Raw genomic sequence first — 60,812 nt, forward strand, 5'->3', positions numbered from 1 at the left:
GGCACAACATAAAACTATTAATAAGGACACAGAATATGCCAGTCATCCTCTCACACTAACCACCATTCTAACCTTCCAAAGAGTGCCAATGGCCCAACATTCGGTTATCCAAATAGCATGGCAGTAGCACCAAACCCAGAAGTAACCTGAAGTCTTCCACCCGAATCTAGACGATTACCGTCTGCATGGAGACTCATTGAGAAAGATCCCGTCTTAGAAGCATCCAACATTTACCCATAAGCCTTTTTTCCTCAAGTTTAAGGGTGGGTCATGCTCATTAAGAACAAAATGGAAGAAAATGTACTGAAAAAGGGAGGGACTACCTGGCACCACGTGCCCTAATGAACACGACCCTGGTTGTGACAGCAGTGGTCCTGAGGACCCTAATGAACACGACCCTGGTTGTGACAGCAGTGGTCCTGAGGACCCTAATGAACACGACCCTGGTTGTGACAGCAGTGGTCCTGAGGACCCTAATGAACACGACCCTGGTTGTGACAGCAGTGCACCTGAGAACCCTTGGTTGCTAGGTGATCTCTTTACATCTACCTCTGTTCCCCTACGCTCTTCTGTCAGAGAAATGCTGATATCGTCCGGTATGACGCCCTCCAATTGACATCTTAATTGGCTATACTGGCCTAGAAGATTGATTACCCATTGATACATTGACGCATTAGGGTCTTTGCACAGGCAGGCCAGAGAGAATGTACCATCCATAGAGGCTTTACAGGCCTCTTTTAGGAACTGACTGTTCTGCCCAGCAGCTAAAATATTTCCATCATTTAATCTTCACAGATTAAACCAAAATTCAAAATAGAACAATATTGTGGATGATATCCACGGGAGCTATTGTGCCCTGGCAAATTGCAACTGTTTTCATCAAGGTTGTTGTTGTTGCACCAGCTTTTACACTAGAGACAGACACATGGCTGCAATGGAAAGATCCAGAAAACAGACGTTGTCCCTGACTCCCTAACATCCTGCGTTGCTGGATCGAATCCCCGAGCTGACAAGGTAAAAATGTGTCGTTCTGCCCCTGAACAAGGCAGTTACCCCACTGTTCCCCGGGCGCCGAAGACGTGGATGTTGATTAAGGCAGCCCCCCTCACCTCTCTGATTCAGAGGGGTTGGGTTAAATGCAGAAGACACATTTCAGTTGTATACATTCAGTTGTACAACTGACTAGGTATCCCCCTCCCTTTCCATTGTGCCAAAGAGGCCCTTATTTCTACATAGCCTACTGTTCTATGATACCAGCACACTTAACACATTTCTCTTGACTATAAAGCACAGACAAACAACATACATATTGCAGCGGTAATCTATTTATAAAGAGAAAACCTCCAGCATAATGTTACCATGCATAGATTCCTTTATGAGGTAATGAGCATAGTCCTTTATGGTGAGTGTGCCGCCAAGCTCAGGATGCTGCAGTGCCCTCTGTCCACAACAGAGACAATGGTCTGTGTGTGTTGACAGCCAGTCAATGGGTCTCACGGTCACCCATGGGTTTCTGGGCTATGCAACACAGTCCCTGTTCGAAACAGAAAATGGCCGCCAGCCTGCCTTTGCACTAGGCGTTGCAGGGAAAGTGCAGCAGTTTGACATCATAACTGCAGTGTCCTCTATCCAATCCAAAGGCTATAGGCTATACACTCTTAGAAAAAACGGTTCCAAACGGGTTCTTCAGCTGTTCCCATAGGAGAACCCTTTTTGGTTCCAGTTAGAACCATTTTTGGTTCCAAGCAGAACCCACGCATAAAATAACCCCCATCAAACAAACCTATATTCGTCCATAGGACATAAACCAAGTTCTCCCTTACGAGTCATCTAGCCTGTCTATTTCTCGTTTACAGCTTATTATTTCCCTACCATCTGTCTGTGAGTGTGATGTTCCATCCTAAACTGCCCTGCTCTGCTCTGCTCCACCCCAATGGGCCCCACACTCAGCCATTAGCTCCCTCACCCTGGGCCCTGCAGTGGAGGAGAGCCCACATTGATTCCAGCTCTCAACCCATGTTCTAAGTGATTTCTCAGACACCCAAATGGCTCCCAGAGCAGAACTCCTGTTGCCATTTCCTGGAGAAATCAATAGCACTAAAAAGCCCAAGTTGGAAAAGCCCTGCATCCAGTCAGATTGACCTGTCTTCAGTTTTTTCAGCTGAATAAAGAGCCTAATTTCTGTGTATCATTGGCCATTCATTCTAATAAAAAAAAAAAAAACGTCCCCCCCCCATTGCTTATCTAAAAGCCGTTGAAATTCTATAAAAAATGAATATAAAATGCAGAAGATTCTATGAAAAAACAGACAGATTTGAAATGAAATATAGTATGGTAAACAAGTAATTCACAAAGTGTTATATGTGAATGACGATGAGGTTTCAAATATTTCAATAAGATTATTTCAAATTTTGAAACAGAAAATAAATGACATTCTGGTTAGAGATTGAGTTTTCATTGATTTGAAACATGTTTAAACATAGACATTTTTAAACAATTAAAAATTAAATGAGTAAACTGATCCACATGTATTACGTAGCCTAGGCCTATCTATGAATTAAGCTATTTTGAGTACAGAGACAAAACAATCATTAGCCTACTAAGTACTCAATGCCAACTAAAGGTGCTGTGTATTGCGTGCCCGTCTCTACCATGGTGTATTCTGGACACCCATCGTTCATTTAACCCCAATGACAGTTGCAAAGCCTTTTCGTCTAATCGCATTTGTCTGATTACGGAGTCTGCAAGTCCTCCAACTTCGGTTATTTTAAGAGAGATTTGACTCGATGTTGCTATGGTCTCACTCTGAGGGCACAATAGGGTTGACGAATTAGTTGACAAGTGTAATTACCAATTGATGAAAAAACAAGACTGTAAAAATGGGAAATAATATCGAATTTAATAATATATATATAAATGTGCAGCATTACATGGCACATAAATCAAACAAACGAAAATGTAAATAATTTAATTTTAAGATCATCATATTGTAGCCTAGGCTATATTGGGGATTTCGTTTCATTTTTCCATATACAAATGATTGTAGCCAAAATACAATTCCAGAAATATTCTACACTACAGTTAGACTAAATGAAATACAGACATACGAAACTAGTTGTAGCAGTTAAGGTCCATATCCTATACAAAACGTATAAACTACTGTATAAACAGGTGTAATGGCTCATAATTCGCCTACACCTGCTCTAATTTCACCCGCAGCCTGTGGTAGGATCCAAATCATTTCCCTAAGACATTTTTAAGAACGATACTGCTCATTACGATGTAATAGCTAGGCTACAAACATCCAGTAAAATATTGTTCGAAATGTTATATTGTAACAAAATAAGAAAATTAAATGTTAGGCTACACATGGTTTATATATTTTACTGAATGTATTTTCTAGTCTAGCCTAATTTTTAGGCTAATAATTGTTCTAGTTTGCTGAAGCATGTCGGAATTGCTTTATCTTGGAATAGGCTAACGGATTACAGAAATGTAATGTTGCCAGATGAAATGTTTCTCCAACACAATAAATACATTTTTAAAGGAAAATACAGTCATTAAAAAAAGTTTTTGAGGACCGAAGGTCTACCAAATCGCATTATTAGCCTATATTAAACTATTCTCAAATAAGAATCAACCTACCTGTTCTCGATGCGCGACGAAATGTGCATTAGCAAATCGAATAAAACATTACCCTAACCTAAGACTAGACTTATTCTAAAAGCATGGGGGGAAAAATAAACACTTAATTGAGGTGCCCTTTACTTTTTTTCGGAGCTCACCACTTTGAGCAGAACATATTCAAATCAATATTTGTCTAGCCAACGCTTTTTAAAACATCGCCCCATTTCGACAAAAAATAAAACTTCGTTCGAAGCTGCCTAAACCTCAGCAAAACTGTAGAATTACAATGAAACAAAGAAATCCAAGCGGCGTCGTTAACTTCCTGAGTATCAAATGTCAATTCCAACCCCGTTCCCCCCATACGATTCGCCTCTCTTTCCCAACCTTTCTTTTACCTGCGAGAGAGGCTCAATCCGCGGCGTTTTGTCGACTCCAGGTGCGCCAGTCTCCTGTTGCCTCGTTTTCCTGCCTTCTATCCTGCCGCATGCTGCAAAGGCTCTACTTCTGCACACAAGCCGTTGCTCCTTGTTTGGGCTGTGAGAGCAAGGATTTGCCAATGGAAAAGATAATTAGTTTGTAAGCATCTTACTATCGTACCAAAGGAATAATCCAAACCCGCCTCTGTCTCTCGTATTTTGCGATGTCACTGGCTCAAGTGCTTTTTTTTTCTTTTAAGGTGGAGCTCGCGGGAGGCAAGGCAACATTAAAAGTGCTTCGATTTTGGCTGGAGGACCATTGCAGCCTGAGCAGATGAGGATTGGTTGCTCTCTGGATTAAATTATTTAATGGAGAATAATTTGGTCCAGCCCCTCTTTAGGCTATTGCTTGATTTAACAAGAGGCTCTCTATGATTCTGTACCTATGGTGCTGTGATGGTTTTGGGACTACATTGGCGAGAGGCCTACGTTGTAACCATTAGGAATAAAACTTGTATATTTTAATGCCTTTTAATTGATATTTCTAGCAAGTATTTTGACCTCACATACACATATTACAAATTAAATAGAAGTTATCCGAAATTCGTTTAGCAAAATCCTGCTGTGGGTCATTCTACCATTGTTTTATGGAGGGCAATGATACAACATGATACCTGTTATATAACATCTAAACATAATAGTAAGTTATTTTTTTGCCACGGACGTGTACGCAAGACAGTCCTGCTTGTGTCTGTCTGGAGAAAGTTAGACAGGTGTTTACCTGCGGTGCCCAACAGACAAAAGAGGCTCTGTCCAGGGTGGAAAGGAAAGGAAAGGGAGAGGGGGAGGGAGGGAGTATAACGGATCGACGGACTTGCCCTGTACTGAATTGTATTAAAAAAAACATTTAGAAAGGGCTATTTGATATTACCTCTGATGATTACAATGAGCTATTTATGGATGTAGGGCAGGCAAAGCCTATCCAATTGCCATTGCGCATTTCACGTAGCCTTTTTATTTGTTTCGCCGACAATCTCTACATATGGTACAATACATCAACTAAATTCATATAAATAGTTAGTGCACTACTCTTTAGCTAGCCACAACATCAGGCATTGCATATTAGACTTTTTATTTTAATTGAATCATATGATTTTTCTAATTGTAGAATAGGTCTATCTATGCTGCATTTTCTGATATTAAGCCATAGGCCTGTGATACAGAGAAAATGGCTGCATCTTCCCAGCCCCCACTCAAGGATTAGGTTTAGTCGGCTGGAATACTGTTGAGCCTGCAGTTCTTGGGTTAAATTGATGTAGGAGGATCAAATGACCGCGTCCAGATGGCCAATAATTATCCAGAAGAACTAAAAAGCAGCATTTCATATGAACAAGCTGTCACAATGCGGTATACGTCTGTCCCTATTACCCATCATGTTAAGGCTGACAATAGGCTTACACACTTTCAGTCTACCAATATGTGTATTGTAATTTACCAAACACTTGAGATAATTGCCAAATAAATCATCATGCGCTTGTTGGATGCATGTAAGACTAAAGGGAATGAAATGTTGCCAATTGTCCGCCGACGACATCACCTTTCTACTATACTATTATTTCAGCACAATCATGATCTTATACAACCTGAAGAGTGAGGACCATGACGTGCAGAGAGTCCAAGCAGTTGACAGTCAACTCTCCGGCGAAGACGTCACTCGATTCGTCCATAACGCATCGTCCATAACGCACAAACCGGTGAACCGACAGCCAGGCCGTGCGGTTTTACGCAGCTGAGCGCCTCACCACTAGGCCAAGGTCGTTCCACTAGGCTAAACTAGGTTTGGCATTCTTGAGCTTTGGATGTCTAATATATGTAGGTGAATTCTACCCATACTCCTCTCTGAGAGCTAACCAGAGTCCATTTACCGGCTGTTGATAATTGGACAGATATCGCAGTGGGAAAAAACGACCTAATATTTTGAAGTAATCCAAACGGCTTCAGTAGCCCTATATGACCGATCTGGTTACCTCCCTTTCAAAAAGAATAGCGACAGTGAAATCTATCCTTGGTAACACATTGGCCAAAACCTCTCCAAGTCGCATACTTGTTTTCCACCTGGAAAAGTGGAAATTCGAGCTGCGAATCATCTGTGCACCAGGCACAGTATAGAAGAAAGAGTAGCCCAATGAATATTTAAAAATCTAATTTCGCTCTGCCCCACTGTGCCATGCCATTCCAGATGACGTTTTGGGTTCAGCCTACTCTCCCACCTGCCAGGAAAGGTATCGGATGTACCACCGCTTGTGTGGCATGGCGTCTCCTTTTCAGGGTTTAGGCTATGCGATAGCGGCCAACTGAATAAATAATGTGGGCCCTCAACATGTACACTTGTTAATAATGGACATCAGTTTTTTGATTATCATTCGGGATCTGAAGTTGATGCCTCGTGCAAATTGGTGTTACAGTCTGTACTTTGTTCATCTCCACTTCACCTTTAGGGACAAGTGATGTGAAATATGCATACTTTTTCGATTACATATTCTCCTTGGAAGACCTTCAGTAATAAGAATAATCAAATAAAAATCATAATCCTGTAGAATAGTAGGTTTATAGGACTTTTGGCAAAGTCAAGGCAACCCACTGGGCACAGAAGTCTATTCCTCTGGCCCAACACTGTAACCACTAGGCTACCTGCCGCCTATAAGCTTAGGATGACACTTTTCCAACAAGTCAGTTAGTCAAATTTCTGCCCTGCTAGAGCTGCCCGGTCAGCTGTAAGTGCTGTTATTGTGAAGTGGAAAGTCTAGGAGCAACATTGGCTAAGCCACAAAGTGGTAGGCCACACAAGTTCACAGAACTGGGACCTCGGTGTGCTGAAGCGTGTAGCGTGTAAAACTAGTCTGTCCTCGGTTGCAACACTCACTACCGACTTCCAAACTGCCACTGGAAGCAACATCAGCACAACTGTTCATCGGGAGCTTCATGAAATGGGTTTCCTTGGCCGAGTAGCCACACACAAGCCCAAGATCACTGTGCGCAATGCCAAGCATCAGCTGGAGTGGTGTAAAGGTTGTCACCATTGGACTCTGGAGCAGTGGAAACGTGTTCTCTGGAGTGATGAATCATGCTTCGCTATCTGGCAGTATGATAGACAAATCTGTGGTTGGCGATGCCAGGAGAACGCTACCTGCCCGAATGCACAGTGACAACTGTAAAGTTTGGTGGAGGAGAAATAATGGTCTGGGGCAGTTTTTCATGGTTCGGGCGGGCTAGGCACCTTAGTTCCAGTGAAGGGAAATCTTAATGTGACAGCATTCAATGACATTCTATATGATTCTGTGCTTCCAAATTTGTGGCAACAGTTTGGGGAAGGTCCAAAGCAAGGTCCATACAGAAATGGTTTGTCGAGATCGGTGTGGAAGAATGTGACTGGCCTGCACAGAGCCCTGACCTCAACCCCATCGAAATTGTTTGGGATGAATTGGAACGTTGACTGCGAGCCAGGTTTTATCGCCCAACATCAGTGCCCAACCTTTCTAATGCTCTTGTGGCTGAATGGAAGCAAGTCCCCGCAGCAATATTCCTACATCTAGTGGAATAGTGAAGAGTGGAGGCTGTTGTAGCAGCAGGGGGGGGGCTCCATATTAATGTCCATGATTATGGAATGAGATGTTTAGTGAACAGGTGTCCACATACTTTTAGTCATGTAGTGTATGTGAAATTGCACATTGATAGAAATATCACTATCCTAGATGATAAAAAGAGTCTGATTTATTATGTTGTTCCTCTCCATTCTGATTCGCTATCATTTCATTTGTTTTATCTGATCACACTATTCATTGAATTTTCCCGAGGCTATCATACAAAATTCATATAGCCTATAGACTAAAGGTATATCATGCGCAGTATGACACATAATCATTTGGAAAATCCAATGATATAGCCTATAGATAGACTATAGACCTAGTATCATGCGCAATATGACACATAATCAGTTGGAAAATCCAATGAATTTGTTAGGGGTAGGATACATATTTTCCTTATATCACGGTGCATATTTTGTTTCATGTTGATATGATACAATGCCAGAATGTGTGCATAAATAAATGGACAGAATGTTTGAATGAATGAAAAATGAATCATACCTTTCTTAAATGAAAACGTATACAACCTCGACCTGAATTATATGTTCTTAACTAATGTAAGAATACGCTCATTGGATAAAATATTCTTGTTCCAAAAAATTCATTTGCTAGATATTTCTGCCTGATTTCGAACGCAAATCTGGTGCTGCTAATCCACCCTTGTGTAGCGGATTACGACGCATTAATCTTTCTGGGATGGAAAGGACACCACACAACACCATTTACCCTAAAAAATATAAACCAGTAGGCAAAGATGTTTATACATTGGTTTTAGGTTAGATAGTCTATAATATATTGATATGTTTAGACGGCTGGATATTTGGTGCAGGCTATGGCTACATGCAATTGTTAATAAATACAATGAAATAGGCTACAACAAATTCATTAGATTATATACAATTTAAATATTCATTTAAAATGATAGCCCATATTTAATATGAAAGGCTACTCTTTAGGGTCCATTTCTCACACGATGCAATTACTGAAATAATATCAGATGATAATAATGGAGTCTCCATATACAACTACGGGGGTATCATTGTCAATATACATTTTGAATATATATATATATATATATATATATATATATATATATATATTGGTATATATTAGCAATATATAGATATATTTGCCTGAATCGAAAATGATGGTGATGATGCAATATTGGTGCAGAATATTGCACTACCATTGGGCATCTGCGGCACTGCTATCCAAAAATAATTTGAATAACATACAGTAGACTTGAAGGAAAACTCGACATCAAAGCATGAGGACTTCATCAACACCAATAGTGTTTTAGATATTATTTCAATTTTCCTTCTAAGCAGTCTTTTGTAAAAAATAATAATGTATAGCTTGAGGTTGTAAGTTGTGTGTGTGTGTGTGTGTGTGTGTGTGTGTGTGTGTGTGTGTGTGTGTGTGTGTGTGTGTGTGTACCTGTATATGTGGACTGGGAGGCCTTTTTAATCAGTAGGTCATCCATTAATAAAGACCTGGGATCAATGTGCAGTAGGCCCCGACTGTGCCCCTGAAACTGAGCTGGAAACCTGAGAGAGTCTGCTGCCTGCCTGCCTGCTACCCAGCCCCAGCCAGAGAAACCCTGCCAGTTTGCATGGTGTTACATTCACCCATGGGGATGTCATTTCATCCAGCTGGGACCGGCACCCAGTCTCCTGACTGCCAGGCTCAGATGAGAGAGGGAAAAGCCGTCTTGTAGTTGTACTTTCATCACTAGTAGGCCTAGGCTTAGAGTTAACTCGTTTCTAGCCTCAAACAGCCTGGGGAGGAGGTTGGACTTAAACATGCATGTATTTGAAGCCAGGTCTGGTGTGAAATGCTGTTTGGGTGAATACCATTTAAATGATATTAAATGGAAATGGACATAGATGGAGTAGCGTGAACTGAACTGTTGTTTTCAATTCAAATAATCAAAAAGGAACAAAAATAGCTTCTTAGTGAAGAGCCATTTCTCAAGCAAGAATTTAGCTAGAACTGTCTGGAAGTGGTCTGAGTTGGGAGGGGAAAATCAAAATGTAGCTGTTATTGGCAGATGTTTGGAACTCTCTTTCTTATTGGTCTATTAACTACTTTAGCCGCCGCATGGTGATGTCACCATGGAAGGCCAAAATTCCATCCCACCAAAACTGGCTGAAATGTCATGTAGTCTTTTCAAACAGCTCTAACAATTAAATGGCATTATCATCATTTATACAATTTCACAGTATTATTCCAACCTCAGTGTGGACAAATATAAAACACTGGAAAATCACCCATTTGACTGCCCTGGGCTGGGCCTTTAACCATCATTGGGGGACATGCTAAACTGACCCACAATCAGCGTCTACGGGCAACTTCATCCTACTCCGTTATAAACAGAGAGGAGAGAGCATCTGGGCGGTGACCATACCTCAATCCCACTGCGGCATTCTGGGACAGCAGGATTCTGACTCCACACCCTTGTACCAGCATCCTGCATTAAGCTCACAGAGAGCCCCTCCCCCAAGCAGTGCAGCAGGAGATGTGTGCATTGTGCACATGGTTTACAGAATTACATTCTCCCAATCTCAAAATGTTTCTGCAGGTTTCATTCAGTTTGGATGTTTTTAGATTGACACAGTGTGTTAGGTAATGACATTCTGTAACAACATTATACCATGGTTACAGAGTTTGTATTTTATTTAACATTTAAATATACAGTTTAGTCTCACTGACATCAAATCTATTTCACAAGAGAAACCTGTTAGAGGTGGCAGCAGTCACTGAGGACTGTCAGTAGCTCAAAAGATACACACTGATGACTGTCAGTAGCTCAAAAGATACACACTGATGACTGTCAGTAACTCAAAAGATACACACTGATGACTGTCAGTAGCTCAAAAGATACACACTGATGACTGTCAGTAGCTCAAAAGATACACACTGATGACTGTGTAGCTCAAAAGATACACACTGATGACTGTGTAGCTCAAAAGATACACACTGATGACTGTGTAGCTCAAAAGATACACACTGATAACTGTCAGTAGCTCAAAAGATACACACTGATGACTGTCAGTAACTCAAAAGATACACACTGATGACTGTCAGTAACTCAAAAGATACACACTGATAACTGTCAGTAACTCAAAAGATACACACTGATAACTGTCAGTAACTCAAAAGATACACACTGAGGACTGTCAGTAACTCAAAAGATACACACTGATGACTGTCAGTAGCTCAAATGATACACACTGATAACTGTCAGTGGCTCTTGGGTAAAACACATGTATTGACAAAGGAAGGCCGATGTCCTGCAGTCCTTGCCAGTTAGTATCTTTACTCTCAGTATTCAGCTAATGGGTCCACAGGTCATGAGGGCATCATTCACCAACTAGCCTACAGTAGTCGAACCAATAGCAGTCCGTTGTGGAGCCTGGGGGAATTGAGATGGTTTATAATAGCGCCAGAGGCACAGCCCACGGGTCACCTGACCAACAGGGCTCTGCCTCGTCCTATCAGAAGGTCCGTATGAAGTTGTGCATTACGTCATGAAGCCAGGCCCAGGTGGCGCAGCCCTTTTGACCAACGCACTGCGGATAAAGCAGCAGCTCTAAATATTTCATTGAGGAGCTCGGGTTTCTGGACTCTTGGAGGTCAGGCCTGTGGAAGGAAGCCTCTTCCTCCGCCCATCCTCCACAGCTACAGGGAGAAGGTAGGAGGGTGGGGAAGTGGTGTGGAGGCTGGTGTTCTTCCTCTCTGTGTAGGCTGTGGCCTGGTACTGCGTGTTTCAAATCCCACCTCTGAACACACAAGTGCTTGTGACATTGAGCGACGACCAGAGGCATGTCATGATCATTTGTCTGTTTAAAAAGTTCCTCCTCAAGAATATTAGGTTCATGGCTCCCCTGTTTGCAACAATTAAATCAACCGGCAACTGATGTCGACAGTATAACAGTAGTGGTCCTGTATAACTCATGTCTGTGTTGGGGCCTATTGGCAGTAACACATGTCCATCACTGACGTTCCTCCCAGTGTCCGTGTCCCTTTAGAGGAGAGCCCTGGACAGACTGGGGCTTGTCCCTTTAGGAGAGAGCCCTGGACAGGCTGGGGCTTGTCCCTTTAGGGGAGAGCCCTGGACAGGCTGGGGCTTGTCCCTTTAGGGGAGAGCCCTGGACAGACTGGGGCTTGTCCCTTTAGGGGAGAGCCCTGGACAGGTTGGGGCTTGTCCCTTTAGGGGAGAGCCCTGGACAGACTGGGGCTTGTCCCTTTAGGGGAGAGCCCTGGACAGACTGGGTCTTGTCCCTTTAGGGGAGAGCCCTGAACAGGCTGCGGCTTGTCCCTTTAGGGGAGAGCCCTGGACAGACTGGGGCTTGTCCCTTTAGGGGAGAGCCCTGGACAGGCTGGGGCTTGTCCCTTTAGGGGAGAGCCCTGGACAGACTGGGGCTTGTCCCTTTAGGGGAGAGCCCTGGACAGGCTGGGGCTTGTCCCTTTAGGGGAGAGCCCTGGACAGGCTGGGTCTTGTCCCTTTAGGGGAGAGCCCTGGACAGACTGGGGCTTGTCCCTTTAGGGGAGAGCCCTGGACAGGCTGGGGCTTGTCCCTTTAGGGGAGAGCCCTGGACAGACTGGGGCTTGTCCCTTTAGAGGAGAGCCCTGGACAGACTGGGGCTCGTCCCTTTAGGGGAGAGCCCTGGACAGACTGGGGCTTGTCCCTTTAGAGGAGAGCCCTGGACAGGCTGGGGCTTGTCCCTTTAGGGGAGAGCCCTGGACAGGCTGGGGCTTGTCCCTTTAGGGGAGAGCCCTGGACAGACTGGGGCTTGTCCCTTTAGGGGAGAGCCCTGGACAGACTGGGGCTTGTCCCTTTAGGGGAGAGCCCTGGACAGGCTGGTGCTTGTGGGCTAGGACAGGCTGGGCCTTGTGGGCTAGGACAGGCTGGGGCTTGTGGGCTAGGACAGGCTGGTGCTTGTGGGCTAGGACAGGCAGGGGCTTGTGGGCTAGGACAGGCTGGAGCTTGTGGGCTAGGACAGGCTGGGGATTGTGGGCTAGGACAGGCTGGTGCTTGTGGGCTAGGACAGGCTGGGACTTGTGGGCTAGGACAGGCTGGGGCTTGTGGGCTAGGACAGGCTGGGGCTTGTGGGCTAGGACAGGCTGGTGCTTGTGGGCTAGGACAGGCAGGGGCTTGTGGGCTAAGACAGGGGGCATGTTCACAGAGGGAGAACAATGGCGGGGGGTGAGATAGAGGTTTAGAGAGGGAGGCAACAAGAGAGAATAGAGAAAAATAGGGGAAAGAGAGTGAGGGAGTGAAACAGTGAGGTAGAGAGAGAGAGGGAGGGAGTGAAACAGTGAGGTATAGAGAGAGAGGGAGGGAGTGAAACAGTGAGGTAGAGAGAGAGAGGGAGGGAGTGAAACAGTGAGGTATAGAGAGAGGGAGGGAGTGAAACAGTGAGGTAGAGAGAGAGAGGGAGGGAGTGAAACAGTGAGGTATAGAGAGAGAGGGAGGGAGTGAAACAGTGAGGTAGAGAGAGAGAGGGAGGGAGTGAAACAGTGAGGTAGAGAGAGTCAGTGAAATGGAGGTAGCGAGAGTTTTGTTTCCCTGTTTTCCCTTTTGTACTTTAACTACTTGCACATCATTAGAACACTGTATATAGACATATGAACCTTTGTAAGTGTAATGTTTACTGTTCATTTGTTATTGTTTATTTCACTTTTGTTTATGTTTCACTTGCTTTGGCAATGTAGACATACATTTCCCATGCCAATAAAGCCCTTAAATTGAATTGAGAGAGAGGGACGGAGTGAAGGAGGAAGTCACAGAGAGAAAGGTAGGGAGATCTACCTTCAGGTCCCTGTGAGTTCTAGGGGCTCCATCCTCCCTAAAACAACTTAACAGTGAGAAGGAAACGACATATGACACATTTTAATTCTGCTCCTCAGGATTCCAGTGTTCTCATGAAAGCAGACAGAGATAGAAATCTGTAATCTATGTGAGTTTATATTTTTGGGTGGAGGAGATTAATAATGCCTTATAACGTAGAGTTTAGGTACAGCAGTGATAAGGAAAGCAAATTAGTGGAGCAGCGCCATCAACTGGGCTAATGTGGTACTGCAGACGCTTTGGGGATCAAGTGGCATCATGGCAGCTACAAACTAGCCATCCCTTCACAGTAACGTGTCAACCTGGTTATCTACAGTCCAAGCTGGTACATATTCAATAATGATGTGTGGCTCAAGCTTTCTGCTCTTTTATTCAACTATCAACTTGTGAAATACAAAGATTTTTGGTTGCAGTCATTAACAGGTTTCAGCCACCTAGGCCTGGCATACTAGCCTGAACCTCAGGATTCGCTGCACCCTGGCCGTTCATGTGGAAGTTGGAGCGGTTGTCCACATTGTTCGGAGAGTTTGACACAAGTATGCTGTTGTGGGAGAGTGAACTGTAGTAAAAGGCTGCCATCTAGCGGTAATAAAAAGTAAGACAACCATTAAAGGTGTAAGGCCGGGCTCTAACTCTGGTTCATTACAGTTATCTAAAAACTCTACTTTGAGTCGAGGCAGATCAACTCAATAACCGTTCATAAAAGGACTAATAATTCTCTAAATTGAACTTTAAGCTGAAACCAAATGTTGTAGATAGGGTTCATGTGCACAGTTCACTACACGATGAGGGGGAAAACTACTACTGTACACATCTACTCTGGGAGTGTTATAAATACTGGGCTAGATGGGGAAAATCCCCAAACTGAAACACACTGACAGTTTATATACAGTTAATGTTTTATTAAAAAAAAGAACTTACAGAGTATTTATACACAACTATTTATGAGGTTATAATCCTGTAGATAGAGAGCAGTGGAGGCTGCCGGGAGGAGATATAGGAGGTTGGGCTCATTGTAATGGCTGGAATGGTATAAATGGAACAAAGTTGTGGTTTCCATATGTTTGATACCGTTCCATTGATTCCCTTCCAGCCATTACAATGAGCCCATCCTCCTTAAGCTCCTCCCAGCAGCCTCCTCTGACAGAGAGCGTCTGTCTTGTGACAAGCATGCCCACTTCACAATGCAGAGTAAACGAGAGGAGAAAATGTAGAAGAGAGGGGATGAGGGAGGGAGGGAGGAAGAGGACTGAAATTCACATAAGACCAAGGACAGATAAAAAATTAAAAAACACCCTCGACTTTCAAGTAGTAGACAGGTACCAAATACAGTTCCTACAATGTTTTTTTGTTAAGACATTTTCCATGCCGTGTGTCCAATGTCCCCTGTAGTGAAAGCAATAGGACTGTGTCTGGGTGTGGTGCATTCCACTCTGGAGAAGCACAAAGACAGAACGTGAGGTGCACATGATGAATCGAGCCCCTCCACACCAGGTGCATGCAAGACAAGTGCATGGGAGAGGTACAGTACAGTCAACACAGGGGTCAGGGGTGACGCCACGAAACAGGACTAGGGGGGGAGCCGATGGTTGATCAGATGGAAGCCAGGCCTCTACTTTCCCCTCTAATGTAATAGTCTGGACAGAAGCCACCAGCTGAGTCCCTCAGTAATGACTTCACTACCCACAAAGTGTGGTTGGGTGTGTGTGTGGGGCTATGTACCACTATGTGGTTTGGCCCCCTCCCACCTCGATATTACTTGGAACAGGTTGACTTGGACAGTGTTGATTGTGTGTTGGGGGGAAATTAGATCTCACATTGGGTCAGTGTTGATAGTGTGTTGGGGGGGAATTAGATCTCACATTGGGTCAGTGTTGATAGTGTGTTGGGGGGGAATTAGATCTCACATTGGGTCAGTGCTGATAGTGTGTTGGAGGAAATTAGATCTCACATTGGGTCAGTGTTGATAGTGTGTTGGGGGGGAATTAGATCTCACATTGGGTCAGTGATGATAGTGTGTTGGGGGGGAATTAGATCTCACATTGGGTCAGTGTTGATAGTGTGTTGGGGGGAATTAGATCTCACATTGGGTCAGTGTTGATAGTGTGTTGGGGGGGAATTAGATCTCACATTGGGTCAGTGCTGATAGTGTGTTGGGGGGGAATTAGATCTCACATTGGGTCAGTGTTGATAGTGTGTTGGGGGGGAATTATATCTCACATTGGGTCAGTGTTGATAGTGTGTTGGGGGGGAATTATATCTTACATTGGGTCAGTGTTGATAGTGTGTTGGGGGGGAATTAGATCTCACATTGGGTCAGTGCTGATAGTGTGTTGGGGGGGAATTAGATCTCACATTGGGTCAGTGTTGATAGTGTGTTGGGGGGGAATTAGATCTCACATTGGGTCAGTGTTGATAGTGTGTTGGGGGGGAATTAAATCTCACATTGGGTCAGTGTTGATAGTGTGTTAGGGGAAATTAGATCTCACATTGGGTCAGTGTTTATAGTGTGTCAGGGGAAATTAGATCTCATTGGTACACCTATGGTCTAATGTATTTAAAAGAGCGAGGGGCTAAAAATCTAATCAAGCAGTAAAACTTTCACAATCTTTTCAAAAATAATGTTGAATCAAAGTTGCAACGGAAGCACACTCATGTTTATTGGAGATTTTTGGATTGTAAGTGTCATTGAGTCCTCGACTTGGGAATTAAAAACAAGCAGAAAAACAAAGGTTATAAATAGTCCTCATCACTGAATTAGTTTGGGGGGAATAAAAAAAAAAGAGTGAAAGAAAACAAAACTGTTTCCCATAGCAACAGACCACAGCTGAGTACATGTCGTCTTTGGATCACCCTGTTTGTGGGAACATTGACACTTCTGCTTGAAAATAAAACAACATAGTTATAACAAGGACAACACTCTTTAAAAATACCGAAAAATCACATTTTCTCCCCTATGCAAGTGTCCAAACACAAAATGGCCTCCATTGCCCTTCTCCACTTATTCTGATGGGATTTATTTCTTTCTTTTTCACTTTAGTACAATACTGCATAAATGTGGAAAAAACAGAATCATTAAATCCAAACTGAATAATTAAAACAGAAAGAAAGTTCAAGTTCTAATTCTCTTCAGCATGACACAATTTGGCTGAAGCCTAAGTACATACACCTTTGTTTTAACAGCGGTGCCTGTAAATGATTTGATTAAAAACGAGAAAGGAAAGCGAAGGTTTCAATATAGAGTGAATAAATATAGGCAGCTCAGGAAACGGCAGAAGCCAAATTGCAAAGTACTCTGCTGCGTATCCTTGTGACATCATTCTGTTTTTGCAGGCTCCATTTGGCCTGTGAGGAAACATGGGAACCCCAAACCCACTTTCCTGTCTTACACCAGGCAATGGATTGGAACCCAATCCATAGTTGACCATCTTTATCCAGGAGCCTTGAACAGTCAAGCTTTTAGGGAACACTGAAATTAAAAACAAGGAAAAACATGGTCTCCCATCCAAGCTCTATCCCAATGTGGCCTTGATCACACTGCACATTGTCTGATACTTTCATCGGGCCCAATGCTTTTGTTTTGCACAGACTATCATACATTCAGTCTAGTTTCTCCACCAGTCAATTCATTGCCATTGTCTGGAATCACTCTCACGTTGATCTGTACATCTCTGAAGGGGACCAGCAGGTATAGATCCATGTTATATCTGATGTAAACCCTACAATGGACATTACCTTCAAACTTAAAATCAGCTATTGTTGTTTTAGTTATCAGACCCATACATGTCTTTAGTTGAAGACACCGCCCAGTAAACTAACTATCGCTACATCAAGTCAAAAACACATATCATAGTTTAGCGCGAGCAATAGGCAAAGTTGGTCATTTCAACAATGTTAGCCAAAAAAAGACCTGCAGATATCCCCCCCTGCATTTTCCCCCCATCTAAGAGTGAAGGGTAACCCATGTAAATCACTAAGCCTTGTACACAACGCAACTCAATACTTCAGACAGTAGCCACACAAGCAGTACTACTTTAGTTGAGCCCTATACTAGCCTAGCGCAATACAGACCAACACAACATCACTTCTGGATCATGCCCAAACTGTACAGAATGATGTCCCCCCCACCCAAAAAAAATCCTGTCTTTGCCACCAAAATAAACAAGGTCCAAATCATCTAGGAGGGAGGAGTTTGTAGGAAATAAAACCTTGTGCTTTTATTTTTTTTATACAAAAATGCTTCTTGTGATTTTTTTCTACGTTCCTTTAACTTTTATTTTCTTTTACAAAAACAGATCAGAGGAGGATCTGTTGGGTGTCTGTGCTGTAGCCGGTGAGGTCGGCCACTTCTACCTCACTTTCCAACACATCAGCGTTCAATCCCTCCTTCTGGGCAGTATTCACCCCTAACAAACTTCAGTGGATACATAATACCTATGGCGTTCCAGGAAGTGACGTACTTCTCTAAAGGGGTACAGGTATTCCGACAGCCACACCAGCTCGGACAGGCTCAGAGCGATGTCAGCGCTTTGACTGACGCGCTGGCTGGGTTCATAAGGCTCTAATGAGAAAGGTGAAGTATCACTGTACAAGCTAGGTGCTGCACACACACACCATAGGCAGCTCCTAACTCCAGCCAAATGAAAAGCACAAATGACAAATGAACACCAGAAAAACAACATTGGTAAAAGAAAATAGATATTGAAGCTGCAATTCCCCTCTTTCATATTACTTTAAAATACCCAATCATCTGTCTAGGAGGACAAGTCGACAGCCAACGCCAGCAGGGTGATGTATCCAATTAAAATCTAATCCAGACAGGTACGAATTCAGCTGAAGACATGGACCATAATTGCCATGACCATGAACATGACCTAACTCTCTAGTTCCTCTTCTTCAACACATTCATGAGATAAAGAGAAGGGAAATCCCCCGGTGCCCACCTCCCACCTCTTATTCAGCCCAGCCCATAGAGCTAGTCTCCATTTTGTCCGGTTGTTGGTGCAGTGAGGGTAAGGCCGAAGGTCACCGGGTCAAAGGGGACATTCCAACTACCGGTGGAATGTGGGGACTGCTAAGTCCAACACACCTTTACAGGGATTGAAGGAGGAGAACGCGACTGGGACATGGCAAAAACACAAAGCAGGTGGTGTGTGATATACGCCGAGGCTTGATATCCACAAAAATCCTTGTTTTAGCAATAATAATAATAATAATAAAATAAAATAAAAAAATCAACTTATATGATGAATATGATGTCTGCTTTCTCATGGTTAGGAAATCATACAGTCTGTGGTTTTAAAGGGGAGTTGTCTCCCATCACTACAACTCCATATCCTGGGCTTCGTCTTCAGAGAAATCCGACATGGAGCTTTCCGATGAGGAATCGCCCTGGCCCTCCTCCTGCTCCTTGAGAGCCTCCTCTGTTGCATATTTCTGGATGTACTCTGTGGAGAGCAAGGCAGCAGGGTCAGTAAGACTCAACCTCGTTGGCTAATAGCTCCGAGCCAGGGAGCAGACAGGCACTTTAAAAACAGGGAACAAAGCAACATCCAGGAGTGATAGACAAGACACACACACTTTACCCTATCAAATCTGAACAAAGGGTAGACTATGGCTGAAGGCTGGGATATCTACTTCACATGATCAAATAGTAATAAAACTAAATGCACAAACAAAACAAAAATGTAGCTGCTGTATGTCAAAGTATATTATTGACCAGTATTAATTTCATTACTGAGCCTCCTGATTCTACATGGACCCATTCATTACACAACGTTTGAAATGAACTGCACTCCTGAATTCCCTTGAGACAGACAACACTGAGAAAGCAAGGCGTAGGGAGAGAAGCGTACCTTTGATTTTCTGTTTGTACTCCTCTGGTCGGTGGAGGTACATGGCGGCCGCGTCTCCGTTCAGCGGGTCGATGGGGTTGGGGTAAGCCAGCAGCTGAGGCAGGAACGACTCAAAGATATTGGTGAGATCTGTGGGAGTGGACGAGAGAGGCAGAGAGAGACAGAACAGAATGTTATCGATAAAACAGGGCACAATGAACATACATATGACTCTTTTACAATTAAAGCATTCTTAAAACAAACATCCTTTCTGACATAACTGGATAGGTGATAGTTATGTAATAGAACACTAGCTTACATACAATCATTTTAGGATTGGGCCTCTATGTAAAAATAAAATAAAAATCCTGCCGGAGGAAGGACTTTCCACTAGACATACGGTTGCAGGCCTTGCTTTGTCTCTGCAAGAAAATTAGCACTCAACGGAAAATGGGCAATGCTGCAGATGTCTACTGGGTGCAATGTTTTATATTCACACTAGATGACCCCTAGGGGGTGCTGTTTTGAAGCCACCACACCTCCATCTTGGAACTCCCCCACCATTGGAAGCTATAGAAATGCACGTATTAATGTCTACATTTGTTTTTACCACGTTTACTCTTACAGACTTTTAATTATATTATGTGAGCTAAACATAATAAAAAACATTTTTTTCCCTTAAAGTATATTTTTTAAGATTATTAATATTATTGTCCCCACGACAACAACAAAATCTTTAAAATACATGTCATCTTGTCCTTGAAACATTTAATTGAAATACTGTAGAATTCCAGTCATTCTTATGGAGGACTGCTCCTACTGGGGAGTGCCAATATGGCCGACCGGTGGCTTCAAAACCTCTCGATGGTTAATACACAGCATCAGCAATCCAAGGTTTATATACATTGACTAGGTGTCACTATTGGTTAAGTACAAATATGAGGAGAAAATACATTACTGGGTAAAACTGTAGACTGACTGTAACCCAGTGTATGTTCCCTACCCACAATCAGGACCTAGGCCTAGAGTAGACAATGCTTCACTGATTGGCTTGTTTTTGTCCCAAGCCCTCCCCTACAGTTCTGGAAATGTAATTTGTTAGAGCTCTCAAAGTCCATTACACTGCTGGAAGCCCACAATAGCCAAATCAAACATATTAGCTAATCAACTTGAGTGATTAATCTCGAACAACAAAGCCGCAGTCCAAAACACACAGAGCGAACCCTGTGTGGAATGAACCAGGAGGTTTCAGAACTTCAATAATTCAGTAATCTTCTGATAAGAAATCCATATGAAGGGGGGAGACAGAGACAACCAGTGCGGTTTTGTTCTCTCAGCTGAAGAGTTGTTCATTATTAGTGTCAGGAGAAGCAGCTAGGCTGTCTGTTTTCTGACTTTGCTGGCTCAGGCTATTACCTTGTTAGCCTTCTAGCACCAGTAAGAGGATTACAGGAGAACTGACCGTGCTGCCTCCTACATGAAGCCACACCCACCAGTAAAAGGATTACAGGAGAACTGACCGCGCTGCCTCCTACATGAAGCCACACCCACCAGTAAGAGGATTACAGGAGAACTGACCGCGCTGCCTCCTACATGAAGCCACACCCACCAGTAAGAGGATTACAGGAGAACTGACCGCGCTGCCTCCTACATGAAGCCACACCCACCAGTAAGAGGATTACAGGAGAACTGACCGCGCTGCCTCCTACATGAAGCCACACCCACCAGTAAGAGGATTACAGGAGAACTGACCGTGCTGCGCTCCTACATGAAGCCATACCCACCAGTAAGAGGATTACAGGAGAACTGACCGCGCTGCCTCCTACATGAAGCCACACCCACCACTTTTTACACTTGTTTCTCCAGTGACGCCAGCGGTCGCGTTTGTGTTTTCTTTTACACTGGACAGGGGAGCCGTGGCCCATGTGTCCGTGTCTCACATACGCATAGACAAAAACACAAATTCACCTACACACACCTCCAAGCCCTGAGCCACCCCACTCACCGTAAAGGGCTGTCCACGTCTGGTTGATGACATCTAAACACACTGTTCCTGACCTGGAGATGAGAGAAGGGGTTAAGAGGAGGCTCTCAGACACTTCCTCTCTACACAACACGAGGAGCACCCCAAAGTGAGGTTGGTGGATGATGGGAATTACATTCCTTAGAAATGACCCACTGAAATGCTTGAGGCAGTGTTTTCATCATGAGTGTTTTGATGATTTGTATTCACGCCAGATTATTATGGTCAGTTAACGTAAAGGATCAGCCTGTTGTTCTGTGCTTTAGATCCTCCAGTGGCCCCTCTCACCATTTGATCTGGGAGACGAGCCAAACAAACCATTGATGTCCTTCAATGGAAATTCAATGAAATAGAATTAGATTACGTTACGAGACCTTAGAGATGGGTATGCAGGTGGGGTCATCAGCAGATGCTTGCGGAAGCTCATTAGCTATTCATTCTTATTTACGGGTTAGGGTCAAAAGGTTAGGGCCAGGGTTAAGGTCAGGGCTGGTGGTTTAACTTCTTTGGGACAGGGGACAGCATTTTCACATCCGGATGAAAAGCGTGTCCAAAGTAAACGGCCTGCTAATCAGACCCAGAAGCTAGGATATGCATATTATTAGTAGATTTGGATAGAAAACACTTAAGTTCCTAAAACTGTTTGAATCATGTCTGTGTGTATAACAGAATTTATTTGGCAGGCAAAACCCAGAGGACAAACCGTTTAGATTCTTTTTTTTTTGGAGGTCACTCTTTTCAATGGTTTTCATTGGGAATACAGATTTCTAAATTGACTTTCCTGCAGTTCCTATCACTTCCACTGGATGTCAACAGTCTTTAGAAATTGGTTGAGTTTTTTTCTTTGAGAAATGAAGAAGTAACACTGTTCAGAATGAGGCTCGAGGGAAGTGTACTCTGTGTTAGAGGTGCGTGACCTGAAAGCACACTCCACTTTGTTTTCCTCCAGTATTGAACACAGATCATCCCATCTTCAATTTTATTGATTATTTACATAAAAAAATACCTAAAGTTGTATTACAAAAGTAGTTTGAAATGTTTGGTTAATGCTCACAGGTAGTGAGCATTAGTTGGAACCAGTGTTTTTCTGGATCAAACGCGCCAAATAAATTAACATTTTGGATATATATTTAAGGAATTAATCAAATAAAAATACAATTTGTGATGTTTATGGGACATATTGGAGTGCCAACAGAAGAAGCTCGTCAAAGGTAAGGCATTAATTAGGGTTGAAATATGCTTTTCTCTTTGTTTACTGGGGTGCTATCCTCAGATAATAGCATCGTTTGCTTTCGCCGTAAAGCATTTTTTAAATCTGACATGTCAGCTGGATTCACAAGTGTAGCTTTAATTTGGTATATTGAATGTGTGATTTCATCAGTTTAATTTTTATAGTAATTTATTTGAATTTGGCGCTCTGCATTGTCACTGGATGTTGGCCAGGTGGGACGCTACCGTCCCACATATCCCAGAGAGGTTCAGATAGATGTGATTAGAAAAGCTCCCTGCTGCCATTGGTTCCAGCAACACAAGACAAGGTTAAGGTGATGAGTCTCATGAGAGGGCACCCGCTACTATTTCAGTGTTCCTTTCAAATCAGAAGTTGTGATCAACTTACGCTTCATCGATGTTGGGATGGAAGATTTTATTCATGAATCCTGCAAACGAAAGAGAAAAACAATACGCAAGTCAACTACAGATGTTACGGGTTACTTCTAGTAACAGGGAGCCGTACTACAACGACTGACCCTGTAAAACTGCACCTATCCCGTGTTTGTGACAATAACAATACATATCTATCTATATATTTTTTGTGTGTGTCAACTGAGAAATGAACCCCCAATGGCTCTATGCCATCCCCCTACCTATTGATGGGGATTTGAAAGGGTATTTGTCCGGTAGATCTACTCGCACCTTCCATACGCCCCCCTCGTACGCTGCTGGATGGGAGGAGACAGAGAGAGAAGGGAGATAAGACATGCTACAAGAAAAGATCACATGCACATCCACTGTCTTTGAGCAGCCGCTGGACATCAATACAGTAAATGGTAGAATTAGAGACTCTGCAGGTGGCAATCTAGACCTATGAGACTCTGCAGGTGGCAATCTAGACCCATGAGACTCTGCAGGTGGCAATCTAGACCCATGAGACTCTGCAGGTGGCAATCTAGACCCATGAGACTCTGCAGGTGGCAATCTAGACCCATGAGACTCTGCAGGTGGCAATCTAGACCCATGAGACTCTGCAGGTGGCAATCTAGACCCATGAGACTCTGCAGGTGGCAATCTAGACCCATGAGACTCTGCAGGTGGCAATCTAGACCCATGAGACTCTGCAGGTGGCAATCTAGACCTATGAGACTCTGCAGGTGGCAATCTAGACCTATGAGACTCTGCAGGTGGCAATCTAGACCTATGAGACTCTGCAGGTGGCAATCTAGACCTATGAGACTCTGCAGGTGGCAATCTAGACCTATGAGACTCTGCAGGTGGCAATCTAGACCTATGAGACTCTGCAGGTGGCAATCTAGACCTATGAGACTCTGCAGGTGGCAATCTAGACCTATGAGACTCTGCAGGTGGCAATCTAGACCTATGAGACTCTGCAGGCGGCAATCTAGACCTATGAGACTCTGCAGGCGGCAATCTAGACCTATGAGACTCTGCAGGTGGCAATCTAGACCTATGAGACTCTGCAGGTGGCAATCTAGACCTATGAGACTCTGCAGGTGGCAATCTAGACCTATGAGACTCTGCAGGTGGCAATCTAGACCTATGAGACTCTGCAGGTGGCAATCTAGACCTATGAGACTCTGCAGGTGGCAATCTAGACCTATGAGACTCTGCAGGTGGCAATCTAGACCTATGAGACTCTGCAGGTGGCAATCTAGACCTATGAGACTCTGCAGGTGGCAATCTAGACCTATGAGACTCTGCAGGTGGCAATCTAGACCTATGAGACTCTGCAGGTGGCAATCTAGACCTATGAGACTCTGCAGGTGGCAATCTAGACCTATGAGACTCTGCAGGTGGCAATCTAGACCTATGAGACTCTGCAGGTGGCAATCTAGACCTATGAGACTCTGCAGGTCGCAATCTAGACCTATGAGACTCTGCAGGTCGCAATCTAGACCCATGGTGCCATGTGGTTGATTGGTGACCAACATTTTCACCAATAAACCACATTAGGAACATAGGCACCGCAGATTGCATTCTTTTTCCCACACATGTGCATAGACATCATGTAGGATTCATGGGTTCACAGTATCTGGTATTTAAAAATAAAATAAAAAACTGTATTTGAGTATTTTCAAATGCATAGCCCAAAACAAGTACTTATGAGTATTTGAATGGTTATTTGTCAAAAAAACAAAAAAAATAGTTGACAGCATTTTCAAATACACGGGAGTGTATTTGAGTATATCAACTACTTTCCAAGTGTATTTCCAAATACATTAAAATATTCAACAACTTGTCTTTTCAAATGTAAGATATGAATACTTTGAATGCATGTGAAAGTAATTGAGATCTGAAATAGTAATTCAACCCAGGTCTGGTAGGCTTATGTACTAATGACATTGAGGGAGATACTTAATATGAGTACAGGGATTACAGCAGAGACTTAACCACAGAAACACTATGGACTTGACACTGCAAGGCTGTAGCCCTTCACAATGGTTAGAGGAACAGTGGTTCTCTATACCACTGACATCAACAGTGGTTCTCTATACCACTGACATCAACAGTGGTTCTCTATACCACTGACATCAACAGTGGTTCTCTATACCACTGACATCAACAGTCAGAGGAGCAGTCTTCTCCACACCACTGACATCAACAGTCAGAGGAGCAGTCTTCTCCACACCACTGACATCAACAGTCAGATGAACAGTCTTCTCCACACCACTGACATCAACAGTCAGAGGAGCAGTCTTCTCCACACCACTGACATCAACAGTCAGATGAACAGTCTTCTCCATACCACTGACATCAACAGTCAGATGAACAGTCTTCTCCACACCACTGACATCAACAGTTAGAGGAGCAGTCTTCTCCACACCACTGACATCAACAGTCAGATGAACAGTCTGCTCCACACTACTGATTTCCATACCACTGGCATTGATTTTCCTTTGATTCTACACAGTAATGTACTTTAGCCACAGGCAGCGAAGAGCTGTTTACTTCCAGATCAATCTCCATTATATAAAGACATCCCATGACTGGGTCCCAATAGAGAGGGCTTGTGTGGGTCCAGAACTACCAGAATACCAGGTGCAGAACCAGAGGGTCGTGCCCAACTGGAACGGGACAGCACATGCATATACACACACACAGAGAAAACAGACACTAGTGTACACACTCCAAAGAGAAATTTCCCAGAATGCGGTTGTATGCATCATAACAACACAAACTTCCTCTCTATTGCTGTGCAATCAGGGGAGGGCTTGGTGGTACAGACATTGTGAAAAACATGGTGAGAAGAATCACCACCTACACCTTCTGTACAGGCCACGTTCCAATCCATTTCACACCCTGCCCTCGAACTTCACTCATGCATTCAGACCAGGAGGCGGACATTCCTGTGGCAGCTGACCTGAGGGCTTCAGTCCAACAGGACCATCATAACTCAATCTCTGTTGTGGTACTTTTATGAGTAAACTTCAGACATGATAGTGATTCATGGCATATGAACAAACACTTGAAACCTGTGATAGTTAGTGGTTTTTTCATTTCAAAGTCAACGTTTGTCAGACGCTTTCAGACCTCAGTGGTTTAGTCCGGGATTCATTTTGTAATGAACTAGGAGATCACTTTAACAATGGAGAATGTCTTTAGTTATTTGATTAGGGGCGAGACTTCAAAATGGCATCTTGAACAGAAGGCGGTTAATAGGTAAATAGGACAGAAACATTTCCATAACATAAAATACACTTACTTCCTTGTTGTCCATAAAACTTCACTACAAATTCATTGAGTCCACTGAGGATTGTGACTTCGTGCTTGCTCTCGATGCTGTGTAGAAGGAGGTTAAGGATAATGGATATTGGACACACTGGATTTGAATTACAAAACAACCTGAAACGCTAGCGGAGGTGGCTGCAGTTAAATAAATAATACAATCTCTCATTTCTCTTTGTTTTGGGTCACATAAATGTTTGACCTCATTAATATGATAATGCACCTTCTGATGGGGAAAACGCTTTCTCTGTGAAATGTCACCACAAGCTTCCTCACAGGAGAGTTGAGAACACTATAAACGGGTTGGTCGTTTAGCAACAAAACCAACTATGGACCAAAACTGACCGGTTGGCTTAGATTGTTGACAACATGTAAACTATTTTGGGCGGCAGGTAGCCTAGTTGTTAGAGCGTTGGGCCAGTAACCGAAAGGTTGCTGGATCGAATCCCTGAGCTGACAAGGTAAAAATATGTCGTTCTGCCCCTGTATTTTATTTAAACCACTGTTAAACCACTGTTCCCAGGTAGGCCGACACAGTAAATAAGTATTTGTTCATAACTGACTTGCCTAGTTAAATAAAGGTTAAATAAAATACAAATAAAGCCTCTATTGTTTATTGAAAACAAATACATTTGCAAAATGAGCATTTGTCTCAAACACTTTGTTACAGTTGGTTTGCTAGCTAGCGAATTTTTGCCAAATTAGCATAGAGGTGACAGTCAAAACACCTCAATACAAGACATGGTATCGAGAACAAGATGGAACTAGCTGAAACGAGCCACCTACGATTCTCCACATGGCAGCATGTCATTGTAGTTAGCTATTTGGCCATCCAAAACCATACCACCCCCCCCCCATTTAAGCATGTGCATCATTGTCAGCTAACTGGTCTATCCGACCTCTCTCTCTCTCTCTCTCTCCAGCTCAATGAGACTAGAATAGCTTGTAAGAGGTAATGATAACCAATCAAAGGGAACAAAATCCACGGAGGCTTTCCTCGACTCTGATCTGTCAGTAGGTCTATGAAATCAACGTTAACAATTAGCTGGATTATTAGGTTTCCTTCATATCCACACACGTGCGCGCCATGCCACCCACACACCTCTGCTGATCCAGACGTGTTGCCCATCCACTCAAACAGATAATAGTCCTCTCTTATTTCTGTTGTTATCTCTAGTTCTCCAGGAAAGGGAGCCCAACCACCAGATCAGACTCCAGTTTTCAAAAACACACACACACCCCTCACTAGTCAACATGATACAGTACAGACAGGAAAAGACAGTAAGATCCAGAGACAACTGGTTTTACCACACTGCTACTGTTGTCAACCTGGCCTTTACCACACTGCTACTGTTCTCATCTGGGGGCTGGGAGCAGTTTACAGCACACATACACTTTTTTTTTTTTACCTAAATTTAACTAGGCAGGTCAGTTAAGAACAAATTCTCATTGACAATGACGGCCTACGAACAGTGGGTCACCTTGTTCAGGGGCAGAACGACAGCTTTTTAGCTTATCAGCTCGGGGATTCGATCTAGCAACCTTTCGTTTACTGGCCCAACACTCTAACCACTAGGCTTCCTGCCGCCCCATAAGTCAAGCTCTGCAGATCTACAACACGTTTCAATAGAGTGAGAATCAAATGCTTCCAACAACTGGTGTTCTGTTGCTTTGTGTGGTGTTGTCTTTAACTGGTTATGTAAAGGGATTATGAGATTTGCCAATCTCTAGCCTGGTCCATAATCTGCATCTTTAGGCAACAGTCCTGGTGCTATCGTTGTCCTGCCATACATGACATGTTGAACAATAGTCAGAGCTGGCGGCTAAATCAAGAGTGGCACATACAGATCTGGGACTAGGCTTGTGTTTCTCATGTGTTTGACTCCCTCATCTGGAGTGTGACATACACATTTAAATTCTATTCCAAAGAGACGTTGGATAATCTGCCAGTCTTCAGGTGGATCTCTCCTCTTCTGGCCATTTAATGCCCACGACTCCAAATACGTCACGTTAATTGCAGTAATCACTGTGGATTTCATCCCAAATGGCACCCTATTCCATATATAGTGCACTACTTGGTCAAAAGTAGTGTACCATGTAGGGAATAGGGTGCCCCCTACCCCTTAGCACAACAGGTTAAGAAAAGGATATCCCCCATCTCCCATTACCACTCAGTACAGTATGGGGGTCATGTTATCCCCCATCTCCCATTACCACTCAGTACAGTATGGGGGTCATGTTATCCCCCATCTCCCGTTACCACTCAGTACAGTATGGGGTCATGTTATCCCCCGTTACCACTCAGTACAGTATGGGGTCATGTTATCCCCCATCTCCCGTTACCACTCAGTACAGCATGGGGTCATGTTAACCCATCTCACATCATCCAGAGATTTTAGTCTACATCCCACTCTAGTACATTAAAGCTAGATTCATCACAGAGAGATTACCCACTGCTGGCTGAGGGGGGGGGCTAGAGAAGAGAGCTAGAGAAGAGAGCGCGAGGGGGCTAGAGAAGAGAGCGCGAGGGGGCTAGAGAAGTGCGCGCGGGGGGGGGCTAGAAAAGAGCGTGTGGGGGGGGGGCTAGAGAAGTGAAAAGCAGCAAAAAAGAAAGGAAGAGGGAGAAGAAAAAGAGAGTGATTCAAACAGAGAGCCATCATGTTTTGACACACAGCAGCAGCTGGCTGTGGATCCTGACAAAGTAGGCTGGGATCCCATTAGTGGAGTAGTGACCCACACCCAAAGGGTTAAATCAAACTGAAGGTTATTTTAAGATCTGCAGAACATGCAAGGGCAGATTGAGTGAGTCCCGAGCATGTCACAAGAGGTGTTGCTCTCAGAAAGGAAGTATTGTAGTGTGTTGGGTAGCAACCGATAGCCATTTTGGATCACACAATATCAAAACAAGGCTTTGACAGAGTCTAACACAACACAGGCATCATTTGATTTGATGAAGTTAAAGGAAACCGCAGCCAGCCAGCAATACTGCTAACACGCTGACCACACCGCTCACGTCACAAAATACTTTTACACATACATGTTACTCAATCATTGCAGCCACACTGCTCATGCGCGTCTGCGCAGCCAGGCGCTAAATTAGAACTTGGTTTAGTTTGTGATGCTTGATGCACTGCAAGTCCCGCCTCTCCCATCTCCTCGTTGTTGTTTTTTAGGAGCATATGGGTGATTGAAAGAATAAAAAAATCTAAATATATATTTTTTTATCCCTTTATCTCCCCAATATTGTGGTATCCAATTGGTAGTTAGTCTTGTCTCATCGCTGCAACTCCCGTATGGACGACACGGGAGAGTTGAAGGTGGAGAGCCGTCCGTCCTCCGAAACACAACCAAGCCGCACCGCACTGCTTCTTGACCCGATGCCCACTTAACCCAGAAGCCAGCCGCACCAATGTGTAGGAGGAAACACCGTACACCTGGCGACCGTGTCAGCATGCACTACACCCGGCCCGCCACAGGAGTTGCTAGTGCGCGATGGGACAAGGACATACCTGCTGGCCAAACCTTCCCCCAAACCGGATGACGCTGTGCCAATTGTGCGCCGCACCATGGGTCTCCCGGTCGCGGCTGGCTGCAACAGTGCCTGGACTCGAACCCAGAATCTCTAATGGCACAGCTAGCACTGATGCAGTGCTTTAGACCACTGCACCACTCGAGAGGCTGGGTGATGGAAAGATGAACTGAAGTTCATACTCCAGTCGGTAGTGGTAATACACCTTAAAGTTGGTTGCCAACCGTCATAAAGTCCAAAGAAGAAGCTTACTAGAAACGGGAAACGAGATGACTAGAAACGGACTCTGTTGACCCTTTTAACTGTGACCTAATTGTCGGAGTAGAGGACCTTGTGCATTTCAGGAAAAATAACAGCCCAATATCCCAGGACAAATTAGCTAGCAACAGCAAGCTAGCTAAATTACCATAAACGTTTAATGCTTTTCGACCTGTCCCCAAATGAATATTGTTGATTCAGAGTTTTGATATTTCAACCTGCATGTCCTGATCACGTCTGGTGTGGGTGGACAAAATCAACATGCGAGTGATGGTGCGCACAAATATATGCTGTTTGAATGAATGCTTACGAGCCTGCTGCTGCCTACCACCGCTCAGTCAGACTTCTCTATCAAATCATAGACTTAATTATAACAGACAGAAATACGAGCCTTAGGTCATTAATATGGTCGAATCTGGAAACTATCTTGAAAACAAAATGTTTATTCTTTCAGTAAAATAGGGAACCGTTCCGTATTTTATCTAACGTGTGGCATCCATAAGTCTAAATATTCCTGTTACATTGCACAACCTTCAATGTTATGTCATAATTACATAACATTCTGGCAAATTAGTTCTCAACGAGCCAAGCGGCCCAAACTGTTGCATATACCCTGACTCTGCGTGCAATGAAAGCAAGAGAAGTGACACAATTTCACCTGGTTAATATTGCCTGCTAACCTGGATTTCTTTTAGCTAAATATGCAGGTTTAAAGATATACTTCTGTGTATTGATATTAAGAAAGGCATTGATGTTTATGGTTAGGTACACGTTGGAGCAACGACAGTCCTTTTTCACGAATGCGCACCCCATCGATTATATGCAACGCAGGACACGCTAGATAAACTAGTAATATCATCAACCATGTGTAGTTATAACTAGTGATTATGATTGATTAAGTTTAATGCTAGCTAGCATCTTACCTTGGCTTCTTACTGCATTCGCGTAACAGGCAGGCTCCTCGTGAGGCAGGTGGTTAGAGCGTTGGACTTGTTAACTGTAAGGTTGCAAGATTGAATCCCTGAGCTGACAAGGTAAAAATCTGTCGTTCTGCCCCTGAACAAGGCAGTTAACCCACTGTTCCTAGGCCGTCATTGAAAATAAGAATGTGTTCTTAACTGACTTGCCTAGTTAAATAAAGGTGTAAAAAATATTTTTTTAAATAATAATAGGCCAAATCGGCGTCCAAAAATACAGATTTCCCATTGTTATGAAAACTTGAAATCGGCCATTCCGATTAACCAGTCGACCTCTACTTAGGAGTACCCACTATTGACAAAACAAACCCTTCATGTGCTGTACATGTCTATAGGAGTCTGTCTGAACACAATTCAAGACCAGGGATCAAAATGGTTGTTTTATCAAAATGGTTGTTTTATCAAAAAGCTTGGGCCTACTCTTTGGCTTTATCTCTATGTTTATCCAGCCTTCATATCAGGGGAATCTACCAGTAGGGAATTACTAGTGTGTTTACTAGGAGACAAATGTTCCCCTTGAGGATGGGAAAGGGATGTGTTGGAGGGTAGGGGAGGAGGAGAAGGGGGGTTAGGGTTATTAATGGGGTTGAGTCAGCAGTAGTGACCAGCAGTCGCCTCACAGACTAACTGACACTGGGCATATTGAGCATGGCCACTAAACAGGTGATAGAACTACATCTCCTACAGAGCAGAGCCGGCCTGCCAACACTAGCCCTGCCTGGCCCAATGACACGTGGCAGAGGTCCTATTGTCTTGTCACACACACACACGACATGAACACAAAACACACACACTCGAATCCTGCATGCACAAAAACATACATTCACACAGCAAGAAACACACTCTCTCCCTCCACACCCAGTGGCCTGTGAACGAACCCGTCCACCGATGGATTCATGTCAAGGGTCTCACCCATCCGTCATGATTTAGTGACAGTTTTATGGTCAGATCCCACTGTTTATTTTATTGAGACAGCCCAGGAAGCTGTGTAGCAGTTTATTCATTCATTCTTCCTGGCCAGAAAATAAAACCATGTCATTGTCAACTCCACACACACAGTGATGTGAGGGCAGCTCAGGTGTTAAGAGGGTGTTGGGCTACTAACCTTCCTAATCTCCAACTGTTACACTGACTGACGGACGATGTGAGAAGATGTAGCAGAAGACAGTTGGCTATCCAGCCTGACAGCTACTAAAACAGAGGGAGATGAGATAAGCAGGTTTACCTTGCCTCTCAAGCCCTACCGCAATTTGCTAACAATATCATACAAACTTACACTAACTCCAGTTTGACATATGTCATTATGATGACACAGTAGAAGCAGTCCCTAACTCACCCTCTCCTTCCTTTCATCCCCCCCACCTGGGATATGTATAGATTTAGTCATAATCTGGAGAGGGCCATTAGGTCAATATCCCGTTACGCACACACATAATCTAATACCTCAGGGGCCCAATCAATCGGCTTCCCTGTGAGACAACAGACATGTTTTTTACTGTATTCTGTTTGGACACTCACCAACACTGGTTTGGTCTGGTCTAGACATCACGTCTTGCCTAAGGACCTAGCCCCTCAGGCCATTCTGACCAATACTACCGTCCCTCTCTGACCCACCCGGACTAAAAATATCCCCAGAGCAAAAAGACTGAAAACAAACACGATAATTATCATAAATGGCTATGTGCTGTAATGTGGTGTAACCACTCAAACATTTTCCCACTTTAGAAAGCAAAGGAATGGGGAAGTTATTCAGAGACCTGACACGACATTGGCTGAACACTGAGGTGAAGTGAAGTCAGCTCTCTTCAAGAGGAATGCAGACCAGACAAAAACATCTCCTGATCGAACTCCCACCAACACAAACAGACAAAAGAAAGATGGCTGTCCCATTCTATCTGTGGAGCGTATCAGGCCCACTTCCAAATTCTTGCAGAGCCAAGATTTGAGAGCGAGAGAGCGAGAGCGCAGCCTGGTGAATGCTGACCTAGCCTCACAGCAGATCTGGTGATCATAACAAATCCAAATGACATCACAGCACACTGCAGGGCCGATGGCTACAGTGATGTCACTGTGTGAGTGAGTAGAGGATGATGAACCATAAAGGTGCTGAGAGAGCAGAGCAGAGGCCAAGGGCTGGCAGGCAGCATACATACACCTCCCTCCATTAATGCCAGGGCTCCAGTAGGGCTCTGGTGAAGGGTAGTACACTATGTAGGGAATAGGGCTCTGGTGAAAAATAGTGCACTATGTAGGGAATAGGGCCCCAGTAGAGCTCTGGTGAAAAGTAGTGCACTATGTAGGGAATAGGGTGCCATTTGGAACACCCTTTTACACCGGCCTTGTACGGCGGGACAAATATTTACGAACTACCCATGCCATGGTCAGCTCATTAATTCCCCCCTGATTACCGGCCTACATGGATTACCTACATTATTTGTGCTTGATTGAGTTTGCCTGGCTTAAAGGACCAAGAGAATAGACCCAAAACAGAAAACCCTTCCCCATCTTGCACCATAGGCAGGATAGAGCAAATGACTACTTGAAAGGGTGAACTCAGATGCCCTTCTCAGATGTGCACCGCCACCTTCCACCAACGTTCAGTGGTGAATAGTGCTTCTGAACACAGGCACGTACACACACCCTCTCTCTCTCTGGGCCCCATGTGCAATCAAAGGCCTTGCAGATGAAAGGCAGGAAACAAAGTAGTCCTTAAGGGTGAGGAGGAAGACTGAGAAAGAACTAGAGAAAGACGCAAGTTCAAAAAAGCACCGCCAATATTTGGACACAGAGTGCTGAGCCAGCAACAATGCTGTCCTTTCTCACATGACGGGTCCACTCTCTGACATAGGGCATTATAGAGAGCGAAAGAAAGTGTTGCCATGTGCCAATGCCAAGCAGGATTAGTGAGTGACCTCACTACACTGAGTCTAGGAACACAAAACAGGCTGCCAGTGTAGCATGGCAACAGTCCTCGACCGAGGCCACGGCAGCACGAGGAAAAGTAGGGCCGCTCCGAGCGTGATTAAATCTGCTCGCCACCAAACTAAAACTCCCCATAGTACACCGCCAGGAAACTCCACTGACCTGCTCCTCTCTCCCCCCGCCCTGATCTATCACTTTATCCCCCCTTATTGCTCATTAACTCCTTATTGAATCACGGACACGGCTGCAGCTGTTCGCTGGAGAGTTAGCCAAGCATTAGCCTGCACTGACAGAGCTGGGTTCACAGAGCTAGCAGCCTCTGGAGTATATAGCATTTAGCTAGCGCCTTCACTGGTTTCAAGGGTGGTAGCATAGCCAAACTCCTGAGGAGCCACCAAGTTAGCCATTTTACTGTCATCAACACTTAGAGACCCACTGGCTCCAGGTCATCTACAAGTCTCTGCTAGGTAAAGCCCCGCCTTATCTCAGCTCACTGGTCACCATAGCAGCACCCAGCCGTAGCACATGCTCCAGCAGGTATATCTCACTGGTCACCCCCAAAGCCAATTCTTCATTTGGCCGCCTTTCCTTCCAGTTCTCTGCTGCCAATGACTGGAATGAACTGCAAAAATCACTGAAACTGGAGACTCACATCTCCCTCACAGCTCACTGCACCTGTACATAGCCCATTCAACGACCTCCTCCCCATACTGTATTTCTTTATCCATCTTGCTCCTTTGCACCCCAGTATCTCTACTTGCACATTCATCTTCTGCACATCTACCATTCCAGTGTTTAATTTCTATATTGTAATTACTTCGCCACCATGGCCTATTTATTGCCTGACCTCCCTTATCCATGTGTAACTCTGTTGTTGTATGTGTCAAACTGCTTTGCTTTATCTTGGCCAGGTCGCAGTTACAAATAAGAACTTGTTCTCAACTAGCCTACCTGGTTAAATAAAGGTGTTCTCAACTAGCCTACCTGGTTAAATAAAGGTGTTCTCTACTAGCCTACCTGGTTAAATAAAGGTAAAATAAAATACATTTAAAAAGACAGGCGGTCTTGAATGAATCTCAAAAAACGTGAAAGTTAAAGACCAGTTACTGAGACAGGCGATTGGGCTTTTCCTTTTAAAGCAGCAAAGCAATTAGCCTAAGCAATGTCAATGTAACAAACATGGAAATCAGGCTGTGAAAAGGCCCTATCATTGAAGTGCTAGGTGTTGTCGTCCTCCCTCCTCCACTCCCTGGTCTGCAGTGATAAGTGAATGCAGGTGGGGTGGGACTGCTGCAGCCTTCCACCAGCTGTTCCCACTTCCCTTTCCTGCCCTCGCCTCAGGGAAGGGTTTTGTGTCGACTTTTACTCACTGTCCCAACACTCCTCCAACACTGCTCTGGGGCTTCTCAACTGGAGCCCTGTTGTACAGGACAACTCCAGTCTAAGAGACTAGGGCTGCATCCCATGGGGCTTGTGTTAAAGTAGTGCACTATGTAGGGAATAGAGTGAGATTTGGGACACAGTCTAGGGCTTCCCACCACCCATTCAGTAACCCCAAGCCTAAATTGTAACTTGGATGATCGTATAGCTTTTGGCCTAGAATAAACCAAGTTGCCACTTAGTTGTTCTCCATTTCTTCCCAATTCAGTATTGAAAAGGAGCAGCAAAATCTGATCCAAAAGGAACCCGTCTAAAACCAACACCGGAGTCAAATAAAACTGGAACGACTGAGGAGAAACATGTCTATTCATCTGAAGGACAGGGTATGACGGCATCTCTCCACAGATACTATTTTCTACAGTACCGGGGGTTTTACATGACCAGATGGTCAGGCACACGTTGATTTTTCTTGTACAAATCCCAAATATACACTACTGTTCAAAAGTTTGGGGTTACTTAGAAATGTCCTTGTTTTTGAAAAGCAAAATGTTTTGTCCATTAAAATAACATCAAATTGATCAGAAATACAGTGTAGACATTGTTAATGGTGTAAATGACTATTGTAGCTAGAAACTGCTGACTTTTTATGAAATAGCTACATAGGCGTACAGAGGACCATTATCAGCAACCATCACGCCTGTGTTCCAATGGCAAGTTGTGTTAGCTAATCCAAGTTCATTTTAAAAAGGCTAATTGATCATCAGAAAACCCTTCTGCAATTATGTTAGCACAGCTGAAAACTTATTCTGATTAAAGAAGCAATAATACTGGCCATCTTAAGACTAGTTGAGTATCTGGAGCATCAGCATTTGTGGGTTCAATTACAGGCTCAAAATGGCCAGAAACAAAGAACTTTCTTCTGAGACTCATCAGTCTATTCTTGCTCTGGGAAATTAAGGCTAGTCTATGAGAGAAATTGCCAAGAAACTGAAGATCTGGTACAACACTGTGTACTACTCCCTTCACAGAGCAGCGCAAACTGGCTCTAACCAGAATAGAAAGGAGTGGGAGGCCCCGGTGCACAACTGAGAAAGAGGACAAGTACATTTAGTGTCTAGTTTGAGAAAGAGATGCCTCAAGTCCTCAACTGGCAGCTTCATTAAATAGTACCCGCAAAACATCAGCCTCAACAGTGAAGAGGCGACTCTGGGATGCAATGTTCTGTGAAGGGAGTAGTACACAGCGTTGTACAAGATCTTCAGTTTTAACAACATTAACAATGTCTATACATTGTATTTAGAAATAATTTGATGTTATTTTAAATGGGCAACAAAAAAATTCTTTTCTTTAAAAAACAAGGAATTTTCTAAGTGACCCAACTTTTGAACAGTAGTGTATACCTGGATACGTTTTCAACCAAGGCTGGCAGTGAACTTCCTTCCTCAGCTTTGATGTGAATTGAATATGGCGACCTACAGTAACATATAGGCCCATTCATCTTTCTCTAGCAATAGTAACCTACAGAGGTCAACAAGTTAAGCTCAACAACATTTAAGGGACTGATTTCCCTACTTCCACTGGTCCTTGCATCTCAAAAGAAGTGGATATCACAGAGCTCATCTTCAAGACACTGGGACGGAGAAACATAATATGGTCTATTTAATTCTGTGCCCTGAGACTAACTGTACAATACACAGCAATCTTACTAACTTGTCATCTAGCCTCAGGCATTCCAATTCTATTTAAATCTCATCTATAACCAACTGCATTTCCCCACTGAGGCATGGGGAGTGAAGTGGAGTACAAGCAGTAGAACGCTGCCATGCTACGTGCTGAAAATGTACTGGTCACCGACTCTACTATGGTACGTGCTGGAGATGTACTGGTCACGTACTGGTCACACACTCTACTATGGTACGTGCTGGAGATGTACTGGTCACAGACTCTACTATGATACGTGCTGGAGATGTACTGGTCACTGACTCTACTATGATACGTGCTGGAGATGTACTGGTCACAGACTCTACTATGGCACTTGCTGGAGATGTACTGGTCACAGACTCTACTATGGCACGTGCTGGAGATGTACTGGTCACAGACTCTACTATGGCACGTGCTGGATATGTACTGGTCACAGACTCTACTATGCTAAATGGTCACAGACTGTACTTTGGACAGGTCACACGTCTGGATATGGTTAAAAAAACAACATTGAGTAATTAAGGAGAAGTGGATCCCCCTACTTTTGCTCCAGAGGCCCAACTGGCAACATGTTTACAGCAATATACATATATTGGTAATGAAAAATCTCATGGTTCTCTCTTGAACCTCTGCAGCAGAGATAGCCTACTATGGTAAGCAATGTGTTTGGAACATCAAATCACTAAATTGCAGTATTGAATCGTGATATAGAATTGTGATACATCAGATTTTATTGGATGAAATTATAGCGTATATGATTTGAGACTGCTAGACCAATTGATCCAGCTTTTCCCAGGCGCTCTCTAGCAGCCAGGCCTAGAGAGACATGCCCAGCCTGGTGATAGAGGCCTTGATAGTACCTCCCTGTCCCTGGTGCTACCATATACCCCTTGGGGTGGGGCTACCTGTGACAGAGCTACATTACAAAACCACTAAAGGCTAAACCTGTGTGACCCAGAAACAACACTGACTAACAGTAACAGAACAGTCCTGGGGCACGGACAGCGTTGTGGAACATTCAGATAGAAATATGTTACGATAGAACAAACATGCCACTTTGACATGAAGAATAAGGAATCATGTCAGCTCATGTCATTTCTATCTGCAACAATCTACTAGCCTTCTTTCTTTGGATTACCTGCCATTTAGGGACCTACCTTCTGCAACAACATAACATGTTTACCTCAGCACAGGATCATGTCTGGGAACAGAGAGAGCTAGCTAGATCAGTGAGCTACACTACGGTACAGACACTTTCCAGGGCCTAGCTCTCTCTCTTTGTCTCCTCTCTCGTGTGAAATCCCCCCCACAACAGGAATAATGACTCCCTCCCTGAGTGAGCACTCCACACCGCACTCCCCCTCACTAGATCAACTATCTATTTACAGAGCATTGTGCCACGTACGATCAAACAACCAAACCAGGCATCCATCCATAAGCAGGCAGGCTTGTGATTGCATTACTTTGAATGGAGAGGGCTGAGAAAAACAAAACGCCAGGCGATTGCTTAAAGAGTGCTGCTCACTGTAGCTAAGAATAAAGGAGACGTGGACAGAGAGAAGACGTCTTTCGCAGCTTGTTGTGGGGTGGATACGGCTGTAGCTAGCAGCAGCCTACTGTCGGGGGGCTGGAAAGGGAGTGAAATTAATCATTGCACAAAAACACACACGACAGGGGCTGCTTTTAGTAAGCTGATCCAGGGAGAGCCACAGAGAGAGATCCCCATCACCCGATACAGTCCAGGGAAGTGGAGTGTTGATAGGATTGATTACTGTTCACATTAACTTCACTCTCATTCGACTTCTATTTAACCAGCTGATGGGCTATGGTGCAGGCTGTAATAAGGTAACATTGCTATTCCAGAAAATGATTAACATGTAACACAGGTGTTTCAAACCGTTGGACAGGACAAGCCATGTACACGCAACAGCAGCAGCAGCAGCAACAAATGTTGGGAGACAAAGACAGGAACTTGAGTCCATCTGTTCTTCTGAGACGACTCAGCCATGCGTGCAGGAAGCCTTTACAGTTAGCGCTGTGGGATTACAGAGGGCCTCAAATCTCCCACTGTCACAGAAGCCCTGATCCAAGACCCTGGAAAACACAGCCCGTCACTCAAGTCTGGGCCCCTGCTATAGAACCCCGAAACAGATTTACGAATCGTAACGAAGACCGTTACAAACATTGACCAATGCGAAAACAAGACGGTAGGCTGCGTGGGTCTAATGTTTGAAAGTGTGAAACAGCATCACAAATGTAATAATACAGCAGGGTAAATATGACATACTATTATACCCATTAGGCCTTTCTCATTGTCCCCACTGATTCAACAGGAGCCTTTTCTCCTTGTCTGTCATCACACAAAACCACTGGCTCCTTCCCTACAGTGTGCCAGCAATCTAGTTAGTGCAGGCCTGTAACAAAGGGGCAGTGCACCTGTTCAATGTGGCATCACATGGACTGACACAGCAGCAGAGGGAGGGGCGGGGGTCACACGGTTCCTGTAAGGGCAGACAAAGGAGTGCTGATGAGGGCCGGATGTCAGACAAGGGGGCACAACGGGGCCAAACCCGGGACAGCTAAAGCCCAGGATTGGTATTCCACTCAGTGACTGCCTGATTGACTCATTGCTTGGGATGTGTGTGCGGTGGAATGGGACACACACACAGTCTAACAAGAAGGGAAGCGTTCCTGCCAGGCCAACCCTTCTCTCCCTCACTTCTGGGGTGTCACTTCAGCAAAGACACAATGTAACACATGCACACAGACCACCTCACCCAATGGACCCCTTCCCCCACGCACAAAAAGATGCCGAGTTGAGTGACGGACCTTGAGGCAGGCGACTCCAGGAATGATGACAGATAACTCAGGCCAGCGAAGCATGTGAAAACACAGCCCCAGGCTCCCATAGCACAGCCTCCCTGAAGATTCACTGGCTATCCGACATGCTTCAGAGAACCGCTATCCAATCACTTATTATGGTCTTTCAGTTGGCGATTCAGGCCCTATCCAGCCCAGCCTGAGAGAGGTTTAACCTTAAACAACAATGTCTGGTTATGAATATCCATAATAATAAAAAATCCATGTCCTGATTAACTCTCAAGAGAGGAAAATGTGTCACTGACTCAGTAAAACACAACATGCACAACATCAGAACAAATGACGTACGGAAGAAGTTTCCTACATGTTTAAGGGCACCTTCAGAAAAGTCCTTCCCTTGTTGGGACTGCGAGTACAACTTCAAATCAAAGTTTATTTGTCACGTGCCCTGAATACAACAACCTTACAGTGAAATGCTTACTTACAGGCTATAACCAATAGTGCAAAAAAAGGTGTTAGGTAAATAAAGAAATAAAACAACAGTAAAAAGACAGGCTGTATACAGTAGCGAGGCAATAAAAGTAGCGAGGCTACATACAGACACCGGTTAGTCAGGCTGATTGAGATAGTCACTAACCATATCTACATGTACATACTATGCATATATAATGAACAAAGAGTAGCAGTAGCGTAAGAGAGGGGTTGGTGGGTGGCGGGACACAATGCAGATAGCCCGGTTAGCCAATGTAGTATGTACATGAATGTATAGTTAAAGTGACTATGCATATATGATAAACAGAGTAGCAGCAGTGTAAAAAGAGAGGGGGGGGGGGGGGGGGGTCACACACTGTAAATAGTCCGGGTAGCCATTTGATTACCTGTTCAGGAGTCTTATGGCTTGGGGGTAAAAACTGTTGAGAAGCTAAGCTGCCTTGTCATGCGGTAGTAGAGAGAACAGTCTATGACTGGGGTGGCTGGGGTCTGACAATTTTTAGGGCCTTCCTCTGACACCGCCTGGTGTAGAGGTCCTGGATGGCAGGCAGCTTAGCCCCAGCGATGTACTGGGCCGTACGCGCTACCCTCTGTAGTGCCTTGCAGTCAGAGGCCGAGCAATTGCCGTACCAGGCAGTGATGCAACCAGTCAGGTTGCTCTCGATGTTGCAGCTGTAGAACCTTTTCAGGATCTCAGGACCCATGCCAAATCTTTTTAGTTTCCTGAGGGGGAATAGGCTTTGTCGTGCCCTCTTCACTACTGTCTTGGTGTGTTTGGACCATTCTAGTTGGTTGTTGTGGACACCAAGGAACTTGAAGCTCTCAACCTGCTCCACTACAGCCCTGTCAATGAGAATGGGGGCGTGCTCGGTCCTCCCTTTCCTGTAGTCCACAATCAACTCCTTAGTCTTGGTTACGTTGAGGGATAGGTTGTTATTCAGGCACCACCGGGCCAGGTCTCTGACCTCCTCCCTCTAGGCTGTCTCGTCGTTGTCGGTGATCAGGCCTACCTCTGTTGTGTCGTTTGCAAACTTAATGATGGCGTTGGAGTCGTGCCTGGCCATGCAGTCGTGGGTGAACAGGGAGTACAGGAGGGGACTGAGCACGCACCCCTGTGGAGCTCCAGTGTTGAGGATCAGCGTGGCAGATGTGTTGCTACCTACCCTCACCACCTGGGGGCAGCCCGTCAGGAAGTCCAGGATCCAGTTGCAGAGGGAGGTGTTTAGTCCCAGGAACCTTAGCTTAGTGATGAGCTTTGAGGGCACTATAGTGTTGAACGCTGAGCTGTAGTCAATGAACAGCATTCTCACATAGGTGTTCCTTTTGTCCAGGTGAGAAAGGGCAGTGTGGAGTGCAATAGAAATGGCATCATCTGTGGATCTGTTTGGGCGGTATGCAAATTGGAGTCGGTCTAGGGTTTCTGGGATAATGGTGTTGATGTGAGCCATTACCAACCTTTCAAAGCACTTCATGGCTACGGACATGAGTGCTATGGGTCTGTAGTCATTTAGGCAGGTTGCCTTTGTGTTATTGGTCACAGCGACTATGGTGGTCTGCTTGAAACATGTTATTACAGACTCAAATCAGGGACATGATGAAAAATGTCAGTGAAGACACCTGCTAGTTGGTCAGCACATGCCCGGAGCACACATCCTGGTAATCCGTCCGGCCCCGCAGCCTTGTGTATGTTGACCTGTTTAAAAAGTCTTACTCACGTCGGCTACCGAGAACGTGATCACAAAGTTGTCCGGAACAGCTGATGCTATCATGCATGCGTCAGCGTAGCTTGCCTCGAAGCGAGCAAAGAAGTGATTTAGCTCGTCTGGTAGGCTCGTGTCACTGGGCAGCTCACGGCTGTGCTTCCCTTTGTAGTCTGTAATAGTTTGCAGGCCCTGCCACAAAAGACGAGCGTCTGAGCCGGTGTAGTATGATTCAACCTTAGCCCTTTATTGACGCTTTGCCTGTTTGATGGTTTGTCGCAGGTTATAGCAGGATTTCTTGTATGCTTCCGGGTTAGAGTCCCGCAACTTGAAAGCAGCAGCTCTATCCTTTCAGTGCTTAGGGTTAGGCCTACTGTACCTTTGAAATACTAGGCTAAGTGTAGGCTACACCTTATTCTCAACACCGGTGTCTACCTTCAAATATAAAAATGTTCCTGCTAACAGCTGAAATAGCCAACAATGGCTCACAATTTTGGCCATGTGTTTAAGAACAAGAGGAAATGTTGTTCAACTCTCTCCAAGTCTTTTAAACCAGTTTGTAGTCATTCCGTATAGCGACAGTGATATAGATAATAGTCCATTGTACTCAGTTGGTTGTGAAGTCCTGGGGGCTTCCAGTTCAACAGCCAGGGTAAATTACAGAATAATGAGACTCTCTCAGGTCCTCACGAGCACCACTTCCTACACAAGTGCACCTTCACAGATCAATGCAAAGCCTACATGTTGAAAAGATGCCTATCCAGTGAAGTACTGACCAAGCGGGTGAAAGAGGAGTGAGGACACAGGGTTAGGCTTATTCCCACTACACGAGATGCTGAGAATGAAAAATACCGGTCAACCAGTACAGTATGTCACCAATTAACTGGAAATATTCAAGCAGTCAGTGTAACTTAGCTATAACAGTCCTACATAAAAGTGGGTGGGGTTATATCCTTCCTGTTTGGCCCTGTCCGGGGGTGTCCTCGGAGTGGGCCACAGTGTCTCCTGACCCCTCCTGTCTCAGCCTCCAGTATTTATGCTGCAGTAGTTTATGTGTCGGGGGGCTAGGGTCAGTTTGTTATATCTGGAGTACTTCTCCTGTCCTATTCGGTGTCCTGTGTGAATCTAAGTGTGCGTTCTCTAATTCTCTCCTTCTCTCTTTCTCTCTCTCGGAGGACCTGAGCCCTAGGACCATGCCCCAGGACTACCTGACATGATGACTCCTTGCTGTCCCCAGTCCACCTGGCTGTGCTGCTGCTCCAGTTTCAACTGTTCTGCCTTATTATTATTCAACCATGCTGATCATTTATGAACATTTGAACATCTTGGCCATGTTCTGTTATAATCTCCACCCGGCACAGCCAGAAGAGGACTGGCCATCCCACATATGCTCTCTCTAATTCTCTCTTTCTTTCTCTCTCTCTCTCGGAGGACCTGAGCCCTAGGACCATGCCCCAGGAATACCTGACATGATGACTCCTTGCTGTCCCCAGTCCACCTGACTGTGCTGCTGCTCCAGTTTCAACTATTCTGCCTTATTATTATTCGACCATGCTGGTCATTTATGAACATTTGAACATCTTGACCATGTTTTGTTATAATCTCCACCCGGCACAGCCAGAAGAGGACTGGCCACCCCACATAGCCTGGTTCCTCTCTAGGTTTCTTCCTAGGTTTTGGCCTTTCTAGGGAGTTTTTCCTAGCCACCGTGCTTCTTCACCTGCATTGCTTGCTGTTTGGGGTTTTAGGCTGGGTTTCCGTACAGCACTTTGAGATATCAGCTGATGTACGAAGGGCTATATAAAATAAATTTGATTGAATTTGATAAAAGTAGATAGTAGTGGATTTATGTAGTAGATTACAGGTATTTCATGTTGCAGGGATTACTGATGCAAGATCCATTGCCACTCAGACAGCAAGCTTTGATGTGGTGTGAGTGATCAAGAGGGAGACTGAAAGAGGGAAAGAGAGAAACAGAAGAGATGTAGACAGAAGAGGGAGTGCACCTACAGCAGCAGGAAGTGTAACAAGACATTCCATACCTGTACTGGGACTATTTCATTCAATCTGAAGGACAGACCTGACCTATTCCATGTTATGGAGGTAGGTGCCAACGACACAGGCAGATCCCCATTTTGTTTTCTGACTTAGGAAGAGTTTCAAACCCTATGCTACACGGCCAGGTCATTCTGACATGAAGTCCCTATTGAGCTTGCTCCAGATTTTTACGCTCTCTTGTGCCGCAACAAATTAAGCGTGGTTCGTTCTCGGCGTCAGTCAGCCCCATGAGAAGTCCCTCTCCAAAACCGGTGTTAGTTTCAGGTTTTGGTTACATGGGGGAGGCTGTGGTGATCTGGAGCACAGAGAGAAGACTGTGCTGTGCTGCCTACTGCAGGGACACACTCCACACAAAACAGCTGCACAGTGTCCCTGACCCCAACCCTGCTAATACACAAACAAGGACAACTCAAGCGTAGATGGAGGTGCACACAAGCGTGCCATACATGCACACAAATAGCATTTTTTCTTGAACATATGCCCCACACACAAATGCAGTTGCTAGCAAGGAGCACTTATACAAATGCCTTAGGGAGGACGGCACAATAAATAAGCCAGTGAGTAGCAGGCAGGCAGAATTCAGCATGACTCAAAACTATGGAACTCTGACGATTTGGTTTGAAAACAGCAAAGTAGGCCTAGCGATAGAAGTGACCACTCTCCACATTTAACTCCGGCAACTACACCCAATGATAAAATAAAAAGGCAAAAGTAGGCTAAAAGCTTAACTGGAGCTACAAAAGGTTCAGCAGCAAGTACTGACAAAGAAGCATTTTTACCCTACTCAAAACAAGGAAAAAAACTGCCTTTGTTCAACAACTTTTTCCCTGCAGCACTTGCTTTTGTGACTCTCAGTGGAGGAAGGGCTTAGTCTTGTTTGTGGTTTTCTCCAACCCCCTCCTCCTACCCCATATTTGAACAAGAACTGAGGTCACTCAATCAGCTGTTCCTAGTCCCACCCTCAACTGGTTTCCGGGTAGTAACAGACCGACCCAATCATTAAACTCCACTGCAGGGCACACTGGGGACAAAAACAAAACTTGTTCTCCCCCTCCTGAATCTCGCAGGGAACTTCAATAGGCCTAGAATATTTTTCAATAACTTTGCACTGCATTTAAGCATATACAAAGACAATTAACTTAAAAAACAGTTTTGTAAATGGGAGTCCTGTTGCCTTTGTTCATTTCTTTGTAGATGTATAGAGGCAGAAAGGGATCTATAACAAAATGGGAACTCTCGAGCTATTGTTGAATGCAAAAGTAAAGAATCTGACAGCGCACAGCACAGGTCCATGAAGCCCCACAAACCTAGATGGTTAAGCTGTAGTTCTCTAGCCAATGGTTCTTTAGTGGTTATCGAAATAAGAGAATAACATTTTCTGCAAACTATTCTATTCCGCAATGCAGCCATGTTATGATAGATACAAATCCAATATGTCTGCCTACCTAACAGCTAATCAAATAAACAGATTGGTATTTTCGTGATAGATAAAAGTAATTCATAGTTTAATGGAAAAGAACAAAATAGCTAGCTATACTTCGAAGACGACCAAATCTCTTCGAGCGAGCCCTCGCGTTAAGTTTGTCGTCGAGACTCAGGAGACTCAGTGATGGTCGAAATAAAGCCGTTTTCGTGTCGTAGCGTTATGTAAACAAACGTGATAAGTCAACCTGAAAATGGGATAAAAAAGTACTTTTGCGAATAGCCTTCATGACCGCAGGCGTGGGCTTGAATCTTAATGTTCGTCATTTCGGTTCATAATATATACAATATATAAAAATCGTGAAGTTGAAATTGCATCTTCCACTAGGTAAGTTAAGGTAGCTAGGTCAACTCGAGCAAAACAACAGGATGTCCTTTTGTGTAACGATAGCTAGCTAGCAGGACAACATTTTTTTTATATGGGTTTATTAGCTACTGTAACCACGTCAAAAATACTGAACTTTGGCTGGTTTGAAAAACAAACAAATTAACGTTTCAACATGTTAAATGGTTTTAAAACAAGACAGCTAAAGCTAACTAGCAGGTAATTAACAACAAACTTGGCAACACATTCTATGTGCCTAGTCTGGTTAATTAGCTAACGTTAGCTAGACATCATAGCTAACTGTGGCATGTAATTCATCAAGGTAACGTTAGCTAGCTACCTAAGCCAAGTTATCTACTGTAACGTTAGCTAGCATTAGAATACACTTTTTTTAATATACATAGTTAACGTTATTGCCATTAAACGTGAGCAATAATCAATGCTATTAATGTATTACACAAACTATGCATTTCAAGCAGCTGTCATTACTAGCCATCTGTAGAAAGATGGAAAATCACAGAAAAAATATCGCTAGCTAAATAGTGTAGAACGTTAGCAGCTAGCTTGAATTCTGTTGTTTATGTTCTGAAAGGATACAGTTTCACCACGTCAGTATCCATTCGCCTTTTACCCGGACTTGGAGACGACATTTTTATATTCCACTGTTGAACACCAAGTCGTAAAGTGATGGCAGCTCAAACGTCTAGCTGTATTATCCCAAAGTTTACATTTGCTTTCGTCGCAAATGCGTATAACGAAATATTTCCACGTCCTCTACTCTATCTGCAGCAACGTATACCCCTTCTCTCTCGCTGCTGAGCTCTCACTGTCCTGAAGCTTCTGCTATCCCTCCGCCGACTGCGTCATATACACGAGACAAAAAACGTCAACATAAATGGCAAAATTGTGTTAGTAGTCTTTAGACTTATCAACGTAAAAATGTTTGATGGACAAGCTGCCATATAGCTAAGCTATTATTTTGACCATAGACTGAGATTTTAATATGAAAATAAAGTGTTTGCTTTAAAAAAAAAAGTGGTAATGGCACTCTTAATTCTCTCTCTCTCCCCCTGCTAGACCCCCCCCCACACCCTTCTAATTTCCTAGAGTAAAATACTTTCTGTGGTACAGAGTAAAATACTTTATTTTGAACAACCTAAATTAATAATGAATGTACGTGTGTTATTTTAAACATAGAGGAGAGAGTAAAATGTTGGCAAGCAATAAACATTTCAGAACAACAATGGCTGAATTACTATCCTTACACTTTCAAAAATATTAGTTGAATAAGACATGGGAGAGATGAATTCATAGACCTAATGCAAATCAGTAGCGGATTTAGGTACGGGCGACATCTTGCCAGAGGCGGCACGGGGCGCCCCTAGTGCGGGCGCCCCCAGAGCGCTGATGGGGGTTCGCCCAGAGCGCCATACAAGCTAGAACCGCCACATACACTTGAAGCAAATAGCCAAAACGAAAACTGCAGACAAAAAATGCTTTTTGCTACTAAGATCAGAGAAATGTAGGCTAGACTGACAACGGAGTGAAGAGCAGAAATCTTAACTAGCAAGCAAGTTGCAGCAATGAAGTACTCGAAGGAGGGGTGGGGTGTGGGGTAGAATTCTGGCAGGGAGAGATTTTCGGCACAACACCATTCTCACAAGGAGTATTCCATTACCTACCGTCTTTCCACACAACCCAGTGCAAACTGCACATCACGTAGTCCACCCGCAACCCAAATCCAGCCACACACACACAGAGAGAGAGCCTACTCATCAATCGCAAGGTCAAAGGCGCTGCAGAGGCAAAAGAAAATACCAAAATAGAGCAGAGGGCCTCATTAATCACTGTGCTTCTCCAGTTCAGTGTAAGTGTGTGAGGGGGAGCAACCAGAGAGTTGGTATCAAAACCTATCCGTTGTGCCCTTGAGCAAGGCACTTAACCCCCCACAAGAACAGGCCCCTTCTCCAAAATCTGTATATGTACAGTACCAGTCAAAAGTTTGGCCACACCTACTCATTCAAGGGTTTTTCTTAATTTTAACTATTTTCTACATTGTAGAATAATAGTGAATACATCCAAACTAGGACACATATGAAATAATGTAGTAACCAAAAAAGTGTTAAACAAATACAAATATATTTTATATTTCAGATTCTAAAAAAGTAACATGGCAGCTTTGCACACACTTGGCATTCTTTCAACCAGCTTCATGAGGTAGTCACATGGAATGCATTTCAATTAAAAGTTGTGCCTTGATAAAAGTTAATTTGTGGAATTTTGTTTGAGCCAATCAGTTGTGTTGTGACATGGTAGGGGTGGTATACAGAAGGAAGCCCTATTTGGTAAAAGACCAAGTCCATATTATGGCAAGAGCAGCTCAAATAAGCAAAGAGAAATGACAGTCCAACATTACTTTAAGACATGAAGGTCAGTCAATCTGGAAAACGTTGAAACTTTGAACTTTGTAAGTTTCTTCAAGTGCAGTTGCAAAAACCATCAAGCGCTATGATGAAACTGGCTCCCATGAGGACCGCCACAGGAAGACCCAGTTACTTTCGCTGCAGAGGATGAGTTCATTAGAGTTACCAGCCTCAGAAATCAGCAATTAACTGCACCTCCGATTGCAGCCCAAATAAATGCTTCAGAGTTCAAGTAACAGACACATCAACTGTTCAGAGGAGACTGTCAGAATCTGTTCTTCATGGTCAAATTACTGCAAAGAAACCACTAACAGGACACCATTAAGAAGAAAGACTTGCTTGGGCCAAGAAACATGAGCAATGGACATTAGACCAGTGGAAATTTGAGTCCAAATTTGAGATTTTTGTTTCCAACCACCGTGTCTTTGTGAGACACAGAGTAGGTGAATGGATGATCTCCACGTGTGTGGTTCCCACTATGAAGCATGTAGGTGGTGTGATGGTGCTCTGCTGCTGACACTGTCAGTGATTTATTTAGAATTCAAGGCACACTTAACCAGCATTGATACCATAGAATTCTGCAGCAATACACCATCCCATCTGGTTTGCGCTTAGTGGGACGATCATTTGTTTTTCAACAGGACAATGACCCAAAACACACCCCCAGGCTGTGTAAGGGCTATTTGACCAATAAGGAGAGTAATGGAGTGCTGCATGAGATGACCTGGCCTCCACAATCCCCCAACCTCAACCCAGTTGAGATGGTTTGGGATGAGTTGGACCACAGAGTGAAGGAAAAGCAGCCAACAAGTGCTCAGCATGTGGGAACTGCTTCAAGACCGTTGGAAAAGCATTCCAGATGACTACTTCATGAAGCTGGTTGAGAGAATGCCAAGAGTGTGCAAAGCTGTCAAGGTAAAGGGTGGCTACTTTGAAGAATCTCAAATATAAAATAAATTGATTTGTTTAACACTTTTTTAGTTACTACATTATTCCATATGTGTTATTTCATAGTTTGATGTCTTCACTATTATTCTACAATGTAGGAATGGTATAAATAAAGAAAAACCCTTGAATGAGTAGGCGTGTCCAAACTTTTGCCTGGTACTGTATGTCTTTCGGAGGGGTTGGGTTAAAAGTGGAAATCAAATTTCAGTAAGTCCTTGTGTGTAATTGAGCAATGAAGTGATCTTAATTAAATGGGTGTTTGAATATAAAAGATTGCATTGATCCTTGATGCAATAAAAAGCTAAAAGGCACGCTTGTCAGATTCCTCATCCATCAAATCGTGAATATCTTAAGTTGCTTCGTGCTTCTACATCTGCATTGCTTGCTGTTTGGGGTTTTAGGCTGGGTTTCTGTACAGCACTTAGAGATATCAGCTGATGTAAGAAGGGCTTTATAAATACATTTGATTTGATTTACATATTTTGGTTCCGAGTTCAGGAATATATTAGTTTCATGGACACGTCCTTCTCTGTGGGATTGCTTCCAGTTCAGACAGATTCTCCCCCATCATGTGGCATATTTGTTTGACTCCCCTTCCCTCCCCCAGCGGTGAATGCACAGATGTTGGGTGGCAACTGGCAACAACATAGGATACAGATGGGACCTAACCAAGAGAGTTCTTTCTGAGCAAGACCAAGGCTATAAATGCAATGATGTATCAAGGACAAACTCAGTTAGCTGCTGCTCTCATAACAGCCATGTTTTTCTTCTCTACTAACTGCTTTCTTTTTCTAATATATTACCATTGGTTGTGTAAGTCAGACTAATAGGCTAGATATTACGCCTCAACCTGAGTAGCATTACTAGTACTAAGCTTGACTGATTCTAAGATGTGAAGGAAAAAACTGCACATGTTGTCTGGTTTTAAATGAGAGCAGACAAAATGGCCACCAGGGAGGACCCTGAAATGAAACTCTTCACTGCCACTGTAATGGATAATGGGCTGACCTTGAGTACCTCAGTGTGGAACCACAGGACAGCCCGGGAAGAGTTAGGGCTATTGTGTAGGTCATAGACGCTGCTGTGAGAAGACTAAGGGCCACTCAAAACCATGGCCTGTATCCTCAAAGCATATCAGAGTAGGAGTGCTGGTCTAGAATCAGTTGTGCTTTTTAAGATCATAACTGACAAGATTATACAGGCAGATCCTAGATCAGCACTCAGATGCTATGCGGATACAGGCCCAGATCCAAGCTTCGTTCTCCAAACTACTTATTAAGACCACATTTACTGGAACAGTGCCGGCGACATGTTCTCTTCTGAAGTCGCATTTTAATTTGTCATTAGTTTATCCTTCCACAACAAATTGGACATGCTGTGGGAACACATGAAGATAAAAATGCAGAGTAAAAATAAACATGCAGAAAGAGGAACATTTTATTAAATCCTCTTAGGAGAGTAAAAGCACATGCACAGTAGAAGGGACTGCATTGGCTAAGAAAACCACAAAGGCAAATGGAATGAAAGACTAAATCAATGTTTTCCCCAAACATCCTCTGACTTCTACGGCAAATTATTTGTTCTACCTGGTTTAACATCTACAATTAAAATATTTCCCCCTCCCTCCCTTTAGCACTTTAGACTTGCAAACTAACACAACCAAAAAGCTTTTTCAAAGTTTCTAAAAATATTTGTGTAACAAAATTGCAAAAAAATTTAGTACGCCTAAAGTTTAGAAATCCTATATCTACGTCTTTATATTCTCTGGAAAAAAAACAGCACTGAAAAAAAACCGACTTCCTCACAGCTTTTAGGGTAAAAAACTTCTACATGACAGAGTATACTCTTTGAAGATAATACATTTGACTTTTTTTCCAGTGTAAGCCAGATGGCTCTTTCTCACGGGGTAGATTTCAGAGTCCTTGTCCCTCATATATGCCATAGACACACGACAGGACAAGAGCACATGTGGTCTTCATAGGAGGTAAAACAAACGAGGCAAGGCGCAGGTCTGAGACCAGGCAGTGTCCGTGTGCCATTGCATTCTGTGGGTTCTAAGTTTAGTGTAAAGTCAACCCACTTTTAAAAAACTGCATTCAGAACAGAATTTCCTTGGTGGGCAATGTCTGTGAAGAACTCATCGCTTTCGAACCATGCAGCCGGGCAACATTCCAAAGTTCATTGGCAAAACCATCCTCATCTGTACTTCAATTCATATCACCCCCCCATGATTGTAAACCTGACTTAACGGATGGGAGAAACACACGGATATGAAACCACTGTCAGTGCAACTAGTACAGTACAGCATACCACAGGGAAGAATATCAATGGAGAATGTCACGATGATCCTGTCTCTGGGGTGGAGAGGAAGACCTTACTGAGATGGGGAAGATACCTGCCACTGACGGAAGATAGCAAACACTCTTTTAGACTTGTCATGTGGACCCTGGAGGAAAGAGGGAACAGAAGTGTTAGAAATGGAAGCTTGCTCATATAGCAGAGGTATGACCAAATGCTGAAACTGTAACAATGCAATATACATTTCTCCATTGTCATAATAGTACGCCATTTTTGCAGACGCTTTTATCCAGAGTGACTTACATCCTTGTAAGCTTACATTTTCGTATGGGTGCTCCCAGCAGGAATCAAACCCACAATGCTGGAATTGTTAGAGCCATGCTCAACCAAGTGAGACACAGGACCACCATTTTACCACATCCAGGTTTTTGATTCTCACCTGTAGGGGACTGGCTGCCTTGTTTGGGCTGAAGTGCTTCTTCATGGGGAGGAGGAGAGTGAGTGCAGCCTTCCAGCCCTGCTGGTGCTCTCCGTCTTGGCCCAGCAGGGGTACACCACCAGTGGGCTGGGTGTTCTCCTTGCCTACATTCACCCAGGGGCACCAGTCTCTGTGCTGGGCTAGTGGGTCAAACACACTCCTATGCAGGGGGCCATCCTGAAAACAAGAGCATGGAGAAAGTCAACAGGTGACTGTTGCATAGCTTGTGGCATGCACCGGAGTAGGGTGAAGTTAGATGCTGCTCATGGGTCAGTTTAGTAGTTTAACTTCACCTTGAAGTGCATTCCCCTCCCCCATGCACCCAGTGGCCAAGATCAATTAGAACAAGGCAGACATTTTTAGGTAAGGGTGGTGTTAAAATAGATGATAGATTTGTCTGTATTATATCTGCTACAGAGTACACACACACATCCCAGGTCTGGACAATCCAGACACACCTGGTGCAAACACAGAGAGTAAAGACTTACAGGGCTACTGGCTGAGGAGAGGCACATGCGTTTGGGGTTGCGTTGGGGGCTGGAGCCCCCCGAAGCAGTCCCCTCGCTCCCTGTCCCCTCCCCCTGGCCTCGGCCCCCGGTCATGGGCCTCTTCCCCCTGGGCAGAGGGCCAAGCTGCTCCTCGCTGGGGCTGGGAGAGTCCCTGCTGCGGGTGCGGACCACCATGGGGGACGGATTGCCCACAGGCTGCCAAGACACAATCAACAGATAACAACTTTAACAAACAGATCCATGACTAGATGTATGAGAGTCCATGTTACAACATTATGAAAGCTACAAAGAACCGAGAAACTGGAGAAACAGGTTTGCTAGAACTTCCAACTCCCACCTTAACCTATTTGTCTGGTTCAAGTGGCCTGCCTTGCCTGAGACCTACCTGTTCTGAGCCTCTGGTCTTGTCCTGGCTCCGCAGCCCCCTGCGGTAGGGAGTAGGAGAAGGTGAGGGCGAGGTGGGAGTCTTCCTGTCCCCCTGGGCCTCGGGTGCAGGCAGGGGTGTAGATGACGTCGGGGTGGTGGGGGACTTTGGGACGTCTCCCTCTACCTCTTTTCCTGTTCCCTCCATCTGGTGGAAGTTCCACAGACCCACTTTGCGCATGCAGAAGGAGCAGGTGAGGAGGGGTAGGCTCGTGGCGTGCAGAGCTGGGCTGCAAAAACAGCAAGAGGAGAAGGTGGAAACAAACCTATTAATATAACATGAATACAAAGGGGAAGAAAAAAAAGAGTTGAGTTAATATGCTAAGCTGCTTTTTGCTTTCCAAAATGAAAAGTTAAGACAAGAAAATGTTTTTAACTTTCCTACATGGAGATGCCAATTCAATAAAGGCTTTTAAGTGCCACAATCTGGTAAGAGTGATATGTGGTATTTTTCTAATGTTACAATGTTTCGTCTCTAAATTTTTTGTCAATAAAAAGGAGATTGTGAGCCTTGTCTAACCTTCCAGTCCAGCCACAGAGGGCCACGATGCAGGCAGCCACCTGGACAGACAGGGCATCAGAGGTGGACTTCAGAGGGGACCTGCCCTGCTTCTTCTGTTCATCCTCAATCAACTGCAGTAGAGTGCTAATCACATCCTCCGTCAAAGACTGCAGGGAAACAAAGTGGTGAGATGGGAGGGATTGTCTTTGTGCAAAGGATAATGGATCGTAATGCAAGAAGCCATGAGGGGGAAAAAGCTGAACTGCATTCCCAAACCAAGGGTTGATAGATAGACCTCCACAAGGGGAAGGGGCTAGTATCTGGACAGAGCCCATCTTTCTATAGGTGATTCATTGCTGTGTAGGAACATGGCTCCCCTCCCTCACCATGGTTTTAAGCTGTTCTGGCTTCATGGCAGGTAGCTGCTGCTCCAGGAGACAGGTGGTGTGAAAGCGCACCAGGAAAGCACTGAGCAGCACTGATGGCTCGTTCGCCGGGACAAGCCAGAACCGGTCTAAAATGGCAATACAACATCACGGTCAGGTTCAGTAAGGTACACAACAGAAATTTTAAAAATGACTGTTTCTTATTGGACAAGTCCATGTAGTCCCTCCCTGTTTCAGTACATCCATACAATTTCTTTCTTTTGTTGCCTAATGAACACAGACAATGGTACCCACCTCCAATCAACAAGAGGATTCATTAATTAAAGTTTTGCATTACCTGGGCATGGAAAGTCTGGCCATGGACAAAACTTCTCATGCTGTGTCTGTAGTTGTCGAGTTATCTCTGCTATCCGGGAATCATCTATGGTGAGGAAAGAAGTAGAATTTAGCTACAGATTCATGACAACATTCTGTGTTTTAAACAATAACAAAAACAAAGGCTTTTGTAATAATGGTTGAACGTTCAGCAGAGGGTGTGAAACCAGTTGCTCTGCTCTGCTCACATTTCTGGAAGTCCAGGGTTGGTTGTAGTGATGCACAGAGGAAAGCCTGGCAACTTGAACATTTCAACATGTCACATCCCACGTTGATCCAGCCATAGCTGGCACATTTCAGGGGGGAGAGAGTCCGGGGCTTTCCTGCCCATCTCAGACAGTGCTCCCGCTAAGGAAACCTTTTTTACACAGGAAGTATACACAGCACACTAGATATTATCATAATGAGCATTATGATTAAATAAATGTGAAAAGGGGAATGTAGGCAATGTTATTAGTGTGTAAAAGACACCAAAGGGTGTGCTGGACAACAACAGTACTACTCAAAAGGTTATTCACACAACTCTTTGGCAGTATAACATGTAATGTCACAGCGTGGATGCAGAAAGGATATAGAGTAGGACTCCACTCTTGTGAAAAAGGCTTCTTTGTTAGACGCTTCACAAGGAACTTGACTGTTGCCGTTTGGTGCCACCTTATCCAGCTCCCCCTGAACACTGAAATTCACAAGAAGAATAAACATGTCACAGAAGGAATTTGCATTAGCTATAGTTATAGGGCTAAACAAACATTCATCAAATACAACAATTCGTATAGGGTACTTTAAAAATGTTATGTATGATATTCTGTGTCGCGCACAAGTCAGCAACATCTCATATACACAGTGTACCAACCATAGAATTAGGAATTAGAATACTAGAATAGTCATGGACCTTCTTATGATGGATAAAGGTCAGCCATTTTGGTCAACCATGGTTTGCCAGTGCTGTCATAACATTGTGTAAATTATAAACTGGGTGGTTCGAGCCCTGAATGCTGATTGCCTGAAAGCCGTGGTATATCAGACCGTATACCATAGGAATGACAAAACATTTATTTTCACTGCTCTAATTATGTTGGTAAACAGTTCATCAATAGCAATAAGGCACCTCAGGGGGTTGTGACATATGGCCAATATACCATGGCTAAGGGCTGTGTCCTAGCGATCCGTGTATCGTTGTACGTAAGAACAGCCCTTAGCCGTGGTATATTGGCCATATAAACTCAGTAAAAAAATAAATGTCCCTTTTTCAGGAACCGGTCTTTCAAAAATAATTCATAAATATCCAAATAACGTCACAGATCATCATTGTAAAAGGTTTAAACACGGTTTCCCATGCTTGTTCAATGAACCATAAACTATTAATGAACATGCACCTGTGGAACGGTCGTTAAGACACAAACAGCTTACAGACGGTAGGCAATTAAGGTGACATCTATGAAAATTTAGGACACTAAAGAGTCCTTTCTATTGACTCTGAAAAACACCAAAAGAAAGATGCCCAGGGTCCCTGCTCATCTGCGTGAACGTGCCTTAGGCATGCTGCAAGGAGGCATGAGGACTGCAGATGTGGCCAGGGCAATATATTGCAATGTCCGTACTGTGAGATGCCTAAGACAGCGCTACAGAGAGACAGGACGGACAGCTGATTGTCCTCGCAGTGGCAGACCATGTGTAACAACACCTGCACAGGATCGGTACATCCGAACATCACACCTGCGGGACAGGTACAGGATGGCAACAACAACTGCCCGAGTTACACTAGGAACGCAGAATCCCTCCATCAGTGCTCAGACTGTTCAATAGGCTGAGAGAGGCTGGACTGAGGGCTTGTAGGCCTGTTGTAAGGCAGGTCCTCACCTGACATCACCGGCAACAACGTCGCCTATGGGCACAAACCCACCATCGCAGGACCGGAAAAAAGTGCTCTTCACTGACGAGTCGCGTTTTGTCTCACCATGGGTGATGGTCGGATTCGCGTTTATCGTCAAAGGAATGAGCGTTACACTGAGGCCTGTACTCTGGAGAGGGATCGATTTGAAGGTGGAGGGTCCGTCATGGTCTGGGGCGGTGTGTCACAGCATCATTGGACTGAGCTTGTTGTCATTGCAGGCAGTCTCAACGCTGTGCGTTACAGGGAAGACATCCTCCTCCCTCATGTGGTACCCTTCCCGCAGGCTCATCCTGACATGACCCTCCCGCATGACAATGCCACCAGCCATACTGCTTGTTCTGTGCGTGATTTCCTGCAAGACAGGAATGTCAGTGTTCTGCCATGGCCAGTGAAGAGCCCGGATCTTAATCCCATTGAGCATGTCTGGGACCTGTTGGATCAGAGGGTGAGGGCTAGGGCCATTCCCTCCAGAAATGTCCGGGCACTTGCAGGTGCCTTGGTGGAAGAGTGGGGTAATATCTCACAGCAAGAACTGGCAAATCTGGTGCAGTCCATGAGGAGATGCACTGCAGTACTTAATGCAGCTGGTGGCCACACCAGATACGGACTATTTATTTTGATTTGGACCCCCCCTTTGTTCAGGGACACATTCCATTTCTGTTAGTCACATGTCTGTGGAACTTGTCTAGTTTGTCTGTTGTTGAATCTTGTTATGTCTATACAAATATTTGCACGTTAAGTTTGCTGAAAATAAACTCAGTTGACAGTGAGAGGACGCTCCTTGTTTTTTTGCTGAGTTTACCATACCACCTCAGGACTTATTGCTTAATTATACCATGGCATCATTGAAAACTTGTTTCTAATTGGCTTGAAGGGCATTATTTCCTTATAATGTACAGTATATTTGTATGGTAGAATTCAATGGCCATAGGTCATGTTTACATGTTTTGTTTGAGCTGCTTTTGAACGCAAAAGTCAACTTGAAAACAGTATTGGTATTGTTGAATTTGATTTTCATAATAGCAAGCTAGGACTGATGGTTTGGTTAGCTAAACTAGAAAGTCTGTCTGTTTCGTGTTGTGGAAATTCTAACCAATAAGGAGAGACTGTTATTTCTTCAAACAATTATACCTTAATATCGATTCATTTTTGCAATAATGGAGCTGGTCAACGACCACCAAGAAGTGATCGTTGAGAGTCCGAATAATACACAAATGCAAGGGGTTTATATAGAAACCCAAAAACTGCTTAGTCATGGTTGGTTCCACCCATCCCCAGCAGCCCGGGGCATCATAAGCTACCTTATTATCTTCTTGTGCCTATGTGTATTGGTAGTGTGAGATCATAGAGCACAAACAAGTGATAACAGCAGTTACGTTTCTCCTTTCAGTTAAAGCTAGCCTCTGTTCTCTTCATATCTCCACACAGCTGTGCCCTTGGAAGATTGTAAAAGAAAAAGTATAGACTCAAGAACTGTGGTCACTCTTGTCTTACGCTGTGTGACCAAGTTACTCAGAAGCAAAGCTAACAGGTTATTCCGTCCCTCATGTTCTCTCTGTCCCGTAGTCTCCAAGAAAGTCCTTGACTACACGCCTAAACCAGCTGAGGGGAGTGAATGTGTAAGAGAGGAGCCAACCCTCTACAGAAGCACAGCATTAGTCATGACTATCTCTCACTATTTGTTAAGCATATAGTTGTTAACTATTAATATTCAACAAATCAGGTAAATAAGTAATTTCTCTCACATTGGTTACCACGGCAACTAGTGTAGCTATCTAGTAACCTTGCTAGCTACTTCAGTGGATGTTTAACACATTTCTAGTGACAAATGTGCTAATTATAGCCATGGTATATAAGGGATAATCAATTTGGGGCTGTATGCATTCTCTGGAAAATAATGCCACTCCGCTAGAACATCGTTAAACACACCTTCCACATCCTTTATTATTTTCAATAGAAAATATAGCCCCTTGTTGATCATCCCTATCATAATGCGTTTATCTGCACTGTACGTTTGTTAGCTAGCTAGCCAGATAGTTTTAGAGGTATGATACCATAAATTGTTTTAATTAACTGCCAATATGCCAACATTCCATTCAAACAATGCAGTCAATCCACAGCCAGACACTGGCTGACATCATTGATGATAGGACTTAGACAAGTTGTAAATGCAACAAGCACTGATATTGTATCATAAAATAGCACTCACATCTTTCCAAGAAAACAAACAATTAGATATTTATGATGGTCTGTTTACATATATTTTAGAGGACATTTATACAGAACATTGGTATAAAACCTGTATAAACTATTAAATGATGTGACAATATTTTAGGTTACACAATTTCTGATAGAACACATACCTTACTTTTATTTTCCTTTCATAAGTAAAATTAGGACTATGCCTCTACTGCAGTTCATTCCAATTACACTGGTTTGGATTTCTCCCTGACCAATATGGATGCCATTTTCACCTCATGCTGGTACTTCGAGGGTTATGACATAGCCACTCCAGTAATTTGATAGTTACAAACCCTAATTTATGAACACACATGTGGACCCATGTGAGCAATCAAATATGGTATAAAAAAAACAACATATAACCAAGTTCATACTCGAAGACATTGCATGTTACTACAGTGGCGCATGCAGCAGCTACTATGAAAACAATACTGCAATTAAATGTCTTGATCATTTGTGATTATTATTTACATTGCATATATGATTGACCGTTTACGTAACATAGCCAGCTATAATGGCTAGACAGTATTGTAAAATAACAAAACAAACACAAATTAGCTGTCGAGTAAAAAAAGGCATAAAAAAACCTGTCTCGATAAAGTGTGCATCTTGCTTGCTAATGTAATGCAACATGTGGAAACTAGATCCGTAACTGGGTATCTAGTTAGCTAGCCAGCCACAGTAAGCTAGCTAGCAAACTAGCTAACTAGTTAACGTTAGGTCCCTAAAAAATAGCATTCGTTAATTCTCCAAAAACTTACCCAGTTGATCTGTTTTCATCCGACAACACACCTGCGTTGAGAAGTTCACGAACTTTCTCTGGAGATGCTAAAACAGATTTTAATTGTCTGTTAGGAGAATTGTCAAGACGATTTCCACGACTGCCAAGGGCCGCCATGATCGGTCGGTGCTAGATGCTAAATCTTCCCCCCTGAAAGAGGAACGCTATCTGTTCCGCTTGGGATAATGCCCTGCTTAGATTTCAACTCACGTGGCCAATGTTTACAAGTCCATATAAAATATATTATATTATTCTAAATGTACCTTTGCTGTAGGCTACTGTCAAAGTCCATACACTGTAATCATTATACTGTTACAGTGCTATTTATCAAATACATGTTTTAACTATTTCCTTGTGAAGTCCTTTGCCTTGGTGGTTAAATTATGAAATTCTTAAAGGGAGAATCCGCTCAAAAATGTATCTTTCAGTATTTTTTTTCACTAGTCCACTGTTGATACAGTTCCAAAATGTTTTGCATGTCAGCAGTCAAGTTTTCAAGATATTGGATTTGAGGGAAAATGTTGTTGTCTGAAGAGATAGCAATGAATTGTACACATCCCTCCAGGTGACTGTGATAGTCCTCTTCCGACCAATTGGCAGTACGCCCAGAACATTGTTTTGGGAACCAAAATCAGTATCTCAGTTTCAAGGTCCCAGCTTTGAGAGAAGAAGCCTCATGAGGTGTCAGTCAGTCACGTGCAGCAAACAACATTAATGATAAATAATGAATAATTTAAATCATGCTTATATGACTTGTTTGTGTAGCAGTATAACAGGACTGAAATGGAACACCCTCTTCAGAGTTTTCATCAAGCCTGAATGGATTTTGTGAACCTCTCTGGCCATTATAATGAAGATTGATTTGTTTACATTGAGTTTGTGTCCTTAGTGGTGAAAATTCAATGGCAATCCTGGCGTCATGAACAGGATGTTTGATCTCCTCGACGTGATCCTTCGATGAAGGTCTGAGAGGGAACACCGGTGGCACATTCTTGGGAAGACATAAAGGGAAATTCCCGTCTCACTAAAAGAGGGTGAGGACCCACCCGTAACAGAGCTCCATTGTGGGACGCGTCTGGGAGGAAACACAACATCTACGAAACCTAGAAGGACAACTCAACTGATTTCAGTAAGTCAATTTAAATGAATGTGTAGAAGAAAAAAAATACAACAATAAAACCAATAAAACTAAACATAAAAATGAAGAAAGGTAACATCGTCTTTTTAGTTTTTAATATTTAACTAGGCAAGTCAGTTAAGAACAAATACTTATTTACAATGACAGCCTACCCCAGTCAAACCTTAACCCGGACGACACTGTCTTGGAGTAGGAGAAGGCCAAGGAGAGTGGCCGTCACCACCTGTTGTCGTGCAGGTGGACAAACCATTTGGAAGAGGAGGTGGATGAGGGGCTACCAACCGTGGGATGAGGCGGAAACAGAATGAAGAAAACAATGATGAAGAACCAGAAGAGACCTGTCAACTGCTAAAATTGACCAATTTTGTCCACCCAAAACCCCTTTATTGACATTTGAGATAATCAAACATAG

At 43.9% G+C, this 60,812-nt stretch overlaps 2 protein-coding genes across 5 annotated transcripts; both read right to left on the reverse strand.

Moving 5' to 3' along the window:
* Positions 1–14,428: 14,428 nt before the first annotated feature.
* On the reverse strand, positions 14,429–47,018 carry LOC110490613 (ubiquitin-conjugating enzyme E2 H). 3 transcript variants are annotated; one of them, XM_036945094.2, is made up of 7 exons: positions 46,602–47,018; positions 26,338–26,414; positions 23,264–23,338; positions 23,017–23,056; positions 21,381–21,433; positions 19,397–19,525; positions 14,429–18,988 (listed from the first exon to the last, which is right to left on the reverse strand). In XM_036945094.2, exons 1-7 carry the CDS (start codon positions 46,652–46,654, stop codon positions 18,864–18,866), a joined length of 552 nt encoding a protein of 183 aa, XP_036800989.1. In that variant the 5' UTR covers positions 46,655–47,018; the 3' UTR covers positions 14,429–18,863. The 3 variants fall into 3 exon arrangements, with proteins under 3 accessions (XP_036800989.1, XP_036800990.1, XP_090057089.1); XM_036945095.2 differs by having other exon boundaries at positions 23,264–23,335; positions 46,602–46,875; XM_090200963.1 differs by lacking the exons at positions 21,381–21,433; positions 23,017–23,056; positions 23,264–23,338 and having other exon boundaries at positions 46,602–46,873.
* A 3,776-nt stretch (positions 47,019–50,794) lies between these two features.
* LOC110490606 (zinc finger C3HC-type protein 1) lies at positions 50,795–59,453 on the reverse strand. 2 transcript variants are annotated; one of them, XM_036945097.2, is made up of 10 exons: positions 59,243–59,453; positions 54,920–55,022; positions 54,535–54,685; positions 54,309–54,392; positions 53,972–54,099; positions 53,604–53,752; positions 53,046–53,313; positions 52,640–52,855; positions 52,113–52,328; positions 50,795–51,821 (listed from the first exon to the last, which is right to left on the reverse strand). In XM_036945097.2, the coding sequence occupies exons 1-10, from the start codon at positions 59,377–59,379 to the stop codon at positions 51,750–51,752; spliced, it is 1,524 nt and encodes a 507-aa protein (XP_036800992.1). In that variant the 5' UTR covers positions 59,380–59,453; the 3' UTR covers positions 50,795–51,749. The 2 variants fall into 2 exon arrangements, with proteins under 2 accessions (XP_036800992.1, XP_090057088.1); XM_090200962.1 differs by lacking the exons at positions 54,920–55,022; positions 59,243–59,453 and having other exon boundaries at positions 53,046–53,349; positions 54,535–54,698.
* Positions 59,454–60,812: the final 1,359 nt, after the last annotated feature.

The sequence above is a fragment of the Oncorhynchus mykiss genome, chromosome 15, assembly GCF_057628025.1.
Source record: "Oncorhynchus mykiss isolate SJ-2025 chromosome 15, ASM5762802v1, whole genome shotgun sequence".
In the NCBI taxonomy this organism is placed as follows: Eukaryota; Metazoa; Chordata; class Actinopteri; order Salmoniformes; family Salmonidae; genus Oncorhynchus; species Oncorhynchus mykiss.

Bases quoted from the DNA above. Each gene is read 5' to 3' on its own strand.
- LOC110490613 (XM_036945094.2), bottom strand. From the start codon at position 46,654: ATGTCGTCTCCAAGTCCGGGTAAAAGGCGAATGGATACTGACGTGGTG. The intron at 23,339-26,337 runs GTAAGTGTATTT...CCTCCCATCCAG, and splicing joins GTTTTATGGACAACAAGGAA to CAGCGTACGAGGGGGGCGTA. The intron at 19,526-21,380 runs GTGAGTGGGGTG...CCACTCCCACAG, and splicing joins GACGTGGACAGCCCTTTACG to ATCTCACCAATATCTTTGAG.
- LOC110490606 (XM_036945097.2), bottom strand. From the start codon at position 59,379: ATGGCGGCCCTTGGCAGTCGTGGAAATCGTCTTGACAATTCTCCTAAC. The intron at 54,686-54,919 runs ATATCCTTTCTG...TAGCGGGAGCAC, and splicing joins CAAGAGTGGAGTCCTACTCT to TGTCTGAGATGGGCAGGAAA. The intron at 53,753-53,971 runs GTGAGGGAGGGG...GTTTCCCTGCAG, and splicing joins CAGAACAGCTTAAAACCATG to TCTTTGACGGAGGATGTGAT.